General features: G+C 35.8%; 1 protein-coding gene across 1 annotated transcript; it reads right to left on the reverse strand.

Annotated features, from left to right (window-relative positions):
• Positions 1 to 23,712: 23,712 nt before the first annotated feature.
• On the reverse strand, positions 23,713 to 59,567 carry LOC121188932 (guanine nucleotide-binding protein G(I)/G(S)/G(T) subunit beta-1). Its single transcript, XM_041048881.1, has 11 exons — positions 59,181 to 59,567; positions 36,576 to 36,682; positions 35,621 to 35,659; positions 35,286 to 35,392; positions 31,725 to 31,788; positions 30,875 to 31,037; positions 29,361 to 29,427; positions 28,769 to 28,970; positions 28,328 to 28,544; positions 25,445 to 25,560; positions 23,713 to 24,632 (listed from the first exon to the last, which is right to left on the reverse strand). The coding sequence occupies exons 2-10, from the start codon at positions 36,630 to 36,632 to the stop codon at positions 25,454 to 25,456; spliced, it is 1,023 nt and encodes a 340-aa protein (XP_040904815.1). The 5' UTR covers positions 36,633 to 36,682; positions 59,181 to 59,567; the 3' UTR covers positions 23,713 to 24,632; positions 25,445 to 25,453.
• Between the last annotated feature and the right edge of the window lie 1,381 nt (positions 59,568 to 60,948).

Here is a 60,948-nt window from a genome sequence, read left to right on the forward strand (position 1 = left end):
CAAAAAAAATTTTGCCTTTTTTTGACGGAAAAAAAGCCATACTATACTATGACGTTTTTTATGACATTTTGAGGTCAAAGAAAATTTTGACTTTTTTTGGCCGAAAAAAACGACATACTATACTATGACTTTTTGAGGTCAAAAAAAATTTTGACTTTTTTTGTCCAATTTTGACGCCTTACTATACTATGACGTTTTTTATGACATTTTGAGGTCAAAAAAATTTAGACTTTTTTTGCCCGAAAAAAACGTCATACTATAGTATGACGTTTTTTATGACATTTTGAGGTCAAAAAAAATTTTGACTTTTTTTGTCCGAAAAAAACGGCATACTATACTATGACGTTTTTTATGACATTTTGAGGTCAAAATAAATTTTGACTTTTTTTGCCCGAAAAAAACGTCATACTATACTATGACGTTTTTTATGACATTTTGAGGTCAAAAAAAATTTTGACTTTTTTTGTCCGAAAAAAACAACATACTATACTATGACTTTTTGAGGTCAAAAAAAATTTTGACTTTTTTTGCCCGATTTTGACGCCTTACTATACTATGACGTTTTTTATGACATTTTGAGGTCAAAAAATTTTTTGACTTTTTTTGTCCGATTTTGACGCCTTACTACACTATGACGTTTTTTATGACATTTTGAGGTCAAAAAAATTTTTGACTTTTTTTGACCGAAAAAAACGACATACTATACTATGACGTTTTTTATGACTTTTTGAGGTCAAAAAAATTTTTGACTTTTCTTGCCCGAAAAAAACGCCATACTATAGTATGACGTTTTTTATGACATTCAGAGGTCAAAAAAAATTTTGACTTTTTTTGTCCGAAAAAAACGACATACTATACTATGACTTTTTGAGGTCAAAAAAATGTTTGACTTTTTTTGTCCGAAAAAAACGACATACTATACTATGACGTTTTTTATGACATTTTGAGGTCAAAAAAAATTTTGACTTTTTTTGACCGAAAAAAACGACATACTATACTATGACGTTTTTTATGACTTTTTGAGGTCAAAAAAATTTTTGACTTTTCTTACCCGAAAAAAACGCCATACTATAGTATGACGTTTTTTATGACATTCAGAGGTCAAAAAAAATTTTGACTTTTTTTGTCCGAAAAAAACGACATACTATACTATGACTTTTTGAGGTCAAAAAAATTTTTGACTTTTTTTGTCCGAAAAAAACGACATACTATACTATGACGTTTTTTATGACATTTTGAGGTCAAAAAAAATTTTGACTTATTTTGACCGAAAAAAACGACATACTATACTATGACGTTTTTTATGACTTTTTGAGGTCAAAAAATTTTTTGACTTTTCTTGCCCGAAAAAAACGCCATACTATAGTATGACGTTTTTTATGACATTCAGAGGTCAAAAAAAATTTTGACTTTTTTTGTCCGAAAAAAACGACATACTATACTATGACTTTTTGAGGTCAAAAAAATTTTTGACTTTTTTTGTCCGAAAAAAACGACATACTATACTATGACGTTTTTTATGACATTTTGAGGTCAAAAAAAATTTTGACTTTTTTTGTCCGATTTTGACGCCTTACTATACTATGACGTTTTTTATGACTTTTTGAGGTCAAAAAAAATTTTGACTTTTTTTGTCCTAAAAAAACGACATACTATACTATGACGTTTTTTATGACTTTTTGAGGTCAAAAAAATTTTTGACTTTTTTTGTCCGATTTTGACGCCTTACTATACTATGACGTTTTTTATGACATTTTGAGGTCAAAAAAAATTTTGACTTTTTTTGTCCGATTTTGACGCCTTACTATACTATGACGTTTTTTATGACTTTTTGAGGTCAAAAAAAATTTTTACTTTTTTTGTCCGAAAAAAACGACATACTATACTATGACGTTTTTTATGACTTTTTGAGGTCAAAAATTTTTTTGACTTTTCTTGCCCGAAAAAAACGCCATACTATAGTATGACGTTTTTTATAACATTCAGAGGTCAAAAAAAATTTTGACTTTTTTTGTCCGATTTTGACGCCTTACTATACTATGACGTTTTTTATGACATTTTGAGTTCAAAAAATTTTTTGACTTTTTTTGTCCGATTTTGACGCCTTACTATACTATGACGTTTTTTATGATATTTTGAGGTCAAAAAAAATTTTGACTTTTTTTGCCCGAAAAAAAGGTCATACTATACTATGACGTTTTTTATGACTTTTTGAGGTCAAAAAAATTTTTGACTTTTCTTGCCCGAAAAAAACGCCTTTTTTATGACTTTTTGAGGTCAAAAAAAATTTTGACTTTTTTTGTCCGATTTTGACGCCTTACTATACTATGACGTTTTTTATGACATTTTGAGGTCAAAAAAAATTTTGACTTTTTTTGTCCGATTTTGACGCCTTACTATACTATGACGTTTTTTATGACATTTTGAGGTCAAAAAAATTTTTGACTTTTTTGTGACGAAAAAAAGGTCATACTATACTATGACGTTTTTTATGATATTTTGAGGTCAAAAAATTTTTTGACTTTTTTGTGACGAAAAAAAGGTCATACTATACTATGACGTTTTTTATGACTTTTTGAGGTCAAAAAAAATTTTGACTTTTTTTGTCCGAAAAAAACGACATACTATACTATGACGTTTTTTATGACTTTTTGAGGTCAAAAAAAATTTTGACTTTTTTTGTCCGAAAAAAACGACATACTATACTATGACGTTTTTTATGACTTTTTGAGGTCAAAAAAATTTTTGACTTTTCTTGCCCGAAAAAAACGCCTTTTTTATGACTTTTTGAGGTCAAAAAAAATTTTGACTTTTTTTGTCCGATTTTGACGCCTTACTATACTATGACGTTTTTTATGACATTTTGAGGTCAAAAAAAATTTTGACTTTTTTTGTCCGATTTTGACGCCTTACTATACTATGACGTTTTTTATGACATTTTGAGGTCAAAAAAATTTTTGACTTTTTTTGTCCGATTTTGACGCCTTACTATACTATGACGTTTTTTATGACATTTTGAGGTCAAAAAAAATTTTGACTTTTTTTGACCGAAAAAAACGACATACTATACTATGACTTTTTGAGGTCAAAAAAATTTTTGACTTTTTTTGTCCGAAAAAAACGACATACTATACTATGACGTTTTTTATGACATTTTGAGGTCAAAAAAAATTTTGACTTATTTTGACCGAAAAAAACGACATACTATACTATGACGTTTTTTATGACTTTTTGAGGTCAAAAAAATTTTTGACTTTTCTTGCCCGAAAAAAACGCCATACTATAGTATGACGTTTTTTATGACATTCAGAGGTCAAAAAAAATTTTGACTTTTTTTGTCCGAAAAAAACGACATACTATACTATGACTTTTTGAGGTCAAAAAAATTTTTGACTTTTTTTGTCCGAAAAAAACCACATACTATACTATGACGTTTTTTATGACATTTTGAGGTCAAAAAAAATTTTGACTTTTTTTGTCCGAAAAAAACGACATACTATACTATGACGTTTTTTATGACGTTTTGAGGTCAAAAAAATTTTTGACTTTTTTTGTCCGATTTTGACGCCTTACTATACTATGACGTTTTTTATGACATTTTGAGGTCAAAAAAAATTTTGACTTTTTTTGTCCGATTTTGACGCCTTACTATACTATGACGTTTTTTATGACTTTTTGAGGTCAAAAAAAATTTTGACTTTTTTTGTCCGAAAAAAACGACATACTATACTATGACGTTTTTTATGACTTTTTGAGGTCAAAAATTTTTTTGACTTTTCTTGCCCGAAAAAAACGCCATACTATAGTATGACGTTTTTTATGACATTCAGAGGTCAAAAAAAATTTTGACTTTTTTTGTCCGATTTTGACGCCTTACTATACTATGACGTTTTTTATGACATTTTGAGGTAAAAAAAAAATTTTGACTTTTTTTGCCCGAAAAAAACGTCATACTATACTATGACGTTTTTTATGACATTTTGAGGTCAAAAAAATTTTTGACTTTTTTTGACTGAAAAAAACGACATACTATACTATGACGTTTTTTATGACTTTTTGAGGTCAAAAAATTTTTTGACTTTTTTTGTCCGATTTTGACGCCTTACTATACTATGACGTTTTTTAAGACATTTTGAGGTCAAAAAAAATTTTGACTTTTTTTGTCCCATTTTGACGCCTTACTATACTATGACGTTTTTTATGACATTTTGAGGTCAAAAAAAATTTTGACTTTTTTTGTCCGAAAAAAACGCCATACTATACTATGACGTTTTTTATGACAGTTTGAGGTCAAAGAAAATTTTGACTTTTTTTGGCCGAAAAAAACGACATACTATACTATGACTTTTTGAGGTCAAAAAAAATTTTGACTTTTTTTGTCCAATTTTGACGCCTTACTATACTATGACGTTTTTTATGACATTTTGAGGTCAAAAAAATTTTGACTTTTTTTGTCCGATTTCGACGCCTTACTATACTATGACGTTTTTTATGACATTTTGAGGTCAAAAAAAATTTTGACTTTTTTTGTCCGATTTTGACGCCTTACTATACTATGACGTTTTTTATGACATTTTGAGGTCAAAAAAATTTTTGACTTTTTTTGTCCGATTTTGACGCCTTACTATACTATGACGTTTTTTATGACATTTTGAGGTCAAAAAAAATTTTGACTTTTTTTGACCGAAAAAAACGACATACTATACTATGACGTTTCTTATGACTTTTTGAGGTCAAAAAAATTTTTGACTTTTCTTGCCCGAAAAAAACGCCATACTATAGTATGACGTTTTTTATGACATTCAGAGGTCAAAAAAAATTTTGACTTTTTTTGTCCGAAAAAAACGACATACTATACTATGACTTTTTGAGGTCAAAAAAATTTTTGACTTTTTTTGTCCGATTTTGACGCCTTACTATACTATGACGTTTTTTATGACATTTTGAGGTCAAAAAAAAAGTTTGACTTTTTTTGCCCGAAAAAAACGTCATACTATACTATGACGTTTTTTATGACATTTTGAGGTCAAAAAATTTTTTGACTTTTTTTGACTGAAAAAAACGACATACTATACTATGACGTTTTTTAAGACATTTTGAGGTCAAAAAAAATTTTGACTTTTTTTGTCCCATTTTGACGCCTTACTATACTATGACGTTTTTTATGACATTTTGAGGTCAAAAAAAATTTTGCCTTTTTTTGACGGAAAAAAAGCCATACTATACTATGACGTTTTTTATGACATTTTGAGGTCAAAGAAAATTTTGACTTTTTTTGGCCGAAAAAAAACGACATACTATACTATGACTTTTTGAGGTCAAAAAAAATTTTGACTTTTTTTGTCCAATTTTGACGCCTTACTATACTATGACGTTTTTTATGACATTTTGAGGTCAAAAAAATTTAGACTTTTTTTGCCCGAAAAAAACGTCATACTATAGTATGACGTTTTTTATGACATTTTGAGGTCAAAAAAAATTTTGACTTTTTTTGTCCGAAAAAAACGGCATACTATACTATGACGTTTTTTATGACATTTTGAGGTCAAAATAAATTTTGACTTTTTTTGCCCGAAAAAAACGTCATACTATACTATGACGTTTTTTATGACATTTTGAGGTCAAAAAAAATTTTGACTTTTTTTGTCCGAAAAAAACAACATACTATACTATGACTTTTTGAGGTCAAAAAAAATTTTGACTTTTTTTGCCCGATTTTGACGCCTTACTATACTATGACGTTTTTTATGACATTTTGAGGTCAAAAAATTTTTTGACTTTTTTTGTCCGATTTTGACGCCTTACTATACTATGACGTTTTTTATGACATTTTGAGGTCAAAAAAAATTTTGACTTTTTTTGACCGAAAAAAACGACATACTATACTATGACTTTTTGAGGTCAAAAAAATTTTTGACTTTTTTTGTCCGAAAAAAACGACATACTATACTATGACGTTTTTTATGACATTTTGAGGTCAAAAAAAATTTTGACTTATTTTGACCGAAAAAAACGACATACTATACTATGACGTTTTTTATGACTTTTTGAGGTCAAAAAATTTTTTGACTTTTCTTGCCCGAAAAAAACGCCATACTATAGTATGACGTTTTTTATGACATTCAGAGGTCAAAAAAAATTTTGACTTTTTTTGTCCGAAAAAAACGACATACTATACTATGACTTTTTGAGGTCAAAAAAATTTTTGACTTTTTTTGTCCGAAAAAAACGACATACTATACTATGACGTTTTTTATGACATTTTGAGGTCAAAAAAAATTTTGACTTTTTTTGTCCGATTTTGACGCCTTACTATACTATGACGTTTTTTATGACTTTTTGAGGTCAAAAAAAATTTTGACTTTTTTTGTCCTAAAAAAACGACATACTATACTATGACGTTTTTTATGACTTTTTGAGGTCAAAAAAATTTTTGACTTTTTTTGTCCGATTTTGACGCCTTACTATACTATGACGTTTTTTATGACATTTTGAGGTCAAAAAAAATTTTGACTTTTTTTGTCCGATTTTGACGCCTTACTATACTATGACGTTTTTTATGACTTTTTGAGGTCAAAAAAAATTTTTACTTTTTTTGTCCGAAAAAAACGACATACTATACTATGACGTTTTTTATGACTTTTTGAGGTCAAAAATTTTTTTGACTTTTCTTGCCCGAAAAAAACGCCATACTATAGTATGACGTTTTTTATAACATTCAGAGGTCAAAAAAAATTTTGACTTTTTTTGTCCGATTTTGACGCCTTACTATACTATGACGTTTTTTATGACATTTTGAGTTCAAAAAATTTTTTGACTTTTTTTGTCCGATTTTGACGCCTTACTATACTATGACGTTTTTTATGATATTTTGAGGTCAAAAAAAATTTTGACTTTTTTTGCCCGAAAAAAAGGTCATACTATACTATGACGTTTTTTATGACTTTTTGAGGTCAAAAAAATTTTTGACTTTTCTTGCCCGAAAAAAACGCCTTTTTTATGACTTTTTGAGGTCAAAAAAAATTTTGACTTTTTTTGTCCGATTTTGACGCCTTACTATACTATGACGTTTTTTATGACATTTTGAGGTCAAAAAAAATTTTGACTTTTTTTGTCCGATTTTGACGCCTTACTATACTATGACGTTTTTTATGACATTTTGAGGTCAAAAAAATTTTTGACTTTTTTGTGACGAAAAAAAGGTCATACTATACTATGACGTTTTTTATGATATTTTGAGGTCAAAAAATTTTTTGACTTTTTTGTGACGAAAAAAAGGTCATACTATACTATGACGTTTTTTATGACTTTTTGAGGTCAAAAAAAATTTTGACTTTTTTTGTCCGAAAAAAACGACATACTATACTATGACGTTTTTTATGACTTTTTGAGGTCAAAAAAAATTTTGACTTTTTTTGTCCGAAAAAAACGACATACTATACTATGACGTTTTTTATGACTTTTTGAGGTCAAAAAAATTTTTGACTTTTCTTGCCCGAAAAAAACGCCTTTTTTATGACTTTTTGAGGTCAAAAAAAATTTTGACTTTTTTTGTCCGATTTTGACGCCTTACTATACTATGACGTTTTTTATGACATTTTGAGGTCAAAAAAAATTTTGACTTTTTTTGTCCGATTTTGACGCCTTACTATACTATGACGTTTTTTATGACATTTTGAGGTCAAAAAAATTTTTGACTTTTTTTGTCCGATTTTGACGCCTTACTATACTATGACGTTTTTTATGACATTTTGAGGTCAAAAAAAATTTTGACTTTTTTTGACCGAAAAAAACGACATACTATACTATGACTTTTTGAGGTCAAAAAAATTTTTGACTTTTTTTGTCCGAAAAAAACGACATACTATACTATGACGTTTTTTATGACATTTTGAGGTCAAAAAAAATTTTGACTTATTTTGACCGAAAAAAACGACATACTATACTATGACGTTTTTTATGACTTTTTGAGGTCAAAAAAATTTTTGACTTTTCTTGCCCGAAAAAAACGCCATACTATAGTATGACGTTTTTTATGACATTCAGAGGTCAAAAAAAATTTTGACTTTTTTTGTCCGAAAAAAACGACATACTATACTATGACTTTTTGAGGTCAAAAAAATTTTTGACTTTTTTTGTCCGAAAAAAACGACATACTATACTATGACGTTTTTTATGACATTTTGAGGTCAAAAAAAATTTTGACTTTTTTTGTCCGAAAAAAACGACATACTATACTATGACGTTTTTTATGACGTTTTGAGGTCAAAAAAATTTTTGACTTTTTTTGTCCGATTTTGACGCCTTACTATACTATGACGTTTTTTATGACATTTTGAGGTCAAAAAAAATTTTGACTTTTTTTGTCCGATTTTGACGCCTTACTATACTATGACGTTTTTTATGACTTTTTGAGGTCAAAAAAAATTTTGACTTTTTTTGTCCGAAAAAAACGACATACTATACTATGACGTTTTTTATGACTTTTTGAGGTCAAAAATTTTTTTGACTTTTCTTGCCCGAAAAAAACGCCATACTATAGTATGACGTTTTTTATGACATTCAGAGGTCAAAAAAAATTTTGACTTTTTTTGTCCGATTTTGACGCCTTACTATACTATGACGTTTTTTATGACATTTTGAGGTAAAAAAAAAATTTTGACTTTTTTTGCCCGAAAAAAACGTCATACTATACTATGACGTTTTTTATGACATTTTGAGGTCAAAAAAATTTTTGACTTTTTTTGACTGAAAAAAACGACATACTATACTATGACGTTTTTTATGACTTTTTGAGGTCAAAAAATTTTTTGACTTTTTTTGTCCGATTTTGACGCCTTACTATACTATGACGTTTTTTAAGACATTTTGAGGTCAAAAAAAATTTTGACTTTTTTTGTCCCATTTTGACGCCTTACTATACTATGACGTTTTTTATGACATTTTGAGGTCAAAAAAAATTTTGACTTTTTTTGTCCGAAAAAAACGCCATACTATACTATGACGTTTTTTATGACAGTTTGAGGTCAAAGAAAATTTTGACTTTTTTTGGCCGAAAAAAACGACATACTATACTATGACTTTTTGAGGTCAAAAAAAATTTTGACTTTTTTTGTCCAATTTTGACGCCTTACTATACTATGACGTTTTTTATGACATTTTGAGGTCAAAAAAATTTTGACTTTTTTTGTCCGATTTCGACGCCTTACTATACTATGACGTTTTTTATGACATTTTGAGGTCAAAAAAAATTTTGACTTTTTTTGTCCGATTTTGACGCCTTACTATACTATGACGTTTTTTATGACATTTTGAGGTCAAAAAAATTTTTGACTTTTTTTGTCCGATTTTGACGCCTTACTATACTATGACGTTTTTTATGACATTTTGAGGTCAAAAAAAATTTTGACTTTTTTTGACCGAAAAAAACGACATACTATACTATGACGTTTCTTATGACTTTTTGAGGTCAAAAAAATTTTTGACTTTTCTTGCCCGAAAAAAACGCCATACTATAGTATGACGTTTTTTATGACATTCAGAGGTCAAAAAAAATTTTGACTTTTTTTGTCCGAAAAAAACGACATACTATACTATGACTTTTTGAGGTCAAAAAAATTTTTGACTTTTTTTGTCCGATTTTGACGCCTTACTATACTATGACGTTTTTTATGACATTTTGAGGTCAAAAAAAAAGTTTGACTTTTTTTGCCCGAAAAAAACGTCATACTATACTATGACGTTTTTTATGACATTTTGAGGTCAAAAAATTTTTTGACTTTTTTTGACTGAAAAAAACGACATACTATACTATGACGTTTTTTAAGACATTTTGAGGTCAAAAAAAATTTTGACTTTTTTTGTCCCATTTTGACGCCTTACTATACTATGACGTTTTTTATGACATTTTGAGGTCAAAAAAAATTTTGCCTTTTTTTGACGGAAAAAAAGCCATACTATACTATGACGTTTTTTATGACATTTTGAGGTCAAAGAAAATTTTGACTTTTTTTGGCCGAAAAAAACGACATACTATACTATGACTTTTTGAGGTCAAAAAAAATTTTGACTTTTTTTGTCCAATTTTGACGCCTTACTATACTATGACGTTTTTTATGACATTTTGAGGTCAAAAAAATTTAGACTTTTTTTGCCCGAAAAAAACGTCATACTATAGTATGACGTTTTTTATGACATTTTGAGGTCAAAAAAAATTTTGACTTTTTTTGTCCGAAAAAAACGGCATACTATACTATGACGTTTTTTATGACATTTTGAGGTCAAAATAAATTTTGACTTTTTTTGCCCGAAAAAAACGTCATACTATACTATGACGTTTTTTATGACATTTTGAGGTCAAAAAAAATTTTGACTTTTTTTGTCCGAAAAAAACAACATACTATACTATGACTTTTTGAGGTCAAAAAAAATTTTGACTTTTTTTGCCCGATTTTGACGCCTTACTATACTATGACGTTTTTTATGACATTTTGAGGTCAAAAAATTTTTTGACTTTTTTTGTCCGATTTTGACGCCTTACTATACTATGACGTTTTTTATGACATTTTGAGGTCAAAAAAAATTTTGACTTTTTTTGACCGAAAAAAACGACATACTATACTATGACTTTTTGAGGTCAAAAAAATTTTTGACTTTTTTTGTCCGAAAAAAACGACATACTATACTATGACGTTTTTTATGACATTTTGAGGTCAAAAAAAATTTTGACTTATTTTGACCGAAAAAAACGACATACTATACTATGACGTTTTTTATGACTTTTTGAGGTCAAAAAATTTTTTGACTTTTCTTGCCCGAAAAAAACGCCATACTATAGTATGACGTTTTTTATGACATTCAGAGGTCAAAAAAAATTTTGACTTTTTTTGTCCGAAAAAAACGACATACTATACTATGACTTTTTGAGGTCAAAAAAATTTTTGACTTTTTTTGTCCGAAAAAAACGACATACTATACTATGACGTTTTTTATGACATTTTGAGGTCAAAAAAAATTTTGACTTTTTTTGTCCGATTTTGACGCCTTACTATACTATGACGTTTTTTATGACTTTTTGAGGTCAAAAAAAATTTTGACTTTTTTTGTCCTAAAAAAACGACATACTATACTATGACGTTTTTTATGACTTTTTGAGGTCAAAAAAATTTTTGACTTTTTTTGTCCGATTTTGACGCCTTACTATACTATGACGTTTTTTATGACATTTTGAGGTCAAAAAAAATTTTGACTTTTTTTGTCCGATTTTGACGCCTTACTATACTATGACGTTTTTTATGACTTTTTGAGGTCAAAAAAAATTTTTACTTTTTTTGTCCGAAAAAAACGACATACTATACTATGACGTTTTTTATGACTTTTTGAGGTCAAAAATTTTTTTGACTTTTCTTGCCCGAAAAAAACGCCATACTATAGTATGACGTTTTTTATAACATTCAGAGGTCAAAAAAAATTTTGACTTTTTTTGTCCGATTTTGACGCCTTACTATACTATGACGTTTTTTATGACATTTTGAGTTCAAAAAATTTTTTGACTTTTTTTGTCCGATTTTGACGCCTTACTATACTATGACGTTTTTTATGATATTTTGAGGTCAAAAAAAATTTTGACTTTTTTTGCCCGAAAAAAAGGTCATACTATACTATGACGTTTTTTATGACTTTTTGAGGTCAAAAAAATTTTTGACTTTTCTTGCCCGAAAAAAACGCCTTTTTTATGACTTTTTGAGGTCAAAAAAAATTTTGACTTTTTTTGTCCGATTTTGACGCCTTACTATACTATGACGTTTTTTATGACATTTTGAGGTCAAAAAAAATTTTGACTTTTTTTGTCCGATTTTGACGCCTTACTATACTATGACGTTTTTTATGACATTTTGAGGTCAAAAAAATTTTTGACTTTTTTGTGACGAAAAAAAGGTCATACTATACTATGACGTTTTTTATGATATTTTGAGGTCAAAAAATTTTTTGACTTTTTTGTGACGAAAAAAAGGTCATACTATACTATGACGTTTTTTATGACTTTTTGAGGTCAAAAAAAATTTTGACTTTTTTTGTCCGAAAAAAACGACATACTATACTATGACGTTTTTTATGACTTTTTGAGGTCAAAAAAATTTTTGACTTTTTTTGTCCGAAAAAAACGACATACTATACTATGACGTTTTTTATGACTTTTTGAGGTCAAAAAAATTTTTGACTTTTCTTGCCCGAAAAAAACGCCTTTTTTATGACTTTTTGAGGTCAAAAAAAATTTTGACTTTTTTTGTCCGATTTTGACGCCTTACTATACTATGACGTTTTTTATGACATTTTGAGGTCAAAAAAAATTTTGACTTTTTTTGTCCGATTTTGACGCCTTACTATACTATGACGTTTTTTATGACATTTTGAGGTCAAAAAAATTTTTGACTTTTTTTGTCCGATTTTGACGCCTTACTATACTATGACGTTTTTTATGACATTTTGAGGTCAAAAAAAATTTTGACTTTTTTTGACCGAAAAAAACGACATACTATACTATGACGTTTCTTATGACTTTTTGAGGTCAAAAAAATTTTTGACTTTTCTTGCCCGAAAAAAACGCCATACTATAGTATGACGTTTTTTATGACATTCAGAGGTCAAAAAAAATTTTGACTTTTTTTGTCCGAAAAAAACGACATACTATACTATGACTTTTTGAGGTCAAAAAAATTTTTGACTTTTTTTGTCCGATTTTGACGCCTTACTATACTATGACGTTTTTTATGACATTTTGAGGTCAAAAAAAATTTTGACTTTTTTTGACCGAAAAAAACGACATACTATACTATGACGTTTTTTATGACTTTTTGAGGTCAAAAAAATTTTTGACTTTTCTTGCCCGAAAAAAACGCCATACTATAGTATGACGTTTTTTATGACATTCAGAGGTCAAAAAAAATTTTGACTTTTTTTGTCCGAAAAAAACGACATACTATACTATGACTTTTTGAGGTCAAAAAAATTTTTGACTTTTTTTGTCCGATTTTGACGCCTTACTATACTATGACGTTTTTTAAGACATTTTGAGGTCAAAAAAAATTTTGACTTTTTTTGTCCCATTTTGACGCCTTACTATACTATGACGTTTTTTATGACATTTTGAGGTCAAAAAAATTTTTGACTTTTTTTGTCCGATTTTGACGCCTTAATATACTATGACGTTTTTTATGACATTTTGAGGTCAAAAAAAATTTTGACTTTTTTTGACCGAAAAAAACGCCTTTTTTATGACTTTTTGAGGTCAAAAAAAATTTTGACTTTTTTTGTCCGATTTTGACGCCATACTATACTATGACGTTTTTTATGACATTTTGAGGTCAAAAAAAATTTTGACTTTTTTTGTCCGATTTTGACGCCTTACTATACTATGACGTTTTTTATGACATTTTGAGGTCAAAAAAATTTTTGACTTTTTTTGTCCGATTTTGACGCCTTACTATACTATGACGTTTTTTATGACATTTTGAGGTCAAAAAAAATTTTGACTTTTTTTGACCGAAAAAAACGACATACTATACTATGACGTTTTTTATGACTTTTTGAGGTCAAAAAAATTTTTGACTTTTCTTGCCCGAAAAAAACGCCATACTATAGTATGACGTTTTTTATGACATTCAGAGGTCAAAAAAAATTTTGACTTTTTTTGTCCGAAAAAAACGACATACTATACTATGACTTTTTGAGGTCAAAAAAATTTTTGACTTTTTTTGTCCGATTTTGACGCCTTACTATACTATGACGTTTTTTATGACATTTTGAGGTCAAAAAAAATTTTGACTTTTTTTGACCGAAAAAAACGACATACTATACTATGACGTTTTTTATGACTTTTTGAGGTCAAAAAAATTTTTGACTTTTCTTGCCCGAAAAAAACGCCATACTATAGTATGACGTTTTTTATGACATTCAGAGGTCAAAAAAAATTTTGACTTTTTTTGTCCGAAAAAAACGACATACTATACTATGACTTTTTGAGGTCAAAAAAATTTTTGACTTTTTTTGTCCGAAAAAAACGACATACTATACTATGACGTTTTTTATGACATTTTGAGGTCAAAAAAAATTTTGACTTTTTTTGTCCGATTTTGACGCCTTACTATACTATGACGTTTTTTATGACATTTTGAGGTCAAAAAAAATTTTGACTTTTTTTGTCCGATTTTGACGCCTTACTATACTATGACGTTTTTTATGACTTTTTGAGGTCAAAAAAAATTTTGACTTTTTTTGTCCAAAAAAAACGACATACTATACTATGACGTTTTTTATGACTTTTTGAGGTCAAAATTTTTTTTTACTTTTCTTGCCCGAAAAAAACGCCATACTATACTATGACGTTTTTTATGACATTTCGAGGTCAAAAAAATTTTTGACTTTTTTTGTCCGATTTTGACGCCTTACTATACTATGACGTTTTTTATGACATTTTGAGGTCAAAAAAAAAGTTTGACTTTTTTTGCCCGAAAAAAACGTCATACTATACTATGACGTTTTTTATGACATTTTGAGGTCAAAAAATTTTTTGACTTTTTTTGACTGAAAAAAACGACATACTATACTATGACGTTTTTTAAGACATTTTGAGGTCAAAAAAAATTTTGACTTTTTTGTCCCATTTTGACGCCTTACTATACTATGACGTTTTTTATGACATTTTGAGGTCAAAAAAAATTTTGACTTTTTTTGTCCGAAAAAAACGCCATACTATACTATGACGTTTTTTATGACATTTTGAGGTCAAAGAAAATTTTGACTTTTTTTGGCCGAAAAAAACGACATACTATACTATGACTTTTTGAGGTCAAAAAAAATTTTGACTTTTTTTGTCCAATTTTGACGCCTTACTATACTATGACGTTTTTTATGACATTTTGAGGTCAAAAAATTTTTGACTTTTTTTGTCCGATTTTGACGCCTTACTATACTATGACGTTTTTTATGACATTTTGAGGTCAAAAAAAATTTTGACTTTTTTTGTCCGATTTTGACGCCTTACTATACTATGACGTTTTTTATGACATTTTGAGGTCAAAAAAATTTTTGACTTTTTTGTGACGAAAAAAAGGTCATACTATACTATGACGTTTTTTATGATATTTTGAGGTCAAAAAATTTTTTGACTTTTTTGTGACGAAAAAAACGTCATACTATACTATGACGTTTTTTATGACTTTTTGAGGTCAAAAAAAATTTTGACTTTTTTTGTCCGAAAAAAACGACATACTATACTATGACGTTTTTTATGACTTTTTGAGGTCAAAAAAAATTTTGACTTTTTTTGTCCGAAAAAAACGACATACTATACTATGACGTTTTTTATGACTTTTTGAGGTCAAAAAATTTTTTGACTTTTCTTGCCCGAAAAAAACGCCTTTTTTATGACTTTTTGAGGTCAAAAAAAATTTTGACTTTTTTTGTCCGATTTTGACGCCTTACTATACTATGACGTTTTTTATGACATTTTGAGGTCAAAAAAAATTTTGACTTTTTTTGTCCGATTTTGACGCCTTACTATACTATGACGTTTTTTATGACATTTTGAGGTCAAAAAAAATTTTGACTTTTTTTGTCCGATTTTGACGCCTTACTATACTATGACGTTTTTTATGACATTTTGAGGTCAAAAAAAATTTTGACTTTTTTTGTCCGATTTTGACGCCTTACTATACTATGACTTTTTTATGACATTTTGAGGTCAAAAAAAATTTTGACTTTTTTTGACCGAAAAAAACGACATACTATACTATGACGTTTTTTATGACTTTTTGAGGTCAAAAAAATTTTTGACTTTTCTTGCCCGAAAAAAACGCCATACTATACTATGACGTTTTTTATGACATTTCGAGGTCAAAAAAAATTTTGACTTTTTTTGTCCGATTTTGACGCCTTACTATACTATGACGTTTTTTATGACATTTTGAGGTCAAAAAAAAAGTTTGACTTTTTTTGCCCGAAAAAAACGTCATACTATACTATGACGTTTTTTATGACATTTTGAGGTCAAAAAATTTTTTGACTTTTTTTGACTGAAAAAAACGACATACTATACTATGACGTTTTTTAAGACATTTTGAGGTCAAAAAAAATTTTGACTTTTTTGTCCCATTTTGACGCCTTACTATACTATGACGTTTTTTATGACATTTTGAGGTCAAAAAAAATTTTGACTTTTTTTGTCCGAAAAAAACGCCATACTATACTATGACGTTTTTTATGACATTTTGAGGTCAAAGAAAATTTTGACTTTTTTTGGCCGAAAAAAACGACATACTATACTATGACTTTTTGAGGTCAAAAAAAATTTTGACTTTTTTTGTCCAATTTTGACGCCTTACTATACTATGACGTTTTTTATGACATTTTGAGGTCAAAAAATTTTTGACTTTTTTTGTCCGATTTTGACGCCTTACTATACTATGACGTTTTTTATGACATTTTGAGGTCAAAAAAAATTTTGACTTTTTTTGTCCGATTTTGACGCCTTACTATACTATGACGTTTTTTATGACATTTTGAGGTCAAAAAAATTTTTGACTTTTTTGTGACGAAAAAAAGGTCATACTATACTATGACGTTTTTTATGATATTTTGAGGTCAAAAAATTTTTTGACTTTTTTGTGACGAAAAAAACGTCATACTATACTATGACGTTTTTTATGACTTTTTGAGGTCAAAAAAAATTTTGACTTTTTTTGTCCGAAAAAAACGACATACTATACTATGACGTTTTTTATGACTTTTTGAGGTCAAAAAAAATTTTGACTTTTTTTGTCCGAAAAAAACGACATACTATACTATGACGTTTTTTATGACTTTTTGAGGTCAAAAAAATTTTTGACTTTTCTTGCCCGAAAAAAACGCCTTTTTTATGACTTTTTGAGGTCAAAAAAAATTTTGACTTTTTTTGTCCGATTTTGACGCCTTACTATACTATGACGTTTTTTATGACATTTTGAGGTCAAAAAAAATTTTGACTTTTTTTGTCCGATTTTGACGCCTTACTATACTATGACGTTTTTTATGACATTTTGAGGTCAAAAAAAATTTTGACTTTTTTTGTCCGATTTTGACGCCTTACTATACTATGACGTTTTTTATGACATTTTGAGGTCAAAAAAAATTTTGACTTTTTTTGTCCGATTTTGACGCCTTACTATACTATGACTTTTTTATGACATTTTGAGGTCAAAAAAAATTTTGACTTTTTTTGACCGAAAAAAACGACATACTATACTATGACGTTTTTTATGACTTTTTGAGGTCAAAAAAATTTTTGACTTTTCTTGCCCGAAAAAAACGCCATACTATAGTATGACGTTTTTTATGACATTCAGAGGTCAAAAAAAATTTTGACTTTTTTTGTCCGATTTTGACGCCTTACTATACTATGACGTTTTTTAAGACATTTTGAGGTCAAAAAAAATTTTGACTTTTTTTGTCCGATTTTGGCCGAAAAAAACGACATACTATACTATGACTTTTTGAGGTCAAAAAAAAATTTGACTTTTTTTGTCCAATTTTGACGCCTTACTATACTATGACGTTTTTTATGACATTTTGAGGTCAAAAAAAATTTTGACTTATTTTGCCCGAAAAAAACGCCTTACTATACTATGACGTTTTTTATGATATTTTGAGGTCAAAAAAAATTTTGACTTTTTTTGCCCGAAAAAAACGTCATACTATAGTATGAAAAAAACGTCATACTATAGTAATGACGTCATACTATACTATGACGTTTTTTATGACATTTTGAGGTCAAAAAAAATTTTGACTTTTTTTGTCCGATTTTGACGCCTTACTATACTATGACGTTTTTTATGACATTTTGAGGTCAAAAAAAATTTTGACTTTTTTTGTCCGATTTTGACGCCTTACTATACTATGACGTTTTTTATGACATTTTGAGGTCAAAAAAAATTTTGACTTTTTTTGTCCAATTTTGACGCCTTACTATACTATGACGTTTTTTATGACATTTTGAGGTCAAAAAAATTTTTGACTTTTTTGTGACGAAAAAAAGGTCATACTATACTATGACGTTTTTTATGATATTTTGAGGTCAAAAAAATGTTTGACTTTTTTGTGACGAAAAAAAGGTCATACTATACTATGACGTTTTTTATGATATTTTGAGGTCAAAAAAAATTTTGACTTTTTTTGTCCGAAAAAAACGCCATACTATACTATGACGTTTTTTATGACATTTTGAGGTCAAAAAAATTTTTGACTTTTTTTGTCCGATTTTGACGCCTTACTATACTATGACGTTGTTTTATGACATTTTGAGGTCAAAGAAAATTTTGACTTTTTTTGGCCGAAAAAAACGACATACTATACTATGACATTTTGGGGTCAAAAAAATTTTTGACTTTTTTTGTCCGATTTTGACGCCTTACTATACTATGACGTTTTTTATGATATTTTGAGGTCAAAAAAAATTTTGACTTTTTTTGCCCGAAAAAAACGTCATACTATAGTATGAAAAAAACGTCATACTATAGTAATGACGTCATACTATAGTATGACGTTTTTTATGACATTTTGAGGTAAAAAAAAATTTTGACTTTTTTTGTCCGAAAAAAACGTCATACTAAAGTATGACGTTTTTTATGACATTTTGAGGTCAAAAAAATTTTTGACTTTTTTTGTCCGATTTTGACGCCTTACTATACTATGACGTTTTTTATGATATTTTGAGGTCAAAAAAATTTTTGACTTTTTTGCCCGAAAATAACGTCATACTATAGTAAGACGTTTTTTATGACATTTTGAGGTCAAAAAAAATTTTGACTTTTTTGTCCGAAAAAAACGCCTTACTATACTATGACGTTTTTTTATGACATTTTGAGGTCAAAAAAAATTTTGACTTTTTTTGTCCGAAAAAAACGCCATACTATACTATGACGCTTTTTATGACATTTTGAGGTCAAAAAATTTTTTAACTTTTTTTGCCCGAAAAAAACGTCATACTATAGTATGAAAAAAACGTCATACTATAGTATGACGTTTTTTATGACATTCTGAGGTCAAAAAAATTTTTGACTTTTTTTGTCCGATTTTGACGCCTTACTATACTATGACGTTTTTTATGACATTTTGAGGTCAAAAAATTTTTTGACTTTTTTTGTCCGATTTTGACGCCTTACTATACTATGACGTTTTTTATGACATTTTGAGGTCAAAAAAAATTTTGACTTTTTTTGTCCGAAAAAAACGCCATACTATACTATGACGCTTTTTATGACATTTTGAGGTCAAAAAAATTTTTGACTTTTTTTGCCCGAAAAAAACGCCATACTATGACTTTTTTATGACATTTTGAGGTCAAAAAAATTTTGACTTTTTTTGCCCGAAAAAAAAACGCCATACTATGACGTTTTTTATGACATTTTGAGGCCTTACTAAATTTGGACTTTTTTTGGCCCATTTTGACGCCTTACTATACTATGACGTTTTTTTATGACATTTTGAGGCCTTACTAAAGTATAACTTTTTTTGTCATATTTTGACATCATACCACAGTATGTTGTTTTTTATGACATTTTGAGGCCTTACTAAAGTATGACTTTTATTTGGCATATTTTGAAGTCTTACTATACTATGTTTTTTATGATATCTTGAGTTCTTACTAAAGTATCACTTTTTTTTGGCATATTTTGATGTCATACTGCGGTCTGTTGTTTTTAATGACATTTTGAGGCACTACTAAAGCATGATTCCTTTTTTGCATATTTTGACATCATACTGCTGTATAACATTTTTTATTACATTTTGAGGCTTTACTAAAGTATGACTTTTTCTTTTAGCATATTTTGAATCCTTACTATATTATGTTTTTCATGACATTTTGAGGCCTTACTAACGTATGACTTTTTTTGGCATATTTTGAAACCTTGTTATACTATAACGTTTTTTATGATATTTTGAGGCCTTACTAAAGTATGACTTTTTTGGCATATTTTGAAGCCTTAATATACTGTGACGTTTTTTATGATATTTTGAGGCCATATTAAAGTATGAGTTTTTTTTCGCATATTATGAAGCCTTAATATACTATGATGTTTTTTACCCTACTGGTAACAGGAAATGACCTTTTTTTACTATGACATGTACTGGAAAAAATAGCAGGAGAGAGAAGAGGACATAGGAGGACTCTGGTACTTGGCTGCGCCAGCTGCGACTCCCGTGGGTCACAAGGAGTGCGAGGGCCTGTCATTGCTGCTTGCAGCTTTAATTATTATTGTTTTTAATTTATGGTATTTTTGGAGGGCAGTTTACGTTGATAAATTATGGAACAATGTCGATATAAAATGAAATATGTGCAATTAACGTTTCAAATAAATCTGTGCTTTGAATTCTATAATCTCCAGATGTGGATGTTGATAACTCTTTTGTGGACATGTGATGAAACATTTCTTCTTTCAGAGTAAAATAATAAAAAAAAATTTGGTCTGATTTGAACCATTAATGTTGCTCACCTTTCCACTCTTGAAGATGCAATTTGTTACTATGGCAACATAAGTCAATAAAAAAAGCAACAGGTTCTTAGAACATTACAGAAACAGATCTGATTTAATCAAAGTGCTTGTTTACAACGTTCACCTTTAAAATGTAGTTTCTTCATTATAATCTTATTACACAATTGTTTATCCCTCTAATGTAATCCTGAATCTTAAACTGATCTCAAAAGTTTTATTTATTCATGTATTTGTTTCTGTATCCAGTTCTATTCAGCTTTATTCAACATAAGATGTACATTAAAGGTACAAAGTACACAACACAATACAGGAGAGCTGGTAACATCAAAAAATAGTATATTGATATTAGAAAATATGGCATGAAAAACAAAATAAATCCAAGCAATGAGGTTAAAGATATATTCTAATGTATATTGTAAATAAGTAGAAAATTATACAATTATAACAATAAGACAAATAATAATTAAAAATCTCTTATATCTCTTATATAAATAGGGACAGACATTAGAAAAGAAATTATTTTGACTTTCATCAAAATCACAATCATACAGCTGCTGTATGAATTAAGAGATTATCTACTGACACAGTTCTGTTTGTTTTTTCTCTCCTCAGATATTACTAGATTGCGTAATAGAATTTGTGTGGATGTACTAGTGAATCCACATGTGCACCATTTACTTTTTTTTAATCAGTTGTTGAGTAGAATAATAATATGACATAAAATTGTTGTCATTAGTAACCGATTAATAATAATTCATATACATATGTAATATGCGGTGTACAGAACTATGTTCCCCGGTGCTCTGATCAATTGTGTATTTAAGAAAGCAAACTGTAAAGTTCTGCATGCTTTGTCAGTTTGAACATTTTCCAGTTTAGGTCTGGACAGTGATGCAATCTGGGCAGTGACATAACCTGACTGAATGTGGCCTGAGCACTCTCCAGGGGCCAGCTTTGGATGTCTCCCAAAATTAGTTCAGAGGTTTCTGCCCAACATGTGAACTAGAGTGACAGTGCCACTGTCAGGCTCTAATCTGCCCTCATTCAAATTGATCCCTTCATGTCGATTCAGTGAAAGCCATTCATTTTCTCATAAAACATTTCCCCCTCACACTTTAATGTAGGCTCTTCAATGCTGAGCTTCATAGCAGATTACTATATGAAAGAAGACTTTCTGATGTAGTCATTTAACACTGCTAGAATAAAAGCGTTATCTCCACACATCAAAGCCTGCCATTTAATGTGTACACCAATCAAAAGTGCGACTGCACATTGAACACACTGCTTTGACTGACCATACACTTGGAAGGACATGGCATTGTGGTATGTACAAGTTTTAATCTGTGCTTTTATCAAGTTACATTGTTTTAAAACAACAGGTTATGTATTCTATTAGTTATATACAGGGTTTTATATAAAAACAGACATTTTAAATGTGGCTTATATTTTATACTTATATCCAGCTGAGGGCAGTAAAGGCCATGGAGTGTTTCTAAATGTGCACATTGAATTGAAGAACATTAATCCAGATAACCTGAGTTTGACAGGGACCAGCACCTGTGACAGGGATGCTAGTCTGAGTTTTTGGCCTGGTGGGGAATATGTCAGATAGATGCTAAATAAGCTCCTAATGGAGGAAATGTCTCTGCAGTAAATGTGAGTATGAATGCAACTTCACCGCAGGCACATCAAAAGATGGCAACAATGATAAGTCTGCGGTTTCAGTTTCTATCCTCACAATAACTGCACTTACAAAAACAGCAGTACAGTGTCCCCTTTAAGTATAAAGTGCAAATGCACATTATACATTTTCTGCACAGCAACCTTCATGCAAAGAGAAAAGTTAGCTGACTTTACAGAGGAGCCAGGCTGATTCAACAGTGGATAAGAAATTGTTTATTTGACCTGAACATAATTACAAGGAAAGTCTGCAACATTCTAGCTTCAGTGGGAACCGCTCTAAGTGAATCACACTCAACACAGTAGATCATCTCAAACTGCTTTTTATTACATCTTAAATAACAGTACATTTTAATATAGTTTCTATCTTGCATCCAGCTTTCGGTTGTACACTGACTGACTTTAAAATTAAATACAAAAGGTGAAAAGGGAACAGTGGGGGTGCAGAGCTCTACAGTTATTTGATGGATAAAGAGAAAAGGAAAGGGAATTTAATTAATTTTTAATATTTTTTATTTCATTTTATTTTTTGCCAACTCCAGGCCTAACGCACAATTACAGCACATTTTTTGTACAGAATGTCGCAGAGAAAAAACAGAATGGAAAAAATGTCACTACTGCTAAATAAAGAGCGTCTCTGTTTACAAGGAGAAGGGAACAACAGAAAATTCTGCCATTCAGATGCTGCAAGATTTTTTTAAAATTTTTTTTATTAAAGGACAGAAAAAAACCTGTTATAAAATGTTTTTCTTGTAAGTGGAATTTTGTTTGCTACAGTAGGAATGAAAATTTATTTGTTCCATTTGAGATTGTGTATGTTTAGGTGAATGAATGTACGTATGCATGTGTGTACAATTTAAACATTTACGTTACTTCTTTAATTTGTGGAATCCCTCCCAAGTATGGACCAAGTAACCGTTTATGTTATAGGGTTTGCTTCTCAAGTGCATAGCTTTGACATTTTAGTTGAATCATGTATGCACGGAGTAGCCAAAAACAAAAAAGAAGGGAAAAAAAAGAAAAGAAAAAGAAAAATATAAATACCATTGTATTGATATATTCAACAGGTTATTTTCTTAAAGAAAAACATCAAAGGACTTAATTCCATATGCACCTTTTTAAGCAATTCTACAGCATGCGATTCTAAGAGATAACCCACCCATGGCAGACAACCAAAATCTTTTTTTTTTCGTTTTTAACTTAAAAAGTTTCAATATCATTATTTTCAAACATTGATTTATACAACATGTCATTCACAGAGTAGTAACTGCATTTCCAAGCACGGAATGGGCACCTCTGTTAAAAGAGAAACGTCCGGATTGCAACCGGGCTAAAGTGGAGGTACTTCCTACCCGACCAAATCACATCACCGGTCCCAACCACGGGCAACAGAAACCAGGGAAAACAAAACTAAATTAAAGGAGAAAAAAAATGAATAAAAAAGGGGTCGGGGTGGATTATGATCCGATGGGTTAATCTTCATTTAATTATTCTACACTGTCGCCAGACAAAAAGGTGTAAGAATGGTTAAAATGGTTTTTTTTTTTTTTGTTGTTTTTCGTTTTAAAAACGAGCATTCATTATCATAAACAGCATGTGCTTGGTTAGTTAACTTTTTTTTTCTTTAGACATTATTCTATATATGCAAAGTTTAATTTTTGTGCAAACAAAGATTTGTGGACTACACTGGAAAAAAAAGAAACAGTAAAAGTATCATGGGACTAAATATACAGAAGGGCCAGAAGTGGCTTGAGGACTCCCTGTTGAAGCTCAATTCTCTCGCTTTGTTCTCCAGTGGGATAAAGCTGGATTTAAAATGACATGATCTGGAGGTTCCTTTAGTTTTCAACTTAAAAACATTCGCTAAAATGTGTAAAGACTAAGAAATAAAACAAAGCTTTGATCCTCATTTTAAACATTAACTGACAGTTCACTGTTCTACTTATCTTTAACAAAAAATAATAATGAAAACAACAAAGAAACAAAAATAAACATGGCCAAAAAGCTATTAAGAGTTAGATCACTGTCATGTAAATAACCTTCACTCAGACCTGTGTATAATGAGGACGCAGGACACGTTTGCTTGGTGGTGGCGGCAGCGGTGGTGGGGCATTTGTATTTTCACTTACTACAATACCAGACCATGGTCATGGGAGGAATGCACAATTTTTCCCTCCGTTCCATTTAGAAACCTCTAAATTCCTCAAGCTTTTTTTTTTTCTTTTTTCGTAGCTGAATGAGTGACAGACAATTGTGCTCTTTTAAATGAGAAGGAGAGAGAGAGAGAGAATTTTTGCCCTTGATAGTTTTTTGGGGTGTTTGGAGTCAGTATCATGGAGTTTTTGAAAAGATTGGATATGCAATAAAATTGAACATTGTGATGTTGGAATGGTGTTCCACTCAACTTTGGAGTCCGGGTGCCATCTGAAAAGAAAAACTGTGTTATTTGATTATCATTACTCAGCAATATTACTCATTCCCCAAACAACTGTAAAATGATTCAATCAAAAGTTGAAAACACTTTAAATTCAGTGAAATTTAACACCCTTCAGGTAAGATGATCACTTTATGGTTCATATGTTGCACCTTCATTCCCAACCCCCAGATGGCAGTAAATGCAAACACTAGATGAGGCTGCATGCTGTTACTAAACCATGACTGTTAATGTTTTCACACATGCAGAGCAACCCTGATCCTACACATTAACTGAAGGAGCTGTTTGAGAGAACGCAAATGAGCTGGACCGGACTTTACCCTGTCAGTTCATGTAATGTTTGACTGAATCATAATTTTAATTAATTGGTAATTGTCCTGAGAATTCACAGTGAGCGTGTTTATGATGTTTCTGTCATGCAACTGGCACGAAACGGAAAGAATACAAAAACATCCGAGAGTGAAGTTTACACAAAGATGCCAACGAAAATGTCAAACTGGAGAGACGACGAGATTTAGGAACTTCTGTAAGTAAAGGCTAACGCCGACATGGTCAGACAAATTCAAGGAACGATGGGAGACGCGGTTGTTTACTATCTAAACAAAATACTGTAATTTCTGCAGCATATTTCTTGTGTAGAAATGCCACCAATCTCTTATTGTGTGCTACATGTGTGAGAGGGAAACTCCAGACAATGTCCACAGAATCAGGTCCACAAATTGTCTGGAGTTGATCTAAGAAAATGGCTTCTGACAGCCATCCACTCTTTCTCACTAGTAAACCAGCCTCTCGGTTCATTTACCTTCAGATTCTAGTTCCAGATCTTGAGGAAGCTGTCCCAGGACCCTGTTGCCACCGCCATGCCATCGTCGGTCACGCCCAAGCAGCTCACTCGGTTATCATGACCAGCCAGGACACCTACAAAGACAGCATAGGCTGAGACACAGCAACAACCCTGTTCTGTCTGGATATCACATGCTAGGTTCGACTTGGCTATGAAGACCGAATTACCGGACATCAGCAAATACTGTAAGTGACAAAACAGTTTCATAATTTACTACACTAATGACATGTCTGTGGAAAAACCCATACTGATTTGTAAAAGGTGAAAAAGGTTTCGGGGCAGTATCTCCCGATACTTGCCTGCCTGACGTGTTTTAGTTGTTTAAAACCACAAAGAGCCGCACAGATTCCAAATGACAGTGGCTGAGCTGATAATCAATATTTCACCCACCAATGGATCAAATGCAGGTGTGTGTGTGTATTGTATCTGAAATAGCCTGCTCAGATGTGGCCCTCCTCTGATCCTGATCCCACTATGGAGTCGATAGCTGTAAAGTATTCATGCCTCCACAGGGGCTCCTCACTGCTGGAGCAGGTGACACTGCTCTTCCTGATGTATATTAATACCTTTTATACTCTGGCAAATTAATAAAGGAAGGAAGGAATGAGGGAAGGAAGGAAGGAAGGAAACAATAGATCCTCTTCTGTTTTGACTCATACAGACACACTATCAATATCAAACTGCTAGAGTCAAAATGGGCCCGAGAGAAGTTGCTTCCTGCTCAGTAGTTTGTTAAATATATAAATCCTGTGGGCACAATCCCATCTGCAGGCACTTAAGATGCCAAAGTACTAATATTTACATAAAACCAAAAATGCCAACACAACAACCACACCTGTATATTGAACTATATACATACTCGGCAGCGATGTCTGATCTGCTGCTCCTTAGTAAAGTCCTAAGCTGAAGTCTAAGTAATGACAAGAAGGGGTACTGCATACTGCAAAATGGCAACCACCAATAAAGAAGTCTCTTCCTGTGTAAATAAATTCAATGTCACATTGGCAAAGTGACAATATTATTCATCTTGCATTTTGGACCAATTTAAAGGAAGGTTAGCATCTTAAATTTAGTCTATAAAACCACAAACTCCTCCAGCTCTGCTCTTGTAATCTAAGTGGCCAATGTGTTTTCCACAACACACCTTTTAAACAGAAAAGGTATGTACAGGGGCTAGAAACAAGTATCAGGTCTGTGACAGTGTAAACAGAAATTTTCAAGTGATGCCACAAGCCTTGGACTGGATTAGTGTTTTAACTCCGACCTTCTGCTTACATAAGTCTCACAGACCCTGGTGCTGAGAAGAACCCCTGTGGCACGGTGCTGGAGTTGTGCATTTGGACTGATGCATGATGTTTCATTTGCACCAAACATAGTGCTCAGTATGATGGCCAAAAAGCTAACTTTTGTCTGATCACACTATAAATTTTCTTCCGCTTTCTTTCCCAGTTTTTCAGAGTTGCCTTCGAGCAAGCACTAGTCCACATGTCATGTGAGTTTTTTAAACAAGCATAAAGCTGCAACTTGTGAAGCAGCCAGGCAAGAGACGTTGTATAATTGTGTCTCCCATCGCAGCCATGGAGCCCTGCAGCTCCTTCACAGTGTCCACAGACCTCTTGGTGATTGGCTGCATTCTGAAGTATATTCAGTGCGTTTAAAGATTGTCTTATATCCTTTGCCTTTGGTATTACTTGATTTACTTTTCACAACTGTTCAGCTGCCTTCGTGGTGTAGTTTCTAACAGGAAATCATCAACTAACAAGATGTATAACTGTCCAAATACATCTGTGTAAAATCAAGAATTTATGGTCACGCTATGTTAAAGTCCAGATAAAGGCACTGTATAACACAAAATGTGCATATTAGAATAAACTAACTTATCCAAACGCATTTTAGAATAACAGTTATACTTATCACAATAAACTGAATTGCACATCTCAGCTCTGGGGCTTTAAATATCAGGTTGTACAGGGAACAGGGAATTAGTAAGACTTTCATCAACAATAAAACCAAACACACAGCTGTGTTTCATTTGTGTCAGTCTTGCATGTTTAATGAAACAGACTGTGTCAGTCTTCTGTACTTTATCTACTTTATAATTTATAATGAGCAACTGGTGTCAGCAGTCTAAATGGCATCAATAAATACTTTAAGTACTATATCTTTAGTCAAACTGTGATATATAGATTATTAATTATTGATCTGTTTCAGTGAATAAATCAAAATCTTTCTTATATATCAGTGGAACAACTATTAAAAATCAGGCACTGGTCAGTCATGTCGTCCACCTCTGAAATGACTGAGGTTTGATACCTGACAAGAACTTGTCCAAATTGATGCATTGAGCTAACCATAAATTTGATGTGTCCTTCTGATGACATTCATGATGACCCCACCAGCCACTAACTGTAGTTAAGCATATATCTTAGAGCGGGGCTCAACTTCAAAGCTACAAAGGTGGAGGGTGACTGAAACCTGACTGAGCATCTCTGACTGAGCTGACAGTGAAGCCTGCTGGTTAATCAGAGAGCTGAAATTGCTGCCACTGTCATGGAACAGACCCACAAATATTGACTTCATGACATATGTGGCCAATTAGCCTATAAAACTTGGAAGTGGAAACTACATCATCAGTTGTTGGTTTTTAACAGTCTTACAGTGTTTACTACAGGCGTTGCTAATTCACCTAAAATAGGTTTTGCGTCCAGTGTCTGTCAGATATGTTTTTGATGTGGCAACAAAAAAGAAAAGTGTCTCTGTATGGTTTTTTTTTGTTTTTTTGCATGGAGAAGTCTGTCAGGGCAGCCTTTTCCTTCAGCTCAGCCCTGTTTGGTGCCTTACCTGCACGGTCGGCCTTCAAAGTGTCCCAGACGTTGCAGTTGAAATCATCGTAGCCGGCCAGCAGTAGGCGGCCACTCTTGGAGAATGCCACGGAGGTGATACCGCAGATGATGTTGTCATGTGAGTAAACCATCAGCTCCTGGTCAGCACGCAGGTCAAACAGCCGGCAGGTAGCATCGTCTGAGCCCGTGGCAAAGGCGTTGCCATTGGGGAAGAACTGCACCAAAGGTCAAAGGAGATTTTTCAGTGTCAATACCTTTGTACAAGCATCCTTTGCTTTAGATTTAGATCAGTGTGATTACATTTATTGTCCTGAATTTGTGTGACAAATAGCCACAACTTTTTCTATGCTATTGGTCACTTAAAAGCATAAATATGAGGCACAAAAACATTTTTTCAGAGATTGTGTGTGTGTGTGTGTGTGTGTGTGTGTAGCCTTACGCAGATGGCGTTGATGTCTGACTCGTGGCCAGTGAAGGTCTGTCGGCACATTCCTTCTCTGATGTCCCAGAGCTTGGCTGAGGCATCGCAGGCTCCAGACACAAACAGCCTGGTGTCGGGTGCCAGAGAGAGACTCATGACATCACCGGTGTGACCAGCGAATGTAGTTGTCTGCTGACCAGTCTCAATGTCCCACAGAGCACTGCAAGGAAGTGGAACAAACACTGTCACATTACAGCTGCAAAACACAAAACAATATCTGGAGTCATTCCAGAAGCAAACTGACTGATCCATGACGTGACGCTGGTGAACATGTGAAGTCTATCCAATCCTAAAGACCCAACACTTGTGGTTTAGATTGGCTTAGTTTTAAAAGGTAGCTCTTTACTAGACAGTGTTGGCTTTGATCTGGGAAACTGATATTGCTATTGTTTCCATAAATATTGCTGACAACCATAAAAACGTACATGCAATGGACTACAAATATATGATATCCCTGCAACTAACATTATATTTGAAATTTCAATGAAGTGCTATTAAAGAGTAATTTTTGAGGTATCAAACTTGCATTGGTTGCAGTATCACAACTCACCAGGTGGTGTCTCCAGAGCTGGTGACAATCTGGTTGTCATCCAGGAAGCGACAGCAGGACAGGTAACCTGTAAGGAATCAAACACACTGATTAAAAAACTCATTTATAATGGACCGTCTCTTCTATTAATATTAAGAGGTACAGGCCTCATTTCCTTACTGATTGCACAGAGAAAGAAATCTTATTCCAAACTGTCATCACACACTCTGAAAACAATATGTTTTTCTGGATGTGGGGGAGGATGAATCGACTAATTTACTACCAGAAACAAAAGAAAAAACAAAAAGCTGTAGGGCATCTAATGGGTCATGACTTGCTTCCATAGTTCATCCTTTCCTAGTCGGCAGAGTGTATGTACCCCTCCCTATAGCGAGGGAACTAGAACTAAAATGCTGACACACTTCCTGCATCATGTGACACTGATCAGATGAATGCTCCTTGCCTAAGAGCTCAACACTTTCATTAGTTTGAGCTGGGATATGGCTCAACCAGCTCCTGTTTTTATAGAGACACAGACACACCATGTGACATGCATCTTTTAGATGTGAAAATAATTAAGTACATGAGGTTCACAGAAAAAAACTGAACTTACTGTATATCAGCTAATAACAGAATGTCTTACTGGTTGGTTGTCTAAAGAAGGACTTAAGGAAATATATGCAAAATGCTCAGTCCAGGTTAAGTGTTCCATCCTTACAACCTGACAGAAGCTAAATTTCCTCAGTTTTGCAAATTAACAGTGATGGGTATAATAAGTTCTCCTACCAAAGAAAAAGACACTTTAAATCTTCAGTTTAAAATGCAACCTAAAAATGCAGAGATTGAGTGCTCTGTCATGTCTGTCATTTTGTACCTGTTTTGTCCTTTAGGTATCCTTTTGTATAAAGCAGTGCACATGCGCTGGGTGAACATGATCATGCTGAACACTGTCTATTGATGTTTGACATTTTCCAGTTATTTCTCACTGTCATTCAAGCAAAGCTCACATGTGTAGATTTAACATTAATTCATTAAAATGAAATATTTTGTTTAGAATTTGCTTTAAGTCCTATGTACTTTATTAATCCCCCCAAAGGGATTAATAAAGTATATTCTATTCTATTCTATTCTATTCTATGTAGCGTTTCTGCTCAGCAGAGTATGAAGAGTAAATCTCAGCAGTGCCTGCTGAATGGGACCAATATGGAGAATTTCATATTCCTGAATGAAGAACTAGTCCAAGGCTGTGTTTTTGTTGCTGCTGACTGAGGGCCTGGTCTGTGATGCCTGAAACCTAACCATGTTACCTGACATTTCACAGTTAGCCACAACTTAAATTAGATCATTTTCCTCCATGTCAAAATGTTTTCTAATAAACACAATTTTTTCAAACTGCAGACTAATTCTGTGGGAAACACTTAATAGTAGATGTTGAGTACATCAGTACAAATGTGAATGATTGACACATCTGACCTTGAAAAAATCCTGGGACTGATGGGTAAATGGGAACCTGCTAATGGATGTGTCCAGCTCACCTGTGTGTCCAGCCAGCTCGCGGCTGACACGCACATTTCCCTCACGGGTCTTCAGGTTGTAGATGGAGCAGATGTTGTCCAGGCCTCCGCAGGCGACATAGTTCCCAGAAGGGGCATAAGCGCACGTCATCACCCAGGAGGAGCGCAACGGGATGGCGTGGACCTGGAAGAGAGGAGGGAAGATTTAATATTAGATAGTATGCAGTGACAGATGGGAGAGGGAGGGGAGGGCATGTGACAAAGTCTGTCCGCAATATTAACTTAACCTTTCAAGGGCACAGTGCCCAGTATAAATAGCATTACTTGGCACCCTCAGATACTTGTGAATTGTTTTCTAATGAACTGAGCATTTTGTTAATCTAAATAAAACCAGGTGCCAGAAATGTGGGAGTTATGATTATTTCTGACTTAAGCTTGATTAACAGGCAAAGATGCTTCAATGGTTCACCTGTCAACAATTCACCAAACCAAGTCATTGGCTTTTCTTGTTCCACAGCCGTATCAATGTAAACTGGAATTATTACTGGTCAGAGTCAATACACACACTGCAAACGAATATGCTTGAACACACACATTCTTGTTTTACTATGTTCGTGGGGACCAGTCATTGATATAAAGCTTTCACAGCTATATAAACTTGTTGAGTTTAGCATTTTGAGTGCCCAGAAAGCTGAGGGGCCTCACAAATATAGTGGGCTCATGAATGACACCATGAATACAGTAAAACAAGGCCACATACACATAAAAGCTAAACAAACAGCATGCAACTTTTATTTCTTCAAAAAGTACAAATAAACACGAGTATTACAGGCAACTCAGATTGTTTCAGTTCATTGGGATATTATGTTACCTTGTTTGTGGTGTAGCTGTCCCAAATAATGAGTTTGCCGTCCTGGGAGGCACTGACCAAAAGCCTGATGAAAAGAAAGATAAGACAGCTCAAACGACAGAACAATTTAAACTGACCAGCCCCTTCACACAGCAAGAAGAATGACAATATATAATAAGTTATTGGTCTAATTCTGACAGATATGTTTCTGTATGCATTTGTAAAATACTGGTATTTAATTCCTGCCATTTGTGACCATCACTAATGAAAGTAACAGTGATGGTCACACAACATGATAGAATTGTTAATTAATTCTATCTGAATATATTACTGAATATATGTGAAATTACATTGCAGCAAGTGTTTGGCTAGTATCCGTAGTGGGTGTCCACTGTAGGAACTGGAGCCTCGTCTTTGTCCTGCTGTACTGTACAACAATAACCTACCCTTAAACTCAGCACCTTTACCTCACAGTTACTGTTTCAATGTAAACACAATGTGCTGGAGTACGGAGTCAACACACAGCCTGTACTACATGTTGTATGGGGTTTGCAGTACCTTCATGTGCTTTGTTTTAATGATTATGAGTATTTTTTGTTATGAGGCAAAAGTAGAACAATGTATTTTTCTAGGAGTGAACATGACAACAATCCAGGTCAGATGATCAAATGGTCCAATTTGCTGTCTATATAGGTATATGCAGAGATAAGGGGTTTGTAGGAGGTCCATCATGGAAGCCAAATGATGTGACGTATTACAAGGATGTGAACAGACTTTTGTCTGCTGTGCAGAGTCTTCTCCAACCTTTTAGAAAACAAAAACTGCAAAAACCACAAAAGTGAATTAAAAAAAAACATGGACTGACTAATGAACAACACCATGTTGTATAGAGTATGCACAGCAACATGTTTGATAATGAATTTAAAAGCTTTTAATCCAGCACCTGTATAAACGATAAATGCGGCACAGCATTATTTTGAAGCTGCTGCTGCATCAACATCATTATTACAGAGAATGGACAGTGCTAATCCTAAAAATGACTGATCCAGAGACGTGAGGCATACTGATTAATTTCTGTGTAATTCTAATACAGTGTAAATGACTTATTTACTTTCAATATATCATGTGCCTCAAAAACACAGCCATAAGAACTTGCATGATAAATACAGTTATCATTACAATCCATGTTTATGCCTCCTAGAGAGGGCTCTCAGGTATCTCTGTGGCTGCGCTATCTGGGTGAATCCACCAAGAGTAACCACAGTGATGGTCCCAACGCACAGAGGAAGAGGAAAAGGGGTGAACACACCAAGGCCTGCTGGGAGTATGCAAATCTTAACTACCAGGCTGGCAGGAACGCGCTCAAATGTGCACACTCCACAGATAATAAGCCAGGGACAGAATGGTTTGCACTGGGAATTCTAGTCCAGAAGAAAATGAAGTACCATCTTCCCGGCCCTAAAGTGAACACATTAAACTGAAATAATCAAAGCTCATGATGATGCCAGAAGCGGCAAAATGTCCTAACTTCAGATCAGAGTCCACATTCACTTCCGGTGCAATGCCAGAGCGCGAGGGTGTCAGCTAGGAGGTGATGATGCAATGCTTTGAGGTGCTTACTTTCTAGAGCTCTGACTTCAGCAGAGCTGGCAACAGACACCCAGTGTTTTAACAGATGAATGTGTTGCAAAGAAAGATGCCTTTATTGGTCTTATTTGCAATTTCCCCTGATCATTTTTAAAACTGAACAAAAACCCAGTTTTTATTTCATAATGAAACTGTGTTGTTCATTCACCAGCACTGTTTGAATAACTGTGTCTAACTGTTGTCTAAGTGATGGCCTGTACTTTTTTTGTTAAGCTGAAGTGGAGGAGCATAAATATATTTTAAAAAAAATTCTCTCTGTTAAATTCATTGGAGTTGTGTTTTTTTAGGTATCATATAAATATCTGCAACAGATGTTTATATGAAGAAATTACTAAATATTGAATTCTTAAGTCTAAACCCAAGATTGATTTTAAAAATCGTGTTAATTCCAAACCCTATTCATATAAGGAAACTGTAACAAGATCAAGCCATAAAATCAACAAAACCAAGCACAACTGTTGGTTCAACTGTGGTTATGAAGAAATCTTTTTATGTGGGACATGAGTTATGACTCACTGATTTCATGAGGATTGAGGTTTTTTAGTTCTACATTCAAGCTCCAGTTTAGGCCAATACACAGTACTACTGTACCAAGCTTTTAGTAAAACCTCACTTTTGTCTATCTGAAACCAATGTTTGTAATGTCTGACTTCTCACGTGGACTGAAATAAAACCAGAGAGCAACAAAGCAGCTCTTCCCTTGACAGATTAGAGCAGTGATTTGGCTCCAGTTATTGAGTAATGATGGGCACTGAATGCAAACCTGTCACATGTCAAATTAGGTGCTCACATCAAAGTTATTTGTGGAGAGGATGTCACACTATCAGGATGATCAGCACTAACAATGCATTGTATAGATGTCAAAGCAATGGTGCCACACCCAACTAAAAGCTTTTGTTTCTCTTTTCATTTGACATTGTGGCCATGAAAAAGTAAGTTTGGGCTACCAAAAATAAAGCACACAGCTGTTGTAACTGTCATAAAACAACTACAAATCTTTGTGTCTTAAAGGCATTTTAAGTTTTATGAGGCACATATTTGTGTAGTTGTGGGGTCCATTTTAGTCAATATACGATTGGCTAATGAAGGGAAGTGGAACTAACTGATGGGCTTCTTTCTCAGGCTTTTGGAAACCCACCCCATCTCTGTCACGGCTAAAAATAACAGACTTAGCCTAGACTATAGGTCAAAACATCTTCATGTGACCTTCTTTCTGGGTGGCTGAATCTCAGCAGGTAGTCTAATAAATACCCCAACTCCTCTGGGAGGTGAAACATTAACAGATGAAACAAACAAACAGGAAGAGCTGACAGTGGGTAAACACAGTGGTAGACTTTTCTTGGGTATATAACTGGGAAGATGATGAGGTGACATAGCAGTTTGCAATGGCCTCTCTGTGGACTGACGCACACCAGCACCACAGTGATTAAGTTGTTGGTTGCTGAGGTGAGAGGTGTGTACAACTCTAGGGAAAACGGTTTTATGTGAAGTGAGAAGTGTTGTTTCATCTGCCATGGCTATCAGCCTCAACACAGCTCTGACAAAGGCTGACTCCATTTTGAGTATTTTCCCTACCCACATACCCCACCCCCAGTGCACACAAACACAGCAGACATAACCACACAACACATAAGACACACTCAAAGACAGAGTGATGAATGTGCGTTAGACAGAAAAAATGCATTATCTATTATCCTACTGTTGAATTGTAAGAAAACGGAATATGTTCATCTGACAGATTGATGTGGACAGATGTAAAGTAAAAGATTTGTTTTTGGATGCAAGAATGAACTATTGTGGAAGGTCAGGATTTGACAAGAACCCTCAGGAGAAGGAACTAGCATAAAGACAGTCAAGCATGGGTTGGTTGAGGGGGCCTAGGCTGTTGGGATGAAATATTTAGTTAATGGACAGAACAGAGTTGAATGAGATTACCTCGAGTCAGTGCCCCAGTGCATGGCATAGATTTTAGCCAGATGCCCCCTCAGTGTCCGTCTAGTGCGCATCTGAATTCGGCCAACAGGGTCGATGTTAGCTGTGATCTAAACAAGGTTAAGATCAGAGAGAAAAAAAATCTCGGTGAGACCGCTATAAATTTCTCTGCTGAAACATCAACTTAGTAAGGTGGTAAAAGAATGCAGGCTGCCAATCATGTGTTAACACCACCCAGCTAAACATCGAAGCTGATTTTAGTTTATTTTGTAATATGTTATCATAGGTAAACAATAAACAATGGTCAGTTAAGATGATAACATAAACGTGTTTCTTACCTGAGACAGGGTAGCATCCGCACACGCTTTCCTGGCATCCTGAAACACAACATTCCAGTCGAGTTAGTTAGTTAGTGTTTCAGACCACTATCTCTTCCCTTTTAGTTGAACATCAGTGATTCAGCAGGGCTGCCTCGCAAACCTGAAAACCTTTAGAGGACCAACCAACAAACCAGATTTACTTCAATAGCACTAACTACTGAAAAAGCACAGTTTTTGTGCTGGTAATAAAATTAACATATTACTGATCCATTATGACAAATACATGCATAACATGTACAACTGACATCATATTGTTATTCAGACACCAGTCACGATTAAATCAAAGCATTACATCACAATTCAACAGTAAATAAATAAATGTGTGTTATCAGCTTAATAGCACTGTGGAAAAAAAAATTACAGCATGTAAACTTTGCATCCTGTAACAGAACCCTAAAAACTAAGAGGATTCTCACTTGGTTGCATATCACTATAATGATGTTAATGAGAACCCTGATGGTTTTAACTTAATGCTGTAGCAATCATCTGTGAAATGTAGTATAGTGGCTCATGATGGAATCCCATGGCTGTCTTTGGTGGTTGATTTACAGAATTACAGGCAATGGCTGCAGTGAATATGTTCATTTAACCCAATGTCCCTGTACCTGTACAACGCCAAACACTTAACTTATACAGACCAGTGTTTTGAAGTAAGTACCATTTTTACCCAGCAGGCCAAATCTGATTTTAAAAAAAAAACTTCTTTTACTACAACTTTATAATGTCAACATTAATGGAGAACCTTCAGAATGGGAAGCATCTCAGCGAGAAAAGTCTGTTTTTATCAACACTGATGTGAAATACCAGTCTCTGGAGCACACAAGGCAATGGACAAAATGCCAATCTGTATTTGTAAACTAAGGGGGGGAATACAACAAAAAACAGGGAGACCTGAGGACCGTGAAGGACTTACTCTGATCTGGTTCTTGAGCTGCTCAGCCTCCTGGCGTAGCTGATCCAGTTCACTCATTTTCCTCTGCTAATGGTGTGCTTCGCTCCGCCGCCTAGACTCTTGCTGATCTGGAGGAGACAAGAAATGAAAGGCTCAAAATACATACCACGAACAGCTCATTTCTTATTTCTAGCAATAGACAAACTGTACTATTGAGTAACTTGTGCTGCTGACTTTTTACTCTGAACCAGAGTGCACCAAGTCGCATGTAAGACACTGGCCAAAATGTTAAGACATTATGTGCTTTCTTCCACAATGATTTTATGGACATGGTCACTTCAACAAAATGCAGCTGAGAATCACACAGTGTCTCTAAAATCCAATATGTAAGGCCCAGACAAAGTCGCAGTGAATCAGCCCAACACTTTCTAGACAGCTCAAGACTTGTCCTTGCCAGCTTGAAACTGTTACCTAGCAACAAGCACTAGGCAGCTACTTTAGGCTTAAGATAACAATTTTGAGGATGATGTTGAATTTGTTCTCTCCCAAAATACAGCAAACCCTTGGGTAAACATCTGGCCACACTAAGCAGCTGATAACCATTACTGAACAGCCAAGGCTAAAATAAATAATAAATTTAAAAATTAAAAAAACAAAAAAATCCACTTGACCATAACGCACCCCCCTAATGACTGTCAAAACTAAGGATCAAGAATCCAGATATCAAGAAAGCGGTGAGGCAGACCAAAAGACCAGCTTGGGTTTTGGTGCACGACTGGAACCCCACGGAGCTCAGTTGATGGGCAGGGTCTACAGAAGCTGTCAATGCTCTGGCCTCTGGACTCTAAACTCTCCTCCAATGTCATCCCTGTAATCCTGGGACACAGTTGATTCAGCTCCTCCAGCCAAATCCGGTTAAGACAAAACCTGCTGATGATCCTAAAAGCAGTGGCTATCCCGCTGACCCCAATCCTCTGGTTGACGCTCTTAACCCTGACACTTTCACTCTCCATAGAGAGAAGACAAATTCTACTTAAAAGAAAAATACTACTGTACACTTAGACAGTTACAAAGTGTGGTTTAAAGGCTTCTCTGCATCCTTGACACTGATGCATGAGAGACTGTAGGTTGTACAATCATTACTACCTAACGTGCCCATGTAAGTCACAGCAAGTCAGCAGATAAAAGTTTCCAATGAAACGGTTAACTCCGGGATGATTCATAATTTCATCGTCCATTTCCAGTGAAGTAAATTAAGACATTGTCTTCCTTTGATGCTCTCTTCTCTCACTCATTCAAGGACCAATTATCCTCACAAATTTTAAAACTAAATTTCATTACAGGAAATAATTTATGTGAGATCACTGCCTATCTGTCAAATAAAAGGTAACTACAGTATCATTCGTAATGTAAAAAAACTTTACCTCCCTGTTTCTCTGGGTTTCGATATAGGTCCTTTGTCCTGGGGAGTGTCGAGACCTTCTGAATGAATACCTTATCCTTCAAGCGCCTGACATCTCCGTAGCTACCTGCCACCTGATTGGCCAGTGCTGATAAATGGGTCTGCATCTAAGCAAGGCGCCTTAACACCCTAATCTTGGTGATAAAAATGTCTCATGGTAATATCACTGGCTAATTCTTGTCTCAGCTCTCCGTGTAACAGGTAATGAAACCAACTGGCGGTCTTATCAGCAAAAAAGCTATAAGCAGGTCAGCAGATTTTTACCAAACTGTAAAATATGAACATTTGAACAAGGTGAATTAGCCAAGGATAGGTTCCTCTGACTGACAGTCGTTATGTTCGGTTGATTCAAATACTTCACTATATGAGTAACTCAACAACATTTCTACTGCTGATAATTCTGTCCTTCATGTCTAAATTATTACAGAATTTACAGCTAGAGTAACTTTGCCCCTAAAGCGCAAAGTTTGTTTCCATTTTCTGTTTGTCTCATTCTCTGTTTTTACCTAAATCATTTATTAAAATGCCACTGACAGGCATAATTGCACATTGCTGACACCATTAAGCTCATTATAGGGATGGTAAAGCATTGGCAGTAAGTAGTATGCATTTTTGTCAGATTTAGCACTTAACACTCAGGCATTGCTTTTACATTTTGTTGAACACCTAAGAAGTATTGTCTCATGCTGTCTCAGTTCTTAGGCGTTCTTTGTAAACCTTTCCCCAATTCTGCAAAGGGCCTCTGATCCTGCTCCCCATACATATTTGTTCCCCATATAGTGCTTTACTGTTCCCCATACATATTTGTTACACATGTGGCCTGGGAACTATGGGGGTGGAGTCTGCATTGCTAGACGATGCTGACTGGTCACACAAGCCTTGTGGCTGCTACAACATGTGAGCAGCATCCATTCTGTCTGCGAGCAAGCACTGGCTGTCCCGGCTTTAACTGACAATGCCACAGAGGACACAACCGGTACATCCTTTGCAGGCCTCTGTGGGCTACTAACTTGTTAAATGAAGTGTTCAGGCAACCCTTGTCAATTTGTCTCAAAATACATAACCATGTATATTTACCAGGTACTTCATTTGGTTTGTCATTACTCACAATAAAATAAATCACAAAACCATACCAATAAAAGAGTGGACTACAGGATGTTGAAAAAAAAGGGAAGCCATACATAAACTTTACTTAGCTATTGCTCCTGCATAAATGACAGGAAGACTAAAATACGACTGAAACATCTATATTTTTATGGCCTCCAGGTTTTGTCAATGGTTCATTCTGACATAAGCAAAGAGGTAAAGTGAGTAGGTCAAGATGGGCAATTCCACTATGGCTACTATGCTTTATGATGTGTTAAATTTCATTAATAACATTAACAGTAACCTACGGGTTCAGACGAGGGGTTGGTCGATTACTGGCCAGGCTGATAATCAGATCAGACATTCATCATTTTTCCAATTATTGGGATTATCAATTTGTCAGACCGATTGCTGACTGAACTTGATGCAGCCATGTGTCTCTGAAAGGTTACTGCTTGCAGCCTGGCTTAGTGTCCCGCCTGCAGCATTATTGGACTGGTTATACATCATGAGTAAATGGCCAATCAACATGGTATTTGTAGGAAAAAGGAATGCAGAGAGGGAGACAGGGAAGACGAGAAGCTGTTTTTTTTTTCCAAAAGTAAAAATGCCATTTTTGCTTAAACTGCAATATCATTGCAATTGATCTAAATAAAATGATCTATGTCTATGATGACAAAACCAGTTTGAGTTTTTGTAGACTGACGCAACTTGAAAAAAGAGACATTGGTAAGCTATTTTTCAAGGATTTTATTCAGTCGAGGTCAAAGCCATGGCTTTTAAATCTTTACACACCCAAGTACCCGCATTATGCACTTCGTTGCTATAAAAGACGGCTAACTCACATTTGTTAAGTTATTCATGTGGTTATATTTTTGTGTAACATCACTGCAAATGCAACCTGAGATAGCTAGTGTTTGTACTATGGTAACTATATTACCGTTCTTGCTTCAGACTGTGGCTCAGTTTCAGTGCTCTTAGACCTCAGTGCAGCATTTGACAGAACTGATCACCACATTTTACTAGATTGTCCAGATAAAGTTATACTGGTCTCACTGATATTACTCTCTCCTGCTTTAGATCATATTTAACTGACAGCTCTCACTTTGTTTTACATAACTGTTCATCAGACCACACTAAATTTGGTTATAGTGTGCCACTAGGATCTGTGCTTGGCCCTTTTCTCTTCTGTTTACATGTTGCAGAAATCAAACAATGGAAGCCATCTAACTTCCTACTTCTGCTGAGAAAACTAAAATGCTAGATCTTGGTCTAAAGCAGACTGGAAACAAATTCAGTGATCTCACTCTGAGCTTAGCTGGTTCCACAATTTCACAAAGCCCTAAAATTAGAAATCTCTGTGTACTATCTGAATTTTTCCATTTACGAAATGTAAATGGACATAGCTGATGCTGAAAAATTTGTTCATGCACTGTCTCATCTAGGCTTGGCTAGATCTGACTTTAAGATTCTACTTGTAACTTATAAAATATTACATGGACTTGGACCATCCTCGTAGGGCACTACGATTCCAAAATCAGTATTTTCCAGTCGACTACTTCACTACTGTTTCAAGTCAACGTCACTTTTTATTACCTTATAACCATAGCCTTTAACCGGATGAACGATTTCAGTCATCGGATGTCTGGATCTTCAGTTCGGAACAGCTAGTTTAGATTTAAATAAAACAACCCCATTTAGTCATTTAAAGTGAAGTCTGTTAGTATTTGACAAGTGGCATGCTTGGCATGTGCTGCACATCAGAAGTGCTGAAGTCCACCACATCCACACGTGTCAGAAATTAAAACAATGGCTTTATGGTTCAGAGGTTAGCTTTCAGCTTTAATTTTTTAAAAAACACTGTAAGAAGTCTATAATCTATTTCCTTGAGCAAAGGCTCGGCATCTCTCCATGTCAGATGTTTGCTCCTTAAAGAAAAAACTTTCCTTTCCTCCACTTTCCTAAAATTGTCTCAATTTCCAACTGCTTTGTATGAATGAATTACGAATCTTTTTTACAAAATGGCCTCTGTACTCAAAAATAGCCTGGCCTCTAAACAACAATTCTGAGATCAGGTCGATTTCAAATGGATGAAATGTGAAAGGATTTCTACTGACAAAAACATTAAAAAAGGCAGTGCTCTTTACTGGTGATTAGTATTAGAGGTGTGATTCAGAAGACTCTTTTTCCCTTGTGCTGGTGGTGGGAGTGTTGAAACCACTGGCAGCCCAACAGATAGAGCCTTGACTTCACTGCCTTCTCTTTCTGCCAGCTATTTTTAGAGAGGTGGTGGGGGAGGAGGAGGAGAAAGAGGAGGAGGGAAGCAGACTTCACATTTTCCAGCCACTCCTATCAGCTCCGACATCTCGAGCACAACACAGTGAGAAGGAGAGAGGAAGTGTAATTCGACTCCACACACACACACACACACAGAAACGCACTTCATTGGTATTTCTCCTTCCCATACGGCAATGATCATGCATGCACCATTCATTTTCACATCATACAGATTTAAATGAGCTACTTTATCAGAAAAGATATCAAAGAAAGGATTGACAAATAACTTTGAATTTTTAGATGGCAGAAAGAAAAATTTATGATTTAACACAATCATGACAATAAAACTGCTCTAATGTACTATAAACCAGCACACATAATCAAAAGTGGACCTATGATAAGACTGACAATAACATCTGAATTATATAAAATGAAAAGACTGTAGGATAGCTTCATGAAAAACAAAATTAATTAAAGGCTAAACAAAAGCCGTAGGGCTTCAGGTGTGAATGGATATAAATCGCAGGATGGTCTAAGTGTGGTTTTGGTTTGGCAGTAGATTTTTGGGGTAGAGGAGAGACTCCACCCTGATGACATAAGGAGTGGGGTAGGTAGTGAGATGTTCTGATGCACAAGAGGATAGAGGCAAGAGAGGCAAGCTGGAGGACAGAGCCAGATTAAACTAATGAGAGTGAACAAGCAGAGGACAATTGGGAGGGGAGCTGCTAATTAACCCCTTGGTGAAGGGGAGCAAGGCTCAGTAAGCTTCCCAGCATTTAACACTGAGCAGAGGAGGCATGCAGTCACTTCACCATGGGTTTTTCTTGGCATTCTCAAAACATACATTTTTTAAATCTGTTTTTTAATAATTCCTCATCTGTTTTTCAGTCAAACGCAGTCTGTATAAACATGCATATGCAGTACAAAGTGTATTGGGTCTCATTTTCATACTGTATGCAAAAGGCGCAAATAAAAAATCCCACACTACTGTGGCAACATTTTACTGATTATCTATGAGATGTGACTGACACGCCCAACAAAATTAAAAGATAACACAATTGTCAGTGATGGGGTTTTCACTAGCATTCCCCCACTGAAGAACAATGTTTTTTGTCATACCATATATACTTGAAAACTAGTCCTGACTACTGTTCGTCTCCTTTAGAGAACGAGTCCAGATTAAATTACAGGTTAAATTTTTTCTCTCCTTTTGAAAAGTCAAAATTTGGTCTGATTTTTAAAAGCACATCTACCAATAGTGCAAACATGTGAAATTACTTTTATAATAATGTGTGAAATTTGTTGACAAGCTAATCTGACACTGAAAAATAATGATATTCAATATACAATGGAAATGTGTTATTTGCCCAAAACTGTTCAAACTCTAACAAGCTTCTTCACATCTTTTAAGTTAGCATAGCAAATGAACAAAGCAGAATAGAAAACAATAATGGCGAAGGACTGTGTATAGCCAGCACCAATCCATTAAAATGCCTGCATCTTTAATGGATTGGTATGAGTTATACAAGCCCAGTACTTTATCTGTTTGCTCTGAGTATGTCGAGTGATAAAAAAAAATGCTGCATTTTACTCCATTAAAACACTGGAACCAACAGTGTTGTGGTCAAGAGAACTACAGACAGACAAGAGTTTACAATTAAATTGTAACAAGGATTTGACATGATGGTGTGTGTCAGTGTCAGGGGGAGAGTAAAGGTGATTCCCTTTGGATAATAAAAAAAAACAAAAAAAACAATATAGATAGGGGATATGGTGTACACTGTGAGCAGAACTGTTGCGTGAAAGGGGAAAATGTATGTAATCAGTATTACAATGCTTTCATTTTTCTATACTGCCCAGCTGTGAGACATCTGCAGACCGTCATGTATTAAAAAGTTAGTTTTCGAAAGGTGGGGAAGAGACAGTGGTCTTAATAATTTACGCCCTCCTGCTTGGATACCAGCTGCCACACCCCTTGCCTTCATGAGGGCTGCATCCCAGCTCCTCAGTCTGATTGTTTCTTCTAACCCACTTCTCTGAGGGACCTTATATTCCCGTGTTTCAGGGTGCCATTTAGGTTGTGGCCAATTTCCTGTTCCTGGAAATGAACAGTATGAGGGGTACTGCAGGATATGGATTGGGCTGTTCTTTGTTGCAAGTCAGTCAGTAACTGGCTGTGGCAGAGTCTCAGCTACCAATCATCTCTGTCAGCATGCTGCCTCCGCCTTAATACGAGTGCCTCTCTAAGCAGGCGTTTCCTTTTTAAGGGTGTTTCCCTAGCTGTGCTTGTCTTTCTCTCTTCCCTTTGTCAAAACATTCAGCGGATGTGGCGACAGCACACACACTTTACAAATACACTTGCTCTGTGGTTTCTTCTACTACCATTGCACTTGCCAGTGTCCATCTAGACTTTGAATCAGGCTATGCAATCAGCTGCATTACAATAACAAGTTACAAAGGACATCCTGACAGGCGAGCTTATGTTAACAGACAAATGTAGGGATGAAAGAAAAAAAAGAAAGAGACAGGGGGGAGGCTGGTACTTCACAAAAAATTAGGTCAGTCAGACTTACATCAGGCCTAGCCCATGGTAAACAAATAATCAAAAGTGACTGAATGCAAGAAGCTGAACACAATGAGGCTGCCATGAGACACGTGACTTTGTTAAGCTACAGGGAATATATGACTGAAGGACAGAGGGAACCAATGGATAAACGACAGTAATCACAATTAACTTGATACCTATAAGAGTATTACTATATTGTACAGAATATAGGTTAGTGAATGATGGTACCTTTAGCTTTATGTTTAAAGTGTGCCATTCAAAGTATGTAAGTAAGAGACTAGTTTTGAATTTATGCATAAGCAGAGAAATACAATCACCAGGCACATTATTAGGAACACCCATACAAATGCTAATTCACGCAAGTATCGAATCAAGTATTAAATGCAGATACGGGTCAGGACCTACAGTTAATTCACATCAAACATCAGAGTGGGGAAAAACGTGATCTCAGTGACTTTGACCGTGACATGATTGTTGGGGCTTAGCGGGCTGGTCTGAATTCTTCTGAAACTGCTGATCTCCTGGGATTTCCACCCACAACAGTCTCTAGAGTTTCACTCAGAATGGTGCGAAAAACAAAAAACAGTAGCAGTGAGCAGCAATTCTGAGGACGGAAACACCTTGTTGATGAAAGAGGTCAGAGGAGAATGGTGAGAGTGGTTGAGAGCTGACAGAAAGGCTACGGTAACTCAAGTAACCACTGTTTACTAATGTGGTGGGCAGAAAAGCACCTCAGAACGTACAATATGTTGAAGGCAGATGTGTGACAACAGCAGAAGACCACGTTGGGTTCCATTCCTGTCAGTCAAGAACATAAATCTGAGGCTGCGGTGGACACAGGCTCATTAAAACTGGACGGTTGAAGACTGAGAAAACGTAGCCTGGTCTGATGAGTCTCGATTTCTACCGAACCATGCAGATGATAGGGTCAGAATTTGACGTCAACAGCATGAATCCATTGGACCCAACTTGCCTTGTGTCCACAGTCCAAGCTGGTGGTGGTGGTGTAATAGTGTGGGGAATTTTTTTCTTAGGAATGTTTTGGGCCACTTAATACCAGTCAATCATGGTTTGAATGCCACAGCCCATCTGAGTATTGTTGCTGACCATATGCATCCTCCTTCATGGCCATAGTTCACCATCTTCTAATGGCTACTTTCTGAATGATAATGGACCATGTCACAAAGCCAAAGTCAACTCAAAGTGGTTTCATGAACTTGACAATGAGTTCAGTGTAGTTCAGCGGTTCCCAGTCACCATATCTGATCTGCAATGTATGAACACACTTGAACACCACAGATAGCTTCGAGACAGCCATCTGTTCTGCATCATTGTATACGTGCCTGCTTTTATTTAGAGATAAACATCACAATTGGTTTGAAAATGCAACTGTGTGAAAGAGCGTGGTCTTATCCCCTAGCTGATTATGTGAATATGCACATCATCAGTCCAGGAAAAAGAAACTTCAATAACAAAAACAAGATTACTCGATTCCACTTCGGCTTCAACAAACCATGAAACGCAGTGTGCAACTAACTCGTTTGTGTGTGTTGTTTTCAAATGTCATTTTTTATTTAAATGGTCAAACAGTGCACCTAAGTCAATGCCAGAATGGTAATATGGCAGATGGCTGTAAAACCCCCTTTTTCATGGCTTACAATGGGACTACACTTACAGGTCTTGATGTAAGTGGAATGGCTTTTAGAAAAGCACTCTATCTGGAGAGAAGGCACCCCATTTCTTCTTCTTCTGTCCATCCATCCATCCAGTGGAAGAAAACTCTTTGCAATATTTACAAGCATTCTCCCACTCCACTCCTGTACTCTCTCACTTTAAGTTAGGCAAATCTCTTATTGTGCCTCAGCACCTCCAGTCCAACTGCTAGCGACAACCTGACCACTCACTAGCTCTAACTACCATTACTAGCCACAGTATGACTAGTAATGAAAAATGTAAAAAATAACAGGTAGTAGTTTATAACAGCAAGCTACCCTGACCCAAATCCTCAGGTATTTTCGATGGATTGTGTTAGCTTAATGGTGTCCAAGGTGGATCACACACCTAAATTTCTGCTCCTGGTGTAAAAAATACAGTCAAACTTCATGCTTGGGATGTAGAGATGAAGTCAAAATCCTGTATAGACCTTACTGCCACATCAGAATTTACTGTAGCCCTACTTTAGCTAAACGTGTACTGTGAAGCTGGATGATGTAAAAAAGTACAACAATCAGATCATATTCAGTGCTGGCAGTGATTCTGTGTGAAAGAACTCTGACGGCAATCTGAGGTAGAAAACATGGTCAGAACGTGTCTGATAAAAATATTATGTCAGTTTCCATGTTTAAAGATATTTTGACTGTTTTAGTAGAGCACAGGCCAAATGATACTGTGAGCAGCAAAGCTTTTTTTTCTGGTCTGGTTGGTGGGTGAGGGTCCATCTAAGTGCTGTGGGGAAGTGATGCATGGTAAATGCAGCTGAAACACAACCAGGTCACAAAGAAGGCAGGAACAAGGGGGCTGATGATGCAGTAAGAGAAGACAGAAGGGGATTGCTTCTGGACATTTCTTAAAAGCCCCATCCAATCTCACTCACTTTGTCATTCTCTCCAAGACATACCCTTCCTCTATGCCTTGGTGTTTTCCATCCAAACAGAAGGCAACTGCAGCACTGTAGAAGAAAAGGTGAATCCTTACTCTCCCTGTTTGGCCAGAATCAGTATGAAAGAAAATACTGCAGAATGTTTTTATGCTGGAGTTGGCAAATACCAGCGTACCAATACAAAACAACATATTTTTTAACCATGTAATTGGCTGATTTTATGATTTTTTTTCCCAATTTCACATTATATGCCAAAATGGTCACATTTAGCGCTGTTGATCTAGCGAAAGAATGATTCTCCTTGAAAATTCAACGCTGTGAATAATTAACCTGATAAGCGCAGGGAAAAGCATGCACTAATAAGAACATGCTATTGGACCTGGGTCATATTATGCATGTGCTTGTTTTCCATCGTTCACAAAACAAGGCAGTGACTAAATGACAGTTAAGCCATCTTTAGTGGCTGCTGTCCGATTTATTGATACAGAAAAGCAACGTCAATTCATAAATCAAATTTGAGAACTAGACCAAAAACTATGTGCAGTTGTGCACCCTGATTATTTAACAGCATATGTTATCCCCACCTGTTTACACATTTGGATGCTGCAGGCGGAGGCATCCTTTATCAAACGCCTTCGGACTCTTCTTCAAAAAGGGTGGGACAGCTGTTCAGACTGTCTTGACATCTTTTCGCGTAGCAAAGATCTCAAGGCTATTTATTTTGTTTAAGAGTAGCCTATAGGCTGTAATGTTTCAGTAAAAAATGATTTTCACATTAAAGGCCAGAGATGACAGAGGATAAGGTGAAAATGCAGGCACAGCACAGACATCTGTGCCAATACATCAGGAATCGTCTGTGGACTGACTATGGCCAGTTACAGGATAGAATTACAGTTTATCTAAAGGTGCCTAGTGGACACTGAAATTGTGGGTCAACTGACAATAGTTAAGTGGCAGCGTGACACACTCAGAACCACCACAAACCCCTGCTTTATTAGGGGCAGCCATGGTGCAGCAAGTTAAGAGTGCGGCTTTGGACAGCCTGAGATCGGAGGGTCGTGGGTTCAACCCCTCGACCAAGCGCAAAAAATGGATACGGTGATGGTGAAGGAGATGCGCCTCCCCTGCCTCTGCAACCCTGAGCAAGAGGCCAGGAGGGATCAATAAAGTAATTAAAATTAAATTACAATGTACCTCTAATGGCAAAGGGGAGAAGTGTAGTGGTTTGTCTCCCCAAATATGTCACTATAAAGACTATTTGAAATCTTTCTGAGTGGCTGCACTGGTAACAGCAGCAGTTCCATGTACTGGCCACTTCTCCTAATAACATATAGTGTAGGCAGTAAGCAAAGGCAGACAAACTGTGGATTACTTTTTAATCAATGTCTGAAGAGTAGGTGGATTTTAAATCCTTATGGGTCTCAAGAAGAATGGCAGAACTGAACTGAACAGCCTCGGGTTCCATAACCCATTTTACTCCACTGAAAGTGGAGCAAAATCCTGGGGGTACAAATGAGTATGCATAAGCTGACACAGTTCTGATCATGTTCAGCTCAGTTTATGTGCACAATTCATCTGACAGAAAAATTAAACATTATAGTAGAGCAATATTCTTACTCGAAGAGGCTACCTTTACCTTTTCCCTGAATAGTTTTGTGGTACCTCCCATTCTGGTGTAAACTGGTTGGAATCATACCAGAAAGATGGTTTCATTATTCAGCTATTCTTGGCAAGTCAACATTTTGCCACTGAAACGTCCACACCAGACAAACATGAGCTCAGAAGAATAAGAGATACATTAACAAAATACCTGACACACATTTGCTTTATATGCTTTCATATTTGATATCATGTAAGTCCACTGAAGCCTCATAGATCAGGAGGGGTGAAGGGCTGGCTTTAGAAAAAAGCATTTTAGAGGACACAATGGAGCTGTATGCGTGACACAAAAACCTTTCTACATCAGCGGACTTGGAGCCAGGGGCAATAAGTGTATGTTGAAACCCTTGCATTTCCTGGACAACAGTCACACTACCTAAAAGCTTAAGAAAGACAACGCACGGTCAATAACACAATGCACAGTTAGCTTGCTTCTCTTACTGAAAGTATGCTTATTAATGAATGTTAAACCCTCTGATTTTGCTTGGGCTCATGGTTTGGCACATTGGTGACAAACTTGCCTCTCTTGCAGTGAATGTAATTATAGGAGCATGAATGGTTTTCATACAGGTGTTACCAATAAGACAAATTGACAGTGTTTACTTCTTCCTATTCACAGCTTTGTGCGTACCCCGCTCAGTGCCCCACGTGAACTGTGATAGGTTCCAGCCCCTTGTGACCCTGCACAGGTTAAGTGTATACAAAAAGGCAATGGAGGAATCAAAATTTTATTTATTCAAGTGTTTCTATGGCCTTATATGACTGAATTTCAGTATTGCTACCTTCTACCTCATGATGCTATGCTCTACAGAGCGCATTACCCTTATATTTAGCAAATTTGCATTCTAAAAATTCCTTTACATTTGGCTTTTCATGAATATACACTTCTTGCATTATTTTTTCCTTCTGTCCCCTCCTGTTTTCCCAAGTCCTGTTCTTAGATTGATAGTGATACTGCCCATTATTTCCTGTTGCCTTCCTTGCATTTTTCTGTTAAGAAAATGTGTTTTATTGTATGTATACCAGGCAAAAGAACATTTTTTCATGCAGATCTGTGTATTTTCATTTTTTTTTTAAATCTTATCTGAAACTAAGGCAGGGTACTGAACCTCTATTTAGAGCAAGAATTACCAAGGTTTTTTTTTTAATGCAATATGGCTCCTATCACATTGCTTGTGTAAGCTGCTGTCTGTTGTGCACAAGTTCACTTACTCACAGAGTATCAGCAGACATTCCCCTTTTCTTGTATTTAAGTGTTTAAAAAAAATTGTTGTAGAGGACATCTTTATATTTAGAAAAGGTACTGAAACACACAATGTATCTTTTAAATACAGCTGTTCCACTATTAGTTAAAACAGGCTTGAGCCTACATACAAACATCAATTGCTAAATGTAGATGTGGAATTTGGGTGAACTGTCCCTTTAACTGGGCGCAATTTCATCTGTGTGCTCTCTCAGCGTGGCTGCCTGCTGTGGGTAATGTCTGATGATAGGGGACATAACATCAATGCAACTGACAGTAGAGTTTAATTGATCAGTAAAACATTCCATGATGCGGTGTGCTTTTACTAGACGGGGTGCATTGTTGGTAAGAATAGCAGACACTGGCTATTGTAAAGCAAGTGACCAAAAACAGGTAAATGGATCTATCTAAATGAAAACAACAAATATTTGACAATCTGATTCACTATAAGCTGGTCTGTAATACAATCCTCTGACAATCACAACACAGAAAAAAAAGTGAAAAAGCAACTCCGAGCACAAGGCTCAAGCCAAACAGATTCCACAGGCTAGCAGTAATGTTGGCCGACAAAAAAAAGTCACATACATTAACAAAGGTATGTTTTGTGCTTTGGACAGCTGCACAAGCAGCTTTTCATACAAGGAAATGAATGAGTTAGATTAAAAAAGGAAAGGAAAAAAAAGCAAAGGAAGGTCAGGCTAGCCCAAAGCCAAAAGCATGACTTTATTTAAAACATAAAATACACTCCTTTGATTGCATTAATAATCATACCCCTCCCCCCATGCTTTCTCTCCAAGCTTCCAAGAGAAGAACAAGTGTGTGTGAAGAGTCACATGACAGCTAACCCACTCTTTTGCTCAAGTGACTGTGGCCTTTCTTGCTTTAAAGAGGAAGTAATCTCACTACTTGCAGTCTTTCCCCCGTCATCTTGGGATTCAGGTTTGGTCACATTTTCCCTGTGGCAGTCAAATGTAAGGCCTAGACTGTAAATAGACAGAGAGGTGGTCTCTGTTCAAAACAGAGTAGACGTTGACATGCACATTCAAAGTACTGCTGGGGCTTGTGATGGGCTTTCGGCAGGGTTACACAGTGTCTGAGTGGTGACAGGCTTGTATGTGGGTCATTAAGCGGCCTTGGTGCCACTTACTTTGACTATTCAAAACACTGGCCAAGACCTTTTGGTCAGTGGTGACAAGCTATGGATGCATAACTGCACCTACAGTCAAACTACACACAAATCTAAACACTGTGAAAACATTAGGTAGAATTTGTAATGTTGACCCAGAGAATAACTTGCAGGGTAAAAAAACAAATCTCAACAGAATAGACAAACATGCAAGCATACTTGAAAAAACAGAGATTTGGGAACACGCGTTTAGTGTGTTATAGAGCTGTGTCGATAAAATCGATTCTCCTATTCTCATTTTATTTTGTAAAGATCGATCGCGTACGAACTCGCGTCATCGAATTCACGCATGCGCGCGTGGTGTGAAGCTACCAAACAATGAACATGCCGTCAGACAGTACGCAGTGCTTACTGTCCGACGTAATTTAGTAATGCCCAAGTTTGCACTTTTTTATTTTTAACGTTAACTAAGCATTGCTTACTGTCCGACGATGTTCAATGTTTGGTAGCTTCACACCACGTGCGCATGCCTGAATTTGATGACGCGAATTCGTACGTGAGCACGTACGAATCAATCCTTACAAAATAAAATGAGAATAGGAGAATCGATTTTATCGACACAGCTCTAGTGTGTTACTGTACAAAAACCAGGATGTATAAATTATCAGAGTACATATTTGGCATACATGTTGCCACCTTGTCGTGTTCATGTGGCAACATGAACACGTCCAGTCCATATCAAACACTGCCTGTGATTTCAAACAGGAAGCAAAATGGCTTCATGTCAAGAGAGGAGATAATACCCCTTCATACAGAAGACATGCATATGATGTGTGTCTACTGAACGGGCATTCAACTTGTGCTAGACAAGTTCGTGCGAGACAGCTGCCACAGGTTAGTCTCTGCTTGTCATAGGTTAGTCTCTGCTTGTCACTGTTGGCTGAGACACCAGTCTGTAGAGTAGCTCCATGGAATTACAGAACTACCACATAAAAGTTATCTTTCTGTTTCACTTCTGTCCTCTTGTCCATACAATGCACCCTCACTTGCCCACATGAGCTCATTTTCTGTTTCTCTCTTTGGGAGTCTTCTTATATACTGACTAAGATGTTTATCATTAAATTAATATTACAACCAATTAGCTTATTAGAAGGCAACCTGCATTGAGAATCCCATTAAAACAAAGGTTGACCTAAATCACACTTTCAACCCTTGTCAGGAGGACTGTTGTAAAGCTGGTTTGACTTGACCCATTCAGATACAGGCATTTGACCTGCAGCTGAATGGAGTTTAAGAGAAAGATGGAATCACACCTAAACCGAAACTTTCACGATATTTGAACAAGCACTGTACTGGAAAACTAAGCGTAATATGTTAGAGTGCCCCCAGAGTCATTAAATCCCCCTCCGATGTGCCCTCTGTTGATGGTCAAGCTGAAGGAACTTATTGTCTGTGCTTTGTTGTGTTGAAGGTGTGACTGTTGTTTGTTTGTGGGTTTGAGCAATAGCAGGTAAGTATCCACAGTAATGCTGGCAGTATGCTACATTCAAAATCAAAACTTCCCTGTTTTCACATGGAAAAATACAAGTGCTTTGGGTTTCAGTTGCCACAATGCTCTCAGGCCTCCGGTCAGAACTTTCACACAGTCATTCACTGCCGCAATACACAACTGCAACTGGCAATGTCATGTGATTAGTTGCACATTCATGCATTTCCAATTTAACCTGCTAATTTTTCAGTTATTCTGACATTACATAGCAGAAGACCAATTGTGTCAAATGAGTTGGGAACCAGTCCGTTCTAAAGAGTCAGCTCCCAGAATGACAAATATGCCAAGACTGATGCCAGCTTCAGTTTCATTCCCAAGACCATTACAGCAAGTCATACTGTATGTTCATTACAGTTTTCAGCACTGATTAAACTCTCAGACAGACTAACATAATCTTAATTAGCACCTGAGCATCTTTCAGGCAAATAGGGAAGGACAACTGTCATACGTATTGTCCATATAAATCATCATGGCTGCAACTCTACATGCAAAAGAATAACTGAAAGGACATAGTCTGCAACTGTAGTTGGCCAGTGGCACAAAACAGTTAAGTAAACAGCATGTACAGGAACTTGCAATGGTCATAATTGATTTATAGCCAAGATATAAAATACAGAGTACACTATTTTATAGTGTCTGAATTTCATTTCACTTTAAAATACATTACATCAAATTAATGTTGTAGCTGAATAAATCTGCCACTCACTGCACACACATTGTAGCAGCTTTTGGGTTTGTGTTTGACCAATCACCAACACTCAATACAACATTAGGGCCATTAAACAGTATTACCCTCTGGTGTAGGGGCTTTCTGCTAACCGGAAAAAAAAACAGTGGCTCACATACTACATTTAGACCTAGGCAACTCCAGATGGGAGGATGGGATAAAGTCCCCAAATTCCTAGAAAAGTTCCATGGTTCTTTGAAAAGTTCCTGTTATTGGAAAAAGCTAGAAACAACAAGCTAGTCTTTTATTTTATTGTTATTTTTTATTTCATCAACAAAGCATTGGAAATATCAAACATTTGATGTGGACTAGGCGTGTTCAAGTTGCAACAGCTGGAAATATCACACAGCAAGGTGGCATCAATATGTATGCTAAATATGCATTCTGACAATTTCCTTTTAGTCCCACTTGAACCTGTTTATGCAATGTTTTTTAGCAGGGGATTTCACTGTTGGGATTAGATCTATCATCATCCCCTTCACTCCAACTCCAACCAGAGGAAAGACCTCCTGTTGTTGTGAGCATGCTGGTGATTGCACCCAGTGCCATATTTGGCAACCTTTGAGAATACGCCAAATTTGATTTGGAAAACTGTATACTGCAGCTCTAAGCCTTCCACTGGCACTTAGGGTTAAAAATAACATGTAGACCTGCAACTGGTGATAACAGTGTGTGCAAGTGTCAGACAGTGTGTAGTGTTTGTGCTGTGTATATACCTAATATAGCTAGACTCATGACCAGTAACACAGGATACAGGTCAACTTATGTGCTAGCAAATCTTTGAACAATCGTCTTAGACAGCTCTAGACCAAAGTATTGTTAAAAATACAGCTGTAGCGACAGAGAGCTACAATTACACAATTTTTAGACCCACATTTGCCTATGGATGTGCAACACGCCCTGATGAAACAGTTTCAGTTGTGTTCTGTAGGAAGCTTAGAGAGTGAAGAGGAAAAAGGATTTAGATTGCTTAACCACAACACCAAACCTAAAAGCATAGTAATGGAAGACAAGGCAGAGGCCACCACTAATGGTCCATTTAAGTTAAGATACAAGAATAAGATAGTTGATGAAGACACCATTGTGTATGAAGAGAGTTACGTCTTTGAGATAACAGAACAATGGAGAAGCCAAGGCCCATGCTGTCCTGGATGTTTATTCCAGCACTTGCACTAAAATGATGGAATAAGGAACCAGGAAAATAGATGTTTTACAGAAAAGTGAGTGAGACACTTAAGCTACAGTGGGCTGACGTGCCACCAGTTTTCCTTTAAGAACATCAATATACTTGCATCCTATATTCTCTACAACTTGTTACGGTCTCATTTCTGAAGTCACACCTGCAGTGCCAGTTTAGACCTTCCTATGTTAACAGACATATTTGCGTGACATGCAAATGTGTCTGCAAGTTGGAAAAAACTACAATATTTCCACTGGCGTAATATTCCCTGGCTTGGGTTGAACAGTAATGTCAGAGTTTTCTTTCATTCCAATATTTTTTGTCCAAAGTTGCTAATAGGTTATACAAACAATAAATCTACTGAACACAGTGGAAACGGTTCCTCTGTAAGAAAATACACTGCCAAAATGCTACATTTCTGACAATGGACTAACAACCGATCATGTCAGACAGAGGAAGTAATTTCTAACCGATCATACGGCAGTCTTTTAGGAATCAACAAAACACTTCCTTAAACTTACAGAGTAAGGTTGGCTGAGTTAGCTTAATGCCACATGTTGTTGTTTTGGTAATTAAAACTGGACAGAAAGACAAGAGAGCTACCTCTGAGGAAACTCACCTAAAATGGCAACCTTAAAAGTACAGAGCTTTTCTGGATAAACTAGGTAACAAGATGTCAATTGTGTGGTGGTACTTTGGCTACTCAGGACATATTTAGCCACACAGTTGATAAGGCCAGCCTAAATGAGACTGTGGTACTTAGAGGCCAATACAAAACAGAAAGATGGCGTACACTGTCAACAGTGCCAATAGAGACAAGAGAGTTTAGCACCTGAAGCCACATGTTACAAAAATATAGACAGAATGAAAACACCAGCAATTAGACCCATTAAAATGGCAAAAGACATTGCGCTGATATGCACAGTCAAACATTAGGGCTTTTACTGAATGAACGTGACTTACCCAAGTTATGTGCCCCCTTTACGTAAGTATTTCTGACTGTGGGATTTATAGATAAGCACTGACAAGCTTTGAGATTTTTCTTCATTTCTATATAAGTCTGGGTAAAGTTTGACTGATATGTTACATAGGAGTCTTTCTTTGGACAAGCCACAATTTGGCGCAGATAGGTAGCCACCAATGTTAATTCAGTGCTGCTGTTTGAGTCTTTGAGTCTTGTTATGAAACACCTATGCCGACATGCTGTAGAAATTACCAAGCCTAGACAAATATGTGCTGTTCTTTTGCCACTGTTATGAGTAGAAAGGTATTATGGCAGCTACTACCACACTTACCTTGCTATGTTTATTGTTTATAATACACTGTACAAAACAGTGCATAGCGTTAAAAGTGGGAGAAAGGTAAATGAAAACTTGTTTTCATACGTGAACAGTCTTAATATTCATCAATCTGCAATAAGACAGAGGTGCTACATTTTAGATGTTTTTTCAGGCACTTCTTCGCAAGGCCATTCAGTACTTTTCTGCCTTTTAAAGATGCCTAATGGACACACAGTTAAGAGCAGCATCATATCAGTGGTGAAGAAAAATAAGCACTATCACTGACCAAAGCCATATAATCCCAAAGAGTGAAATCCACATACTAAGAATTTAATCCCATTCATATCCTGCACTTGCAGATTAAAAAAAAAAAAAAGTACATGAGCAGGATGAAAATCCTTATTTAAAAACAAATGTGTTTTAAACACATGGTCATTAAATGGTGGTGACACTCATCCTACTGACAAGCTCTACTGTGTACAGACCCAGGGACAAATGTCCTTCAGACACACATTACTGCCATGAAGGCAGTCAAACAAGCTTGTCATACACCACTTGTATCATCGCATAGGCATCAACACAATTCTTCATAAACGCCTGCAGATTATGTCATTACTGTCCACCAGGGCCACTGGACAGAGGACCAAACACACTCTGGGTATCAGTTTGGTGTGGGTCACATCCAGATCACACAAACTGCCAAGCATGAAATGGAACAATGTTTTATGCCTAGTTCAATAACTGGATGCTGTTGGATGTGCTTACGAGTTATTCTCAAACCAAAGCCATCACTAATAAAACTTTAAACATGCTCAGTTCAGAGCTATGTATGTGCTTTGTACTTTATCTGCAGTGGATTACAGAGAAAAAGCAGCTGCGCTAAAAGCCTAAAGTCCTGGACCAGTTCATTTACAAAGCAATTATCTGATAAATCACAACAAAATCTTAAATTCCAGTGAAGGTGAGAGACTGAGACAGTGGTTACTGTGAGCGATAATAAGGACAGAATAAAAGAAAAAATAAATCAGTATTGGGAATTTAGGGTCAAAGCTTGACAATTAAATGTAACTAGGAAATTCAATGGCATTGCAGATTTGCAAAACTCAGCTCTACCAAATTCATAAGCTAGGCAGCCGAAATTAGACATAAATAATATATATTTATATACATGTGAACTCTGGCAAGAGGATATGTGGCTAGAATATAAGGCACATAAAAGTACACAGAACAGGTAAAGTTTTCCAAATAAAGTTGAATACATGTAACATTTGTTCAAATTATGTGCTTTAACTAAAATGTGGGGGGAAAAAACAACTAAAACCTGAGCAAAAATCTAGAGTCTAGATTTATTTTTAATTTACAGACCTTATTTAAAACTATTCAGTACATCCAAACGAGACATTTACTCAGGATTAAGAAAAATATGTCTCATTTTCCTTTGGTGTGGTTATAGATGCATCAAATTAGACTTTAACTTTACTATCAAAACATGTAAATCAAATGTTTATTTATTGCAAATCGTACAAATATTTATCATAATTGCCATGTTCCATGGTCTTCAGGTTCACAGTCAAGATGTACAACACCCCTTCCCCACCATGTTGTCCTGTATCTAAGGTGCACATATTAGATTCATCTGAGCAGGAATCCCATCAGCTTTAAAACGTTTTTAATACAAGTACATTTTGTACATTTTTACGATAGGGGAAAAATCAAAGAAATCTTTCCTGCCAAACCTGAACCCATCCGATGCTCGGCAGCTGTCTCTCTCAGTCTGAGAAAAAGCGGTGATGAAAAAGGCTCTGAACGCCATCTTGTTCATTGCAGCTGCTTGGGCCCTGAATACAGGAACCCATTCATTCGAGGAGGCGGAGGGAGGGGGCACACTGGCAAAATGAATTCATCTTTGTGAACCAATAAATACAAATAGCTCTTTTAAGAAACGCCGAAATTTTCCTGAAACGACTACAAATCGGCTATTTTCATAAATTAATTCTTTAGATGCGAAATCTTAACGCTGCTGGTCAATAACTTCGTCAAAGCGGTAGGCTACATGTATCTTGCCTCGGTGCTGGAGGAGGCGCTCAGCTCGGCTTCCTGCGACAGCCCGTCTGGCTCGTTGCTAAACCACCTTTCGAAATATCTACCACTAAAGAAAAATCTCCGGACTCCGCTCTTCTGTTTAAACACCTTATGCCGGTGTGCTGACTGGGATTTGATGCTTCATCAGGGATAGAGTGTCCCCGTTTTCCGGGCCAGGGCTTGAAATACTATGGAGCAGCGCGGCCCGGTGGGGCATGGTTACTGTAGCTGCTAACAACTTGCCCCGCAACAAACCAGTGATCGAGATAAACAGATTGTCAAAATCCAATTAGACAATCTCGTTTTCACTTCATTAAAAGAAGAAGTTCAAATTAAGGCCGAACGGTATGTTCACAAATTGACGCTGGTTTAACACTCGTGAAACTAAAATGGCTATTACCACTATCAGGTCCACAGCGGCGCTTATTGTCATTTTTCCCCATGCGATCTTACAGTTGTGTTAACACTTGGCAATAAATGTAAATTTCTATTATTATTATTATTATTTTTTTACTCTTCGTGTATTCTGAGGAAGAACTGCGCTAACAAATTAGCCATTTCCTTTTCACCACAACCAGTGGATGGCTGGTTGGCTGACTGCAGACCAAACGTGGGAATGTTAACATATAACGTTAGCTGTGGCATACAGTAGCTGCGATCCATGATAGTTTGGTTTCGATTCACTGAACGCTGTTAGCTCGACTAGCCCGTGTAAACACAGTCTGTCAAATAAGTGTGCACTGCTGAGATATTCGGCATTACGTAAATAATCTTAGCAAGGCAAATACTAGCGCTTCAGCGCACGAGTTTTACATAAAAGCGGCACTCAACAACAACACTGTTCATTTTCACTAAGGATACAGGCAAATTATTCTGGCTGCCATGTTCGGGATATACACACCCAAATCAGCCGTACCAAGCTGGAAACGTAGGCTGTGGCCACTGCTGGCTAACTTGTATGGACTGGATACAGAGCAGTGGGGGTGGTGGTGATCCTGTTAGTGAAGTAGCCATTTTTAGACTCCCTTCGTTGACAATTGCATGATGCTACACATTTTCAACACGAGTGGAAGTAAATCCAATCTGTGTTCACGTTTGTTTGAGTTATGCAAGTATAATAAGTTGCAACCGTGTAATCATCACCAACAGCTCGCCTAGGGTTAGTCAACAATAAACGAAGAGTAGCAAATGTACGTTCAATTAGCCTACCTGGCAATCATTTGCCATCTATAGAGCAAAGATTTGGAAAAAATATGGGCCGATATACACATCCAAAATGTGGTAATAGCTGGTATAAATATTACGTCTTGGTTGAACCCCGAATTGAAATATTTCTGGGGTAAATTGGATATTAAATCAAAGCCAATGTAGTTTAACCTAGAGAGCTTATTTCTTGAGAGAGGGAGAAAGATACCCGGACGTAGGAGAGGGGTGCTGGCTGACCTACCGAGCTGTCACCAACTAACCTGCTAATTAACATTAGCAATGGCCATTAACTACCTGGTTGCCGGATAGAACCATTAGATATAAAAGCAGTTCAATGCTGTTCTGGTTAACTGACGCCTGGGTTAACGCAGTGCGTTAAGTTTCTCCAACAGTGGCCCACACCCACTCTCTTGGCAGCAACGACTAGCTAGCAGCAGGCTAACAGCAGCTAACTCTAACGGAGGAGCCACTCAACCCAGTTTAACCCCTTTCGTTCATCCTCCCTGCTCGACAGGCTAGCCAACTGCACAGACACTTAATGCATTTCCTGAAGCGCAATTTCAAATATCAATACATTTCCTTACCCGCTTTCAGTCGAGGGTGTCCGTTGTTTATATCACATTGACTGGAAACAGCTAAATCTTGTCTCTCCTCTCTCCGCCCAGGCGCTCAGATTTAGCTAGTTTAGCTACCGAGGAGCGGCACTCCCCGAACCCAGTTTTTGACCCGCCGAGGGGGGAGACACACCGGCACAGAGGCGCAGAGACAAGGCGGTGTTTCACCCAGACAGACGTGTCAGAGTCCCGTTTGAGCGTTCTTCCGTTTCAACGCAAATTCCAACTCAAAGCAAAAATCCCTTCTTGTCTTTCCCACCGTCGTCGTCCCTCTTTTTTCTTCCTTCACGCCAGGATCTCAGTCGCTTCTTCCTCCAGCCATCAAACAGCAGAGATGGGCGCGGTAACCCTGCACTCAGGTCTGGGAAACCCCACGTTACGGCAGCGTCACAACGCACGGCGAAGGGTCGGCGACCACTCCAACAGACCAGGAAATACTGCCATCTTTGGTTACACCAGCACACCTAAGATAATATTTACCTGCCAGAACACAGCTTTTAATTTTACAACTTTGTTCGTTTAAAGAGTTAAAATCAATATGACCGAGCATGAACATTTTCCACGTTAAAGTGAGTTAGAACAACCGCCTGTGTGGTTCTGAAACTATAGGTTCCTGAGGTTACTTTCACTATAATCTACAAGGAACAATTCATTTAAATTTGGAAATGAAACTTATATTATCCCCTCGTACACACTGTATATGCTAATATGCGCCTGGGATCTTACTAAATTAGACATATAAGTTCAGAAGTGACTTTGTGTGACACGAACATGTTTGAGGAAAATGTCAGCTTCATTTCAGTACAGCAGCCGCTACTTCAAGCAAATAACCGTGGCATTTGCAATTCAAACCAGACTTTGCCACAAATTTAAGTACAGAAGTGCATGTACTTCCCTGCCAGTATGCATGGCTAAATCCATCTAATCCATCCATCCAACTTTAATACATGTACATTTAATAACGTAAAACATACGTTTTAGGGACTAAACTTGCTCTTGTAGTTATACTATGAAGGTGAAAAATTAAGAAATAATTCCCATAAATTATTCTGATAAACACATCTGTCAGGAAAAAAAAGGAAAGAAAAAAAGAAATCAGTAGAACATTCCAGACCATTTCCCCTACAATGATAGTTTAAATATCTGTTAAATAATTTATACTGATCCATTCAGCAATCACTTGACAGTCATCAATCTGTCACCATAAATTCAATCAATTTAAACTGGCAATAGAAGGTTTTTGTTGATATTCTCAGGCTATTAGCTTTGCCAGAATGTCTGGTTTATGAACTGGTGTCCCTGTGCTCTAGTTCAAGCTAAGAAATCAGTGGGGATTTACTTCCTGTGCAGAGTGTTTGTGGGTGGACCATCACTACAGCACAGATGACTTGATCATTATCTCCAGTAGTCTAGGTAGAGTGCTCAGAGGAGGTGTTAATGCTCAGCGGGTTAAAGCGTTACTTGGAGACATGGAACACTTTGACATCCTCAGGGACAACAAAGTGTGTATGGACTTGGTCCGATGGGGGAAGACGACAGCAGCATCATCTCTGGTTTGGATGAAGAACGCTCCTGAGAGAGCACTGTTCTGTCTGCTGTAGCCCAGCATTTGGGGATGTACTGTTTGTGCCAGATCTGTTTTGCTATTGTCTCTCTACGCTCACACTTTACATTGGCAGTAATTGTTGTTGCTTATTTTAAATGGAATATTTTTGTCTCATACTGAATTTGAACTAGT

Source organism: Toxotes jaculatrix, chromosome 2 (assembly GCF_017976425.1).
Source record: "Toxotes jaculatrix isolate fToxJac2 chromosome 2, fToxJac2.pri, whole genome shotgun sequence".
NCBI classification, from domain to species: domain Eukaryota; kingdom Metazoa; phylum Chordata; class Actinopteri; family Toxotidae; genus Toxotes; species Toxotes jaculatrix.

Bases quoted from the DNA above. Each gene is read 5' to 3' on its own strand.
- LOC121188932 (XM_041048881.1), bottom strand. From the start codon at position 36,632: ATGAGTGAACTGGATCAGCTACGCCAGGAGGCTGAGCAGCTCAAGAAC. The intron at 29,428-30,874 runs GTGAGCTGGACA...GATTCCTTACAG, and splicing joins CGAGCTGGCTGGACACACAG to GTTACCTGTCCTGCTGTCGC. The intron at 25,561-28,327 runs GTAAGGCACCAA...CTGTCTTTGTAG, and splicing joins TTTGAAGGCCGACCGTGCAG to GTGTCCTGGCTGGTCATGAT.